General features: G+C 37.4%; 6 protein-coding genes and 3 pseudogenes across 14 annotated transcripts; 3 read left to right on the top strand and 6 right to left on the bottom strand.

Moving 5' to 3' along the window:
• Nucleotides 1-1,259: 1,259 nt before the first annotated feature.
• LOC137733287 (uncharacterized) lies at nt 1,260-3,221 on the top strand. Its single transcript, XM_068472441.1, has 5 exons — nt 1,260-1,386; nt 1,696-1,798; nt 1,932-2,028; nt 2,652-2,717; nt 2,853-3,221. The coding sequence occupies exons 1-5, from the start codon at nt 1,260-1,262 to the stop codon at nt 3,048-3,050; spliced, it is 591 nt and encodes a 196-aa protein (XP_068328542.1). The 3' UTR covers nt 3,051-3,221.
• A 1,024-nt stretch (nt 3,222-4,245) lies between these two features.
• Nucleotides 4,246-9,982, bottom strand: LOC137733675 (disease resistance protein RPV1-like). 8 transcript variants are annotated; one of them, XM_068472834.1, is made up of 10 exons: nt 9,358-9,982; nt 8,072-9,176; nt 7,526-7,825; nt 6,286-7,425; nt 5,919-6,196; nt 5,223-5,420; nt 5,065-5,100; nt 4,854-4,927; nt 4,665-4,775; nt 4,246-4,573 (listed from the first exon to the last, which is right to left on the bottom strand). In XM_068472834.1, exons 1-4 carry the CDS (start codon nt 9,837-9,839, stop codon nt 6,286-6,288), a joined length of 3,027 nt encoding a protein of 1,008 aa, XP_068328935.1. In that variant the 5' UTR covers nt 9,840-9,982; the 3' UTR covers nt 4,246-4,573; nt 4,665-4,775; nt 4,854-4,927; nt 5,065-5,100; nt 5,223-5,420; nt 5,919-6,196. The 8 variants fall into 8 exon arrangements, with proteins under 8 accessions (XP_068328935.1, XP_068328936.1, XP_068328934.1 ...); XM_068472835.1 differs by lacking the exon at nt 5,065-5,100; XM_068472833.1 differs by having other exon boundaries at nt 4,665-4,927.
• Nucleotides 9,983-16,003: 6,021 nt separating this feature from the next.
• On the top strand, nt 16,004-18,138 carry LOC137733693 (uncharacterized; annotated as a pseudogene).
• Nucleotides 18,139-18,171: 33 nt separating this feature from the next.
• On the bottom strand, nt 18,172-21,780 carry LOC137733686 (protein ORANGE-GREEN, chloroplastic-like; annotated as a pseudogene).
• A 522-nt stretch (nt 21,781-22,302) lies between these two features.
• On the bottom strand, nt 22,303-25,601 carry LOC137733681 (disease resistance protein RPV1-like). Its single transcript, XM_068472846.1, has 4 exons — nt 24,992-25,601; nt 23,709-24,813; nt 23,124-23,408; nt 22,303-23,023 (listed from the first exon to the last, which is right to left on the bottom strand). Exons 1-4 carry the CDS (start codon nt 25,462-25,464, stop codon nt 22,451-22,453), a joined length of 2,436 nt encoding a protein of 811 aa, XP_068328947.1. The 5' UTR covers nt 25,465-25,601; the 3' UTR covers nt 22,303-22,450.
• A 2,849-nt stretch (nt 25,602-28,450) lies between these two features.
• On the bottom strand, nt 28,451-35,617 carry LOC137734488 (ATP-dependent DNA helicase SRS2-like protein At4g25120; annotated as a pseudogene).
• Nucleotides 35,618-35,676: 59 nt separating this feature from the next.
• LOC137735596 (uncharacterized) lies at nt 35,677-37,674 on the top strand. The gene is made up of 6 exons (XM_068475026.1): nt 35,677-35,856; nt 35,955-36,047; nt 36,136-36,385; nt 36,512-36,608; nt 37,239-37,304; nt 37,440-37,674. Exons 1-6 carry the CDS (start codon nt 35,694-35,696, stop codon nt 37,635-37,637), a joined length of 867 nt encoding a protein of 288 aa, XP_068331127.1. The 5' UTR covers nt 35,677-35,693; the 3' UTR covers nt 37,638-37,674.
• Nucleotides 37,675-38,706: 1,032 nt separating this feature from the next.
• LOC137734489 (triacylglycerol lipase 1-like) lies at nt 38,707-40,608 on the bottom strand. The gene is made up of 6 exons (XM_068473745.1): nt 40,605-40,608; nt 40,147-40,214; nt 39,952-40,062; nt 39,606-39,860; nt 39,057-39,197; nt 38,707-38,784 (listed from the first exon to the last, which is right to left on the bottom strand). Exons 1-6 carry the CDS (start codon nt 40,606-40,608, stop codon nt 38,707-38,709), a joined length of 657 nt encoding a protein of 218 aa, XP_068329846.1.
• LOC137733670 (disease resistance protein RPV1-like) lies at nt 39,460-45,875 on the bottom strand. 2 transcript variants are annotated; one of them, XM_068472821.1, is made up of 9 exons: nt 45,212-45,875; nt 43,927-45,031; nt 43,325-43,684; nt 41,483-43,224; nt 41,131-41,393; nt 40,478-41,023; nt 40,132-40,214; nt 39,952-40,062; nt 39,460-39,860 (listed from the first exon to the last, which is right to left on the bottom strand). In XM_068472821.1, the coding sequence occupies exons 1-5, from the start codon at nt 45,691-45,693 to the stop codon at nt 41,372-41,374; spliced, it is 3,711 nt and encodes a 1,236-aa protein (XP_068328922.1). In that variant the 5' UTR covers nt 45,694-45,875; the 3' UTR covers nt 39,460-39,860; nt 39,952-40,062; nt 40,132-40,214; nt 40,478-41,023; nt 41,131-41,371. The 2 variants fall into 2 exon arrangements, with proteins under 2 accessions (XP_068328922.1, XP_068328921.1); XM_068472820.1 differs by having other exon boundaries at nt 39,462-39,860; nt 40,141-40,214; nt 40,478-40,676.
• Between the last annotated feature and the right edge of the window lie 9,280 nt (nt 45,876-55,155).

The following is a 55,155-nucleotide window of genomic DNA, read 5'->3' on the forward strand; positions in this document are numbered from 1 at the left end:
TTTCTCAGACAATAGGGTCCTTTTTCAAACATCTTGTGTTTATACCCCTCAACAAAATTGTGTTGTTGAACGAAAACATAGGCACCTCCTTCAAACTGCTCGCGCCCTTCGATTCCAATCTCATCTTCCCCTAAAATTTTGAGGTGAATGTGTTCTTACAGCTGCGTATCTAATAAATCGTCTCCCTACCTGTCTTCTCCATAATAAATCTCCTTTTGAGGTGCTTCATAACAAAACCCCAACCTATGATCACTTCCGCGTCTTTGGTTGTCTAGCCTACGCCACCACTGTCATTCCCACCACTAAATTTTCCCCTCGGGCACATTGTTGCATCTTCCTTGGTTACCCTCATGAACAGAAAGCATACAAATTATACGACCTGGACACTTATCGCACTCTGACTAGTAAGGATGTAATCTTCCATGAAGATTCCTTCCCTTTTGCCATTAAACCCACCTCTACCCCATCCCCCATGCCTACACTGCATCTTTCCTCTCCTCTGGACATGCGAAACCAAGCCCTAAACTAACTGTAATATCATTTAACAGGAATTATGAAATTACCTTTTTGTCCCCTATCCACTACCCAATCCGGTTCCCTTTTTCGATTTCCTCCAAATTCTTCCTCTCCCTTTGCTCACCACGTGGCAGCTCCCTCCACCTCCACCATACTTTTCTTCTTCTTCTTCTTCTCTCTTCTCCCCCGAGCACTCTTTGTCAACTCTCACTCTTTGATCTCTCTCATTATCCCCGAGCTACACACACCTACACACCCAAAAATCGAGACAACGACACGACAATAGCACCATCTCCTGCGTCGACTCTCTCTCCATCATCCTCCGTGAAGCACATAGAGCACATCAAACTTTTCTGGTGAGCCCCGTGGCTTTCAAGCCAAAATCTTGCCAACTCCGGCCACCTCACGACATGATATTGGTACGAATCTCTTCCTCTCATCCTAAGCTTCAATTTGATAACTAGATCGCACCCTAGGGTTGAGAATCGGTGTTGAAAGGAGCTCGGGAAGCTCCAGCCTTCCTTTTTGTCGAAACCAAGTCAAAATGACCCAAACCCAGTAACCCTTAAGCCCAAACCCAACTCAGCCCAAAACACAAGTGGAATCAGGACTTTGGGCCTGGCTGCTGAGCCCAAAACTTTTTCGAAGCCCAAGCCCAAACCCTAGTTAAACCAAACCCTTTGAACCCTAGGTCTTTGGGTCGTACAAGCTTGGGTTTTCGGCCCAAGGAACCCAAGCCCATGATGGCCTTGTTTTTGAACAAGCTAGCTTCTCTGGTGCCTGGTCTCCATGCCGTTGACGTTGACGTCCCGCTTAACATTCTGCGTAAGGACGAGCATAAACTTGAACAAGTTGCTAAGGTACCGTTTGGTACGTGGGACGGGACAGAACAGAGTGGGACAAGGCGTTCCGTCCCACGTTTGGTGTGCCTAAAACGGGTGGAACGAGCTGTTCCACGGGATGAGTTTTGGGTGAATTTTCGTTCCACCTCACCCCCCTAGAACGACTTGTTCCACATCCGTGGAACACAAAATTATAACTTATCCGTCTCCTTCTTCTTGCTCCTTGTTTCCATCCGAGGGCATCTTTGATCCCGCTCCATTCCGTTCCGTCTTGTCCCGTCCCGTCCCGTCCCATTCCGTTTCGTCATGTCCCGTCTGCATACCAAACGATACATAGGTAGAGAGTTCCATATAAGTCTCGGAAGAACTGTTCCGATTCGGGTGCACCAGATTGATTCCTTGGTGACAATGCTGCGGCAGAAGCTTCAGATTCAGAGGCGGTATGGTTACATCTTACATTTACATTCTCTTGTCTGCATTGCGTGAATTTAGTTCTGTTATTCAACATAATTCTGTAAGCCTGCAAATTTATTGTCCATTTTCGGTTTAACTCATTTTGTTATTGTGAAACAGGTATTGGATTGATTTTAGCAAGTGGGAGGTTTTTGTTAACGATGATCAGACCCGGACCTTTGTGTCGATCGAAGTCATTGCTGCTAGGTTAGCTGAGGTATGATTGCTAGCTTTCTCTCTTGGTGCAATTCTAAATGTTTTCAGTTGTTATATGGGCTTAAGATTTAGTAAGTACTTGCCGAAAGTCATGGGATTTTGAAATATCGATATCTTGTTTGCTTATTAGCTTAGATTGTTTGGTCTTCGATGCGCTTGTAGCATGAAAAACACAAACGAAAACTAATGCATGATATGCTCATGGCTTTAACATGTGTTGTCCTGGCGTAAATCATGTTCCTAATCCTGTCATGTGAGTATAAGCCTATGAAACTTAGGGCACGTTTGGCGGGCCGGACAAGATTGGAATTTGTATTTCAGACTAGTTAGGTGTTTTGTCTAATGATTGGTGTAGACTGTCTCAACTAGACTAGGAACGATGGGATTTAAAACGTGAAACAGATCTGCGACATCCCAACGATGACCTGCCCACCCAACAACTCCGCTCGTGACTTGCAACACCACTCGTACCCTCCATGCCCCTTGCGGCCCGTCAGAACACTCTGATATCGTGGAAGAGTGAAACGTGGTTACTAGAAGCATACCTGTTTTCGTATTAATGCATGGTTGAGTTAGCTTTCATTGTCTACAAGTCTGAAAAATTTCATCTTCCAATGATTTCAGATAACAAAGCAGATTCAAGCCGTGAATGATGTGTATAAGCTTCACAATCTTCCTGAATTTTACAAGGTTCGCTTTTCCGTGCTTTTAAAACTTGAAATTACTTACTGAATATATGACAATATATTGGAGCAAATGATTGTGTCTGAATACTACTCATTGCTCAAAAAACTAAATCACTTCATGGGGTGTTGGTGATCACAGGATCCGCGCCCTCACATCTCGGTAGCTTGGGCATTGGGTGACATCAACAATTCCCTGAAGAAAGTGGTTGAAGAAGAAAGACGAATATCTACCATCGGAGGATCGTTACAGAAATGTATTTTTACCAGTAAATTCAATGGTATCGAATGTAGGATTGGTAATAAAACACACAAAATATGTAAATTTTCTGAAGAATAATGTACCCATTTAACTATATTGTGAAATTCCGAGAATATAGCGCTGAGCATTGGATGAGAAGACATTTCTTCGTTGGTGTCGAACTTCATGTCGAAGGTATTGACACCAGTGTAAACACCATCATCCATGTTGATGGTAATTACTTCCCAGCAACTAAGGGTGTCAGAACAACCTTGCACGCAGCCTCCTGTGCATTACTCAGCATTGTCTCAGTTTCTCCAAACTTGAATGCTCCTGTAAACCCTCTCTTGACCTTTCCATCATCTGCGATTACAGGAAAGCCGGCTTGGATGTTGCCGTTGACCTACCAAACTTAAAATACCGACGAAATGCCGACGAAATGTTGGGAGTACTTCAGTGTACTACTCGTTTTTGTATGCGAGAGCTCCACCTCTATCGTTGTAACAGCATCTGATGCGGACTAGTCCTGCATTCCCGTTACTCTTTGCCATCTCCACTTCGAACTTGGCGTAAGCGCTCCCAGCCTTCTCTCCGGTGAAATTGAGAAACCGCGGAGCTATATATATGTGTGTTACCACTTTTGCCAACGTTTTCTCAAAAATTTTGATTTTGGTGGTGTTCTAACTTTTGTGAATGCTAATAACAATTCCCTCGTTAACCGTTGGGACGAGCAACAAAGCAGTTTTGATTCAAAGGCGATCGCTCGGAAGAAGTCGATTCTTCAATTTTTTTAAAAAAATTTGAAGGGAAGGAAATATTTGAATCGCATTCAGATGTCTGGTCAAATTCTTGAACAGTTTATATACACAGAAGGTCCTTGTTCATGTCACGACTTATGAGAGGATGTACGTATTGCATTTGCCTCAAGAGAGAGAGAGAGAGAGAGACACACACACACACACACACCCACCCACACACACACACACACCCACACACACACACACACACACACATACATACATACATCACACACACACACACACACACACACACACACACACATACATACATACATACATACATACATACATACATACATACTAAGGAGACTTTGAAACTATTACATTACAGGAGGGGGAATTTCGAACTCAGAACGCATGAGTAGAACCCAAACGCTTCTCCACTAGGATATTAGACTAGTGCCGGTCTTGAATTTTTTGGTGCCTGGAGCGAATAATGTGCCCTTTTCCAGTACAAGAACATAAATTAAAAAGAAATATTTAAAGAGGGCTGGAACCCAGCCAGTCAAAGCTGGGGGCTAGGCCCTCACGCCCATATTATATTACTCTGAAAACCAAAAAACATACAACAGGAGAACATAGTACCGAAACCTCGACAATCAAAAGCAAAATCAAATACAACCACTCCAAGCAGTCAACATAGCCATCACATATTGAATCCAAAAGGGTGACAACCCATTCGCTGCATATAATGTACAGAAGATAACAAATTCTGAAGTGATATGCTTCCAAGTATGATATTAGGCAGAAAAGAGCGGCGGCTTCAACCACTTCTTCAGCTATATCCGGCTGGGTGAGAGCAGCCAAAGACATGATTGTTCCCTAATAACATGAATACATGGAGTAAACACCAAAAGTAGCAGCAAGGGAAGGAGATTTGAAGTAGATGAAGAGGTGTAAAGAGTCTAAAGACCTGTGAATGTCCAACAACAAAGACTTCGGAGCTTGTTGTCAAATATATGCAGCGTATCATTTCTGACATATCAAATCGAGCCAATTCCTGCCAACTCCAATCCCAAAAATCCTACAGTAAAGCATAAATCTTATTCTTTTCTGACAAAAGATGTGCCCGACTCCAATGTGTTTGACGCACAGTTCCTACCCATACATCGAAACCTTCATCTGCAAAGACGAATTCCAGTGATTCTTCTGGAGAATTTAAGAGCCATGCATCACCTGGTTAAGATCAAGAAAAGCCAGTAACCAAGTTCAATTGAGTTTGAAGCACATTAGAGCCTAATTTAAAATGTATCCCATGGATGTTCATCAATTTACACAATAGTTAGTTTCAAGAAAGGAAATTTCAACAGAACCTGAAAACTTCAGATCAGGGGGCACCAAATAGTGAGCTATACATTCAAAATTTGAAATAATCAACTTAGTGGGACCAATATATTGAAAAAATTGGAAGGAGCTATGAAAGTAAGGCTTTTCACTAATCAGGCGTCCAGAGAAACAGTATTTTACTCACGTATCAGTTACGGGGAACACTCCCACCAGAGCAATCTCATTAGTCCTTCACATCTCAAACCGTACAGAAATTGCACTAACAAACACGACTCTTATTAGTCCTTCACATCTCAAATCCAGGAAGTACCCATCTTTCGTCTGAATCTGGAAATTAAGCAGCACTCAATTTCTCCAGACGATCCAATCTCATACATCTTCCCTGCAAAAGCACGTGTGCCAGACTTCAAGATCAAATTTTTCCAACAAAAGAAACTTAAAGATCAAACTCGTTAGCGGAATAAATGGTGCACAAAGGGAGTTAAAATCTTGACATATGTATATTTTTGGCAGATTTTATGTGAGCATGCAACTAAAACTGGCATCACTATCAATGGTGCACAAAGATTGGTGGAAAACTTTAACAGTTTGAGTTGTAACTTCTCCATTGTATTTGTTAAGGCAAGACGGATATCATCCATGCAATTTTCTGTAGAACTTAAAAGGCTGCATAGCAGCTCTTGTTCGTTGTATTGAATACGATGGTTTTACTGATGAATGCAGAGTTTGCTGATGATTCATACGACAAGCAATTGAAAATCCCATCATTATGCCCCGCATATACCAAAAAAAAAACAAAGTCATTTACACAAATTCAGAGCGTTCATCCACCGTAATTTGCAGATATAGAAACGTTAAGATAAAAGGAAATGCAAAGTACCTTTCACCCAAATTGGAGGAGCACCGGTGGCATTAGCAAGTTAGCAACGGGAATTGACATACCAATATCTTCACAGTTTCTGCACAAGCACAAATCAAAAGAATCCGGCGGTGGAGTTACCTCTCCTTGGAAAATGCCACCTCCTGGGATATCAAAATATGCGGCCGTGGCTAGCCCAATTCCATCAAAGCCGCCGCAACGCGGCGTAGTGTCCGATTGATTGCTTCAAAACAGAGCTTCGTATCCATGTGTTTATCAGCACAGTGTACCCAAAACCCCTGAAAATTATTTCTTTATTCAGACAATAAATTTTCCCAAATTTCAAATTTTAATTCCGAACCAAAAATAGGATTTGAATTTTGATTACCTAGAAATTGGGGGGTTGGGGTGGAGAGGGACTCAGGCCAAGACGGCGATATGCGTCCTCGAGAGGGTCATACAAATACAAATTACAGAGCGTGTTGGGACGATGTACAAGGCTTTTGCAGTCTCTCAGACTTAAATACCGAAGCCCCGTAAGCCGTTCAATCCAGGGGGAAAGCTCTTTGATAGATGTTCCATCCAAGAAAAGCTCTCTTAATCCTTCCATATCTTCTTTAATGCTTGGAAACAACTCAAATTGTGTACAACCGGAAATAAAGAGAGAGACAAGGGACTTGAGCTGACAAATGCTGCTTGGAAGACTCTTAAGTTCCTTACAATTTTCTAGATTCAAATGAATCAATCCCGTGAGATTATTAATTGACGAGGGCATTTCTTTAATTTTTGATCTCGATAAATCAAGACCTTTTAACCCCTCAATCTCTTCTGAAATCTCTGGAAATTTCTCAAGACTCCAGCAACGATAAAGATTAAGGGTTTTGAGAGATTTCATACGAATGCTGCTTGGAAGACTCTTAAGTTCCTTGCAATCTTGTAGATTCAAATGACTCAACCTCGTAAGATTATTAATTGACGGGGACAGTTCTTTAATTTTTGAGTTGGGTAAATCAAGCTTTTCTAACCCCTCAATACCTTCTGAAATCGATGGAAACATCTCAAGACTGGAGCAGCCATAAAGATTAAAGGTTTTCAAACATTTCATATGAATGCAACTTGGAAGACTCTTAAGTTCCTTGCAATCTTTTAGGTTGAAATGACTCAACCCCGTGAGATTATTTATTGACAAGGGTAGTTCTTTAATTTTGGACCCGGATAAATTAAGCTCTTCTAACTCCTCCATACCTTCTGAAATCTCTGGAAACATCTCAAGACTGAAGCAGCCAAAAATACTAAAGGTTTTGAGAGATCTCATACGAATTTTGCTGGGTAGAATCTTAAGTTCATGGCATCCATTCAAATTCAATAAAACAAGCTTTGTAAGAGTCGAAATAGACGGTGGAACCTCAACTAAACTTACACAACTTTGAAGAATTAGCCTCTCAAGATTTGGCACATTTGTGAAGTCAGGGGTTTCCTTAAGGTATCGACAACAACTTAAATTGATGAATTTCAACTTTTCCTGCTTCTGTTAAAACATTCAGGAAAACATGCATTACTTAATAAGACATCTCACTCAAAGCCCAAACATTTAAAAGAAACAAATACATGTAAATTATTGTACATACCTGGGTTCCTTCCCAAAGTCGGTCAATGAAACTATTTCGCATGTCAAGTTCAACAAGATTTTCGAATTGAAAGTTGGATGGCAAAGACTTGAGAGGGAAACCAAGCCAGGAGAGATACCTCAGGTTGAGCAACTTTAAGGACCCAAACAGGTGTTGTTTGAAGTACTCATCTTTAAAAACGAAGCCTCGACTGATCTTGAGAAGTCTTAGTTGAGCCATTCTAACAAAAGCTTCAGCATTTAAGCATGGCCGGTCTGAGTACGAGAAATCCACAATTATGCTTTCAATTGTTTTTGTAGCCTGTGCAAATCAAAGTAAAGGAAAATATAGAGAACCTTAGTTTTGATTATGAAATTAATGCTTGTTTCTTAAGAAGCCGTCTGATAATCATTTCATTTTCTGTTTAATTGTTTTCAATTTTCATTATTAAAACAATGATAACTAAAAATTGAAAACAAAAATGGTTATCAAACGAGCCTAAGAAATTGATTTTGATCAATAGTTGAACCTTTCTACTAACAATTGCATAAGAATAAGATTTCTCACCGTATTTTCAGTTAGCACCTGACGAACATCTTCATAACTCCACAACCTACTTCGTCTCCCAGGATCTTTGAAAGATTCTTGGCGGACAATTTCCCGACCCATTTCCTCTAATGAATCATGCATCTCCAGTTCCTCCTTCCATGAGATAGTAATGAGAGCTCGATCAATTAGAACTCTTATTCCTGTATGAGGATGGAAACCACAGCCGTCCAGAATTTCAATTGCTTGGTCTTTATTCATCCCTTTAAGGAAACATGCAATATCTAGAAAGATGTCCTTCTCTGTGTCATCTAGTCCATCGAAGCTTGTTTTAAGCACATCATGAATTCCCCTTTGCGGGATTTTCCTTATTTTTTCTAACTCATCTTCCCACACGCGTATAGTTTTTTTACGAAGAAAAGCCCCCAAAACTTTGAGTGCTAAAGGCAGACCTTGAGCATATTTTACGACACGATTGGAGAGATCATCATAATCTCTGGTGGGTTGGTTTTTTCCGAAGGCGTGCTGCCTAAAGAGTTTTAGAGCTCCAGAATCACTCAGAATCTTGGGATTATATATCACATCAGCTATGCTTAGTAATTGCGAATCTCTAGTTGTTAAAATAATTCTGCTTCCACCACCAAAGGAATGTGGCTCTTCAAGTAAAGCTTCAATTTGTTCTAATTTATCCACATCATCAACAACAATAAGAACTTTTCTCTGACCAAGGCTTTTTAACATCACCTGAAAACCTTTACTCAATATGTGAGAACTCCCCACCTTGTTGTCTGAGATACTCAATAGAAGTTGTGCCTGCATATGTAGTTTGCCATGCTTCATGAAACCTTCCTTGAAATTTTCAAGAAAGCAAGAAGCTTCAAATCGACCAGCGATTTTATTATAAACAGCTCTAACGATGGTTGTTTTGCCTAAACCACCCATACCCCATATTCCAACAACTCGAACATTATTCGTTTCACCTCCGGGAGGATATAATAATGAAAGCATTTCATGCATGTGAGAATCCATGTCAACCAAGCCATTATCTTCGCTTGATGTTGATGAGATGTCGATCAATTTCCTATAAACATCTTCTACAATTTCCTCAATAAGCACCACATCATTCCTGTCAAATTAAAAAAAACAATATAATAACACCACCAAATAATAATTAATGGGTCTTTTTCATCTGACAGTTTTCAAAAAAAAAGAAATTAAAACTAAAAACTAAATATTTATCAAATTACCACTAAACGTTACAAAAAATCCCAAAAATTAATAGGAAACTAAAACAAATTAGAATTTACTCATATTTTCGCGAATCCCAGCCGGATAAACTGGTGGCAGTTGTAAGAGCGGATCTCCAGCCCTGAACCTCTTCCATTTCAGCGTTAGAATCACGATCGTGCTGAGCAAAAGCTTCCTCGAATTTTCTCTTGAGTTTACGAACGTCAGACGGATCAACTTCATAGAAAATGGGGAGTACAATCTGGTTATTGGTATCCTTGCATTCCAAGATTTGCACGAGTTCTTTCAAGCACCAAGTGGAAGAGGCATAGTCTTGAGAGAAAACTACAATCGAAAGCCTTGACTCTCGAATCGCTGTCAGGAGCTCGGAAAGGTCGTCGCCTTTTCTGAGCTTTTCGGCATCCATGAAGGCGTTGATTGGTTTCTTAACCAGAGCGTTGTAGAGATGGCTGACGAAGCCCTTGCGAGTGTCTTCCCCTCTGAAATTGATGAACACTTCGTATTTCCAACCAAGGCCAGACGAAGAACAAGCAGCAGCCATTAATCGATCGCACCTGGTCAGCGATGATCGAGCAGCTAAGACTAAGAGAATTGTAAGTACAGAGATACTCAAATAGATCTACAAATTGGATCACCGGAAATTGGTCTGATCGATACCAAGTCAATGAGTCAATGCAAGAGGACAAAAGGGAAAAGGGAAATTATGCTTTATGTGTTTTCACATCTTCTTCGGGAAAATTTCGGTGTGAAAGGAATCTCGTGCTTTTGATTTTTTAATCCAAGAAAATGCGAATAAAGGGGTTAAAGTAGTAATTGAGAAAAATAGTTTAGAGGAAGGATGGTATCTCCATTTATTCTCTCTCAATCTTCCAGCATGCGATTTAATCATGATTAAAGCTTAAACTTAATCTTAGGTCATATTATTTAGGTCTAATCGGATTATAAGTTCTCGTTGTGATATTGTAATTGGAAGATTAAAAAAAATTATAATTTAAGCGTCTGTGGTGAAGTCTGTTAGGAATTATACCTAAAATTAAAAATTTCGTTAACTTCATTAATTGTTAGCACATGAGGCTCACAAATGAAACTAAAAATATAAAGTTAGTGTCACATGTAATCTCTACGTGCTAATAATTAACGGAGTGTTGAAGAAATTTTCAATTTTGAGCATAAATCCTAATAGATTTCACTACATAAACTTAAATCTTAATTTAACTATCTTCTAATTATCTTATTACGACATGAATTATTAATCAAATTAAACTTATTATTTATTTACAAATACGTAACTAAATCACACAATGTTGAATGGAAGGCAGCACTCTAAATGATGAAAAGCGGGAGCATCGAAAGTCAGAGGAGGATTCTCTATCCTCCTAATCTCTTTACCATTTTATGGCCTCCTATTTGAACAGTCACAGTTAAGTCATATCAACATCTTATGTTGATTTTTTTATAAAGATAATAAAACAAAAAATAATATGTGAGAAGGGGATGGGAATAAGAGGCAGAGAATCCTCGTTCCCGAAAGCTATCTCCGTTTCTTTGTTGAGTGGACAGCTGTCTCTTTGTCTTCTTTTGGCAGATAGCTCCTACTGGCCGGCCTATTTTCCACAGCTGGTTATAGGACTCAATTGCCATATAAGAAGTGTTACGTTGTAATTCAATATCGATGGAAATCCAACACGGATCTTTTTCGAACTTTTGTGATGATTTTAGGTATTCGTACATCGTATATTATGTGATCAGTTTTTATCAAATATTATTTATGTTCAATTTTAAATTAAAAAATATAAAATAATTTTTTACCGCACAATATACTATGAACGGATACAATTCACAGATCTCCGAAATCCTTACAAAGAGGATCCATAAAGGATCTAGATTCAATGGAAATAGGGAACTTGAACGAAAAACTACCGGTACTGTTCACTTTAAAAAAAAAAACCATATTTTTACACTAAAAAGTTAATCACGGTATTATTCACTTTACCCTTTATTTTGTCATTTATCGTTAAAATTTAAAATTTTCAAATCATTTTCATTAGTTTTCCTATGAAAATAAGCTAATTTTGAATCAAATAACATTACCTTATTTTGTGAGTAAATGAACTTTAAATCAAACAACATTCATTTATTATGTAACTAATTAATTTTGTATGTATCATCCTATATATTAGGCACATTTTATTACACATGATTTTGTAAAAAATCTAAAAAGTTACAATATTAACAATATATCAACACTATTTATGTTAATTATAAATAGGTCAACTATATATTGTGATACTTAAATTCATTTAAAATCAACAAAAATTATAAAATTTGCCACTAAAGCTGGCACCCTCTTCAACTAACACACTCTTTCTCATAAATTTTATATTTGGAATAAGTCATACGAATCAAATATTGCAATGTAATGTCTATTTCCTTATTCTATTTTTTACATTTAGATTCAGACACTGCATTGTAGTGTCCATTTACTGGTTTCGTTTTTTCCATCACTCACATGCCTCCCGTATGTTCCTTTGTACATTTGGACTGAGACACTGCAATGCAGTGTCTGTTTCCTGGTTCTAGTTTTTCCTTTTGGATTTAGACACTACATTGCAGTGTATTCCTAATTCTATTTTTTTCATCACCCACATGTCTCCTACACTTCACACTTCATGCGACTCCTGATTTTTACATTTAAATTCAGACACTGTAATGCAATGTCCATTTCCTAGCTCTGATTTTTACATTTAAATCTATATTAGGTTCTTTTCTATGCCTTGAAGACAAGAACTTTATATTTTTCTTGCATTGAATGCCAAAACAATGATCACAAACTAATCAGAAACGATCCAAGCCAGTTTGCAACCTTTGTTATTAAAAATAAAAATAAAAATAAAAAAGTAAAAACAGAAAGTAAAGAGCTAGAAATAATAGTAAAAGCTGAAAGGTAAACTGCTATACTCGTAAAGTGTTAACCAAAATGACAATAAATTGCAAAAAAAGGTAATAACTTGAAAGTAATTGATAAATACAAGCAATCAAGCATAGTTTCAACCTATTCGGGCAAGTTTGGATGCCAGGCGAGCAAAGTTTTGCAAGTACAAGACATGTTTTGAGAAGTAAACTTTAATGCAGGAAATCAATACTACAAAGAAAGTAGCTGAGCCATAAATACAGAGGAGTGTTTGAACTACAAGGGGAGTATGTGAAGAGTAGGTTGCAAAGCTTTTTAAAAGTCTTTTTTGTATGTTGAGTTGAGTGTCCTTTTTTCAACCTTTTTGTTGCCTTTTATAGAACCGCCCTTTTCTTCTAGAGTAAGCCTTTCCTCCTCAGTTCATTCTCTCTGGTGCAAGTAGCTGATATGATCTGTTGTCAAAGAATGAGTTCCTACTTGAATACTTGAGCTTTGGATACCCTTCAAACGTATCATCATTGGCGCATTCATCATAGAAACTCCAGCTTCGTACTATCATAAACACCATACATTTGCTATGTATTACGAAATTTTCCTTTCATCTTTTGCTTTTTCTCATCAAAAAATCAAGGTTGAACTCAGCAGGCTTTGTGGTTCGAAAATCTAATGGAATCTTTGAGAGAAGGGTGAGATTGTTAACTTTGGGTTAATGGAGAGTTGACAAAAATGTTAATTTTGGGCTTGAATTCTAACGAACTTCACCACAAGGATTTAAATCCGATTTTTTTTCACCACCGGGGTAATCTTTTGTTTATCCTATCATCACGGGGACCATTAATCCAATTTAGCCACTAAATTATATTGCATCAAATGAACGAATATATTTTTTTGTATTGACAAGGATAGATATAACCGTTAATAGATGGAGAATCCGTTATCCGGTGGGTATGATTATGGATAATTACGATGATTAATTTGCGGTTATGGATATGATTAATTTTCATGGTAATTGGGATAGATATAATATTTTTGTCCCGAAACCGAACCGTTGCCATCCCTATCACTACCACATGTTTGTTTGATACTTTTTCAAAGTGAGACTCTCCATAAACACTCTCTGCTATCTCATGTTTTTGGTACAATACTTTATAATGTTTGCATGAAAATTATGCTAAAAACATTTGATGGCAAAGAATTCATTGATAGTTCCACTTATGAAAGAGTTTCCATAACATTTCTCATTTGTATATATGATGGGTAATGCTAGGGAGACTAAATTTGAATACAAAACTAATAAACTAAATGATGTGTCAAAAATAAAATGAGCACGTTTATCAACATTTAAGTAATAAATTAATCATCAATTTCTACATTCCTTAGTTTTTAAAATTTTATCTCTAAATCTAGTCTCCTAACATTAACCTGAATGAAATCTCTCTAATTTTGAGATTAGGAGTGTCAGCAAGATTCTCTCGCCATCGCAATTCCAGCAGGATTGATTGGCAACTGCCATTAACTTTAATTGATTATATCATTACACTTCTCTTTGGGCTTTTGCCCTTTTTATTTATTATTTACTTACAAAAAAAAAAAAAAATTAACCTCGGTATACTATGTTTATTTTATTACACAAATCGAAAGAAATTAACAAGAAGAAGCAACCCACTAGCAAGGAAAAGGTGGTGTGAACATCAGAGCCAAAATCAATGATGGATGAAGCCGATCCGAATTGAGGAACTTGGAGGGAAACAGGGGTAAAGGTGGAAGAAAATAGGGGGAAAAGATGGAAAAGGTGGAAGATGGAAGGAAACACGGGGAAAAAGTGGAAAGTAGGTGGAAGGAAGGAGGAATCGGAGAAAGAGGAAAAAACCAAAACTCCACCTCTGTATACTATATATATGTCTATTCTATTACATAAAGGAAGGAGGGAAATCAATTCTTACAAGAAGCTTAACATAATCTGCCAGGATGGATTCGAGACTGTCTGAGGCTTCTAAAACAGGAGATATCCAGCTCTTGCACCAGTTGATGGCAGAGAATCCACTTCTGCTCCATAACCTTGCCCTAACTTCCATCGAGAACCCGCTACATGTTAAACACGTAGAAATATAGTTAAAGTATAAATGTGATTGTAATCCTAATTATATTGTATTCCTAACTTGTAGGGATAATATCTTGCTGTGCAAGGAATGTAATTGTATATATTCTTATTCACATATCAATGAAATATACTTTTTAGCCCATATATCTTCTTCTACATGGTATACAGAGCAGGTTTCAAAACCCTAGCTTTTCTTTAAATTTTTTTTTCGGCAACTTTCTTTTTGCAAACAATTCTCCCAAAGCAACGCCCCCCCCCTCTTCCAACTCAACCATGAACTCGCCACCATCTCCCAAGGTACTTCCTCCGTCTCCGCCTATTTCATTCGCCTCAAAGGCCTTTGGGACGAACTTGCCTCGTACAACGAACATTGCACCTGTTCTTGTGGCACAAAGAATAACCGGCAACAACTTATGCAATTCCTCATGGGGCCTAACGAGTCTTTTGCTACTGTTCGGGATCAAATCCTTTTGATGAACCCTCTTGCCACTGTTCGCCAAGCTTGTTCCTCGGTTTCTCATGCTAAAAAATAGTGCTTGTTGGGCTCCTTCTGTTCTGTAGACCAACCTACAGCCATGGCGGTTCGTGGATCTTCTCGTGCTTCCTCCAACCGTCCTCATTTCCACTGCATCTATTACAACTATGACTTTCACAACCTGGAAAATTGCCATAAACTTCACGGTTATCTTGTTGGTCATCATCTCCATGGACAATCGTGGAGGCCACCCCGTCGCTCCTCCACGTCCACTGCATCTGCTGGTTCTTCACGCAGCAATGGCGCTGCCAATCCTGCTCGTAACACTAACAATGCTAGTCCTCAGCCCAACAACAGCCCTCAGGCCCGTAATTCTACAATACTTCCTTCAGCTCATCACGTGCAACGCCAACCCACTTTGCATGATGTGCAGGTTGCGATGCCACACCTCTCAGCTGAACAACATTCTTGTGCCCTTGCTACCCTAAGAGACACCGCAGACTTTTCTTCGTCTCTTCAGGCCCATGCCGTTTTCAGTGATGACTTCCAAAGGTTTGTTACCCGTAGGTTCTCGTCATGGTCAATTGATCCTTGACAGCTGAGCTACAGATCATATTACTTATTCCGCTTCATGTTTGGTTAATACTTCTGCTTTGCATTTGCCACCTTTTTCTTTGCCTAGTGGTGCTACCCTTTTTTCGATTTCCTCCAAATTCTTCCTCTCCTTTTGCTCACCACGTGGTAGCTCCCTCCACCTTCACCATTCTTTTCTTCTTCTTCTCTCTTCTCCCCCGAGCACTCTTTGTCAACTCTCACTCTTTGATCTCTCTCATTATCCCCGAGCTACACACACCCACACACCCAAAAATCGAGACAATGACACGACAACAACACCATCTTCTGCGTCGACTCTCTCTCCATCATCCTCCGTGAAGCACATAGAGCACATCAAACTTTTCTGGTGAGCCTCGTGGCTTTCGAGCCAAAATTTGGCCAACTTCGGCCACCTCACGACATGATATTGGTACGAATCTCTTCCTTTCATCCTAAGCTTCAATTTGATAGCTAGATTGCACCCTAGGGTTGAGAATCGGTGTTGAAAGGAGCTCGGGAAGCTCCAGCCTTCCTTTTTGTCGAAACCAAGTCAAAATGACCCAAACCCAGTAACCCTTAAGCCCAAACCCAACTCAACCCAAAACCCAAGTGGAATCAGGACTTTGGGCCGGGCTGCTGAGCCTAAAACTTTTTCGAAGCCCAAGCCCAAACCCTAGTTAAACCAAACCCTTTGAACCCCAGGTCTTTGGGCCGTACAAGCTTGGGTTTTCGGCCCAAGGAACCCAAGCCCATGATGGCCTTGTTTTTGAACAAGCTAGCTTCTCTGGTGCCTGGTCTCCATGCCGTTGACGTTGACGTCCCGCTTGACATTCTGCGTAAGGACAAGCATAAACTTGAACAAGTTGCTTTAGGTAGAGAGTTCCATATAAGTCTCGGAAGAACTGTTCCGATTCAGGTGCACCAGATTAATTCCTTGGTGACAATGCTGCGGCAGAAGTTTCAGATTCAGAAGCGGTATGGTTACATCTTACATTTACATTCTCTTGTCTGCATTGCGTGAATTTAGTTCTGTTATTTAACATAATTTTGTAAGCCTACAAATTTATTGTCCATTTTCGGTTTAACTCATTTTGTTATTGTGAAACAGGTATTGGATTGATTTTAGCAAGTGGGAGGTTTTTGTTAACGATGATTAGACCCGGACCTTTGTGTCAATCGAAGTCATTGCTGCTGGGTTAGCTGAGGTATGATTGCTAGCTTTCTCTCTTGGTGCAATTCTAAATGTTTTCAGTTGTTATATGGGCTTAAGATTTAGTAAGTACTTGCCGAAAGTCATGGGATTTTGAAATATCGATATCTTGTTTGCTTATTAGCTTAGATTGTTTGGTCTTCGAGGCACTTGTAGCATGGAAAACACAAACGAAAACTAATGCATGATATGCTCATGGTTTTAACATGTGTTGTCCTGGCGTAAATCATGTTCCTAATCCTGTCATGTGAGTATAAGCCTATGAAACTTAGGGCACGTTTGGCGGGCCGGACAAGATTGGAATTTGTATTTCAGACTAGTTAGGTTAAGGTTGAACTTGATAGGTTAAGTGTTTTGTCTAATGATTGGTGTAGACTGTCTCAACTAGACTAGGAACGATGGGATTTAAAACGTGAAACAGATCTGCGACATCCCAACGATGACCTGCCCACCCAACAACTCCGCTCGTGACTTGCAACACCACTCGTACCCTCCATGCCCCTTGCGGCCCGTCAGACCACTCTGATATCGTGGAAGAGTGAAACGTGGTTACTAGAAGCATACCTGTTTTCGTATTAATGCATGGTTGAGTTAGCTTTCATTGTCGACAAGTCTGAAATATTTCAACTTCCATTGATTTCAGATAACAAAGCAGATTCAAGCTGTGAATGAGGTGTATAAGCTTCACAATCTTCCTGAATTTTACAAGGTTAGCTTTTTCGTGCTTTTCAAAATCGAAATTCCTTGCTGAATATATGACAATATATTGGAGCAAATGACTGTGCCTGAATACTACTCATTGCTCAAAAAACTAAATCTCTTCATGGGGTGTTGGTGATCACAGGATCCGCGCCCTCACATATCGGTACCTTGGGCATTGGGTGACATCAGCAATTCCCTGAAGAAAGTGGTTGAAGAAGAAATGTATTTTTACATTTCATGGGGTGTTGGTGATCACAAGATCTACCATCGGAGGATCGTTACAGAAATGTATTTTTACCAGTAAATTCAATGGTATCGAATGTACGATTGGTAATAAAACACACAAAATATGTAAATTTTCTGAAGAATAATGTAGCCATTTAACTATATTGTGAAATTCCGATAATATATCGCTTAGCATTGGATGAGAAGACATTTCTTCGTTGGTGTCGAACTTCATGTTGAAGGTATTGACACCAGTGTAAACGCCATCATCCATGTTGATGGTAATTACTTCCCAGCTACTAAGGGTGTCAGAACAACCTTGCACGCAGCCTCCTGTGCATTACTTAGTATTGTCTCAGTTTCTCCAAACTTAAATGCTCCTGTAAACCACTCTCGACCTTTCCGTCATCTACGATTACCGGAAAGCTGGCTTGGATGTTGCCGTTGACCTACCAAACTTAAAATACCGACGAAATGTTGGAGTACTTTCAGTGTACTACTCGTTTTTGTACGCGAGACTAGTCCTTCATTCCCGTTAACTCTTTGCCATCTCCACTTCGAACTTGGCGTAATGGCTCCCGGCCTCTTCTCTGGTGAAATTGACCCCGGAACTGGCGTGCCATCAAGATTTCCGTCGTGTCTGTAGCGAAAGTATTTGCTGTTGTGGTTTGGTTTCACCGCTATAAATCTTGGCAGAGTTGGCATTTTCTTTCTGTTATCTGTATATCTTGATATTACAAGCATTTGTTGTACAATATGCATGCTATGTTCATGTTATCTGTATATACATATACGAGTGTTTTGCCACTTTGACAACGTTTTCACCAAAATTTTGATTTTGGTGGTGTCCTAACTTTTGTGAATGCTAACAACAATTCTCTCGTTAACTGTTGAGATGAGCAACAAAGCAGTTTTGATTCCATGCATAAAGGTGATCCCCCGGAAGAAGTTGATTCTTCAACAGAAAGATGTTTTTAAAACAAATTTGAGGGGAAGGAAATATTGGAATCGCAACCAGATGTCTGGTCAAATTCTTGAACAGTTGATATACACAGAAGTTCCTTGTTTATGTCATGACTTATGAGAGGATGTATGTATTGCATTCGCATCAAAATAGAGAAAGAAGGTTCTAAGTGGAAGAGAACGACTAACGATGGCGTTGCACTTCTAATCAAAGGGATCGATCCAAGGGTCGTGTTCACTTGCCATCGCCATTCCTGTGCAAAGGCATGTCGGGCACATTACCTGCAACATTTACAGACGCAATGTTAGATATGGTTGCCATTTGGAAGTCACCTCTCAAAAATTTGCTACTAAATTATCTTGAACCTCATTCCCAGAGCAATTTTTTTCTTCCGAAATGTTTTTCACGTGTCCGACAAACACAAGTATCATTCACCAAACATGTGATCTATTCCTCAATGTATATGATGAAACAAGTGCATCTAAGCGGCAGGCAAGAAGAGGAATTTAGAATGCAGTAAACATTCAACGGACATAATTATATGTCTAACCTTTCCCGCTCCTGAGCAATTTGAACATCTTTCAGTTTTTGGCAATGATTGGGGCTGGTTTCCGCCATCAACTGTTGAAACTGGTTAGGTAAAACAAGGGTTCCAGTGCTGGAGCAACGAGCACAAGCAAGATATCCTGCATAAGTATCAAATACACCGGTTAGTTGACATATGAAACCAATCCAAACATCTCCATCTTACATATTTAAGGCTACGGTACACATGACTAAAAGTGAGAAACATAGGACATTATCACACCAGTTCCAAGACAATATTTGCATCGCTTATGCTCCTGCTGTTTCACATTGTTTATTTCAATTACCATCAATGCTGAGATCACTCCGACTGCTCCTCCAGAGAACGACGCCACTATGGGATCAACTTGACTGCAGTTTGAAAGTATAGGAGATCAATAAACGAAACTGGTAACAACATAGTATCAACATTATTTAGCTTCGTTTCAAGAAAGATGACATCCTAGGTTTTTCTAATGCGTAAAAATTGAGGATCCTCATAAAATTTGACTATATTGGTTCCCAAAGTATTTGATTCCTACATTGCAGACGGAAAACAATAACAATCGAATTTAAAGATTCATAACACGATAGATGGTACAAAATTTCAAAACGATAATTACTAGAGAACATGAGGGTTAGTAGCCTGAGATATGAACCATACCTCAACTGCAACGGCAGATGCATATTCACCATAAAGTCTTTATATGATGTGCCTCCTATTTCCAGCTTGAACTCCAACTGAAAGATGTAAAGGTAATTGTAGGCAAAGAGTTACAAACAAAACCGAATCCATGTTTTATAAGCAACAACTACACTTATTTGATATGTTTCCTCATTTTTTACTTGCAAATTCCGAACCATATTGTCGGACCAGTAAAAGAAAATAATGCTTATGATAACTGTTAAAACTAATCACAACAAGTTAATGCATAAAGAACTTACGGAGGGTGCTATGAGGCCACCGAAAAGGATAAACCCTGCAACAATTGAATAACAAACAGCATAATACTGCTTAAGGTTGTCTGAACTCTGCAAGCAATGCATTCACCTTGTGATTAATACTTTGCACAAACACTAGTTTTCGCAACTTTTTATGAACCGACAAAAGGCTACAACAAAATATGGCTAAAACAAGTCAGGGATATGAAATATACACGTCTTCACAGGGGCAGCAGCTTACCAGGGGAGGCAAAAATGGAATGAATGATGGAAAACTAGGAAGTTCGTTTTCTTGATCTTCATTTACCGCTCCAAGCTCTGCGCGTTTAATTCGCTGTTGTATCCTCAGCCTGCGAACCTACGCATATCAAAGCTCATTCTTAAAGAACACATTTCTAATGGCAATTGGAGAGTATTTTGTTGCGCCGACTCCGAACATTTCTAACGTGGTAGCAACTAGCAGTTGCTCTCACCTCCTCAATATGCAAGAAAATTTTGTTGCGCCGACTCCAAATATTATCTTAAATTTCCTGCAGCTCCATTGTGGCAAAGTCCTGCACTGTTTCAAGCTCCTCTATGATACAAAATCTGCACCATTAAGCATGTAAGAACTAAAAATTACAGGCTACAAAGCAATTTCCATATCATTGTGGGGTTAATTAACATCAACAGCAGATAAATCACATGGCGTCTTCACATAAAGTTACAAACTTTCAAAGACCAGTAAGCTGTCTGCAGTCTCATAAATTTCACAGTGCAAAGTAACAATCCAAAGCTTTGAACTTTCAATTTCCACTTTCTGTTAATTTCCTAGAGAGAGAGAGAGGGGGAGTACCCGGCGGGGTTTGTATCGGAGGCGGGATTGGGATCAGAATCGACAGATGGAGCGAAAGAGGAGTTGGGCTCCGAAGCCATCGCCATAGATCGCCATCTGGAGCTGCTTGTTGATATGCAGAGTTTGCTGATGATTCATACGACAAGCAATTGAAAATCCCATCATTATACCCCACATCATTTACACAAATTCAGAGGGCTCATCCACTGTAATTTGCAGATATAGAAATGTTAAAATTAAAGGAAATGCAAAGTACCTTGCACCCAAATTGGAGGAGCACCGGCGGCATTAGCTAGTTAGCAACGGGAATTGACATGCCAATATCTTCACAGTTTCTGCACAAGCACAAATCAAAAGAATTTAAAAATGACGAAAATTGAAATGACGAGATTTTATTTTCTAGAATTTGTAAATTTTCTTGTTTGGTTAACCTAAAAGAACAATGGAATTGAATACGGAATTTGTTATTTTTAAACTATCAATCATAGAAATTGAGAAATGACACCTATTTACATGGAATTTGAACTTGGGATTTGGAGGTCCCAAATTCCAAGTTTTTTTTCCACGCGGAAATTCTAAATTTCTATGTTTATGAATCCAAACAAGAGAATTGGTGCCTGTCAATTTATAAATTCTAACTTTTACCAAAATTCTATGTTTATTTCCCTCAACCAAACATAGTGTAAAGGAAATGCAAACCACCCTTCACCCAAATTGGAGGAGCACCGGTGGCATTAGCAAGTTAGCAACGGGAATTGACATACCAATATCTTCACAGTTTCTGCACAAGCACAAATCAAAAGAATCTGGCGGTGCAGTTATGTACCTCTCGTTGGAAAATGCCACCTCTTGGGATTTCAAAATGTGCGGCCGTGGCTAGCCGTCTGACCAAAGCTGCCGCAACGCGGCGTAGTGTCCGATTGATTGCTTCAAAACAGAGCTTCGTATCCATGTGTTTATCAGCACAGAGTACCCAAAACCCCTGAAAATTATTTCTTTATTCAGATAATAAAATTTCCCAAATTTCGAATTTTAAATCCGAACCAAAAATAGGGTTTGAAATTTGATTACCTAGAAATTGGGGGGTTGGGGTGGAGAGGGACTCGGGCAAAAGACGGAGCTTTGTGTCTTTGATAAGGATTGCCAAATTACAGAGTGTGTCGGGAAGATGTACAAGGCTTTTGCAGTTTGTCAGATCCAAACACAGAAGCCCCGTAAGCCGTTCAATCCAGGGGGAAAGCTCTTTGATAGATGTTCCATCTAAGAGAAGATCTCTTAATCCTTCCATATTTTCTTCAATGCTTGGAAACACCTCAAATTTTGTACAACCGGAAAGAGAGAGACGGCCAAGGGATTTGAGTTGACAAAGGCTGCTTGGAAGACTCTTAAGTTCCTTGCAACGGTTTAGCTTCAAATAATTCAATCCTGTGAGATTTTTAATTGACGAGGGCAGTTCTTTAATTTTTGATCTGGATAAATCAAGAACTTTTAACCCCTCAATCACTACTGAAATCTCTGGAAACTTCTCAAGACTCAAGCAACCATCAAGATTAATGGTTTTGAGAGATTTCATACGAATGCTGCTTGGAAGACTCTTAAGTTTCATGCAACCTAGTAGATTCAAATGACTCAACCCCGTAAGATTATTAATTGACATGGGCAGTTCTTTAATTTTTGACCCGGATAAATCAAGCTCTTTAACCCCTCAATACCTTCTGAAATCGAGGGAAACATCTCAAGACTGGAGCAGCGAGAAAGATTAAAGGTTTTCAGACATTTCATATGAATGCAGGAAAGACTCTTAAGTTCCTTGCAATTTTTTAGCTTGAAATGACTCAGCCCCGTGAGATTATTAATTGACAAGGGCAGTTCTTTAATTTTTGACGAGGATAAATTAAGCTCTTCTAACTCATCCATACCTTCTGAAATCTCTGGAAACATCTCAAGACTGGAGCAGCCAGAAAGATCAAGGGTTTTGAGAGATTTCATACGAATTTTGCTGGGTAGAATCTTAAGTTCCTTGCACCCATTCAGATCCAATAAAGCAAGGTTTGTAAGAGTCGAAATAGACGGGTGAACCTCAACTAAGCTTATACAACTTTGAACAGTTAGCCTCTCAAGATTTGGCACATTTGTGAAGTCAGGGGTTTCCTTAAGGTATTGACAATAACTTAAATTGATGAATTTCAACTTTTCCTGTTTCTGTTAAAACATTCAGGAAAACATGCATTAGCCAATAAGACATCTCACTCAAAGCCCAAACATTTAAAAGAAACAAATACATGTAAATGATTGTACATACCTGGGTTCCTTCCCAAAGTCGGTCAATGAGACTATATTGCATGTCAAGTCCAACAAGATTTTCGAATTGAAAGTTGGATGGCAAAGACTTGAGAGGGAATCCAGACCAGGAAAGACACCTCAACTCACTAGAAAGAAACTTTAAGGGCCCAGTCAGGTGTTGTATGCCGTGAGCACTGATCTTGAGAAGTCTTAGTTTAGTCATCCTATCAAAAGCTTCTACAATTAAGCATCCCTCATCTGAGTTCCACAAATCTAGGATTATGCTTTCAACTGTTTCTGTACCCTGTGCAAATCAAAGGGAAGGAAAAAGCAGAGAACCTTACTTTAGATTATGAAGTTAATGCTTGTTTCTTAAGGAGTTGTTTGATAATAATTTTGTTTTCACTTTTCACTTTTGTTTTGATTAGTTTTTTTAGAAATCTAAAAATTGAAAACACATAACTTGTTTGTAATTGTTTTCAATTTTCAATTATTTAAAAAATTAAAATTAAAAATTAAAAATGGAAACAAAAAGTGGTTATCAAACGAGCTTAAGAAATTGATTGCTTTCTACTAAACATTGCATAAGAAAAAAAATTATCACCGTATTTTTAGTTATCACATGATGAACATCTTCATAACTCCACAACCTACTTCGTCTCCCAGGCTCTTTGGTAGATTCTTGGTGGACGATTTTCCGACCCATTTCCTCTAGTAAATCATGCATCTCCAGTACCCCATTCCTTGTGACAGTTAAGAGAGCTCGATCGATTAGAACTCTTATTCCAATATCAGGATAGAAACCACAGCTGTGCAGAATTTCGATTGCATAGTCTTCTCTCATTCCTTTAAAGAAACATGCAATATCAAGAAAGATATCCTTCTCCGTGTCATCTAGTCCATCGAAGCTTGTTTTAAGCACATCATGAATTCCCCTTTGCGGTATTTTCTTTATTTTTTCTAACTCATTTTCCCACTGGCATACATTTTTGTTATCAAGAAAAGCTCCCAAGACTTTGAGTGCTAAAGGCAGACCTTGAGCATATTTTACGGCACGACTCGAGAGATCATCATAATCTCTGTTGGGTTGGTTTTTTCTACAGGCGTACCGCCTAAAGAGTTCCAGAGCTCCATAATCACTTAAAATCTTGGGCTTATATATCTCATCAGCTATGCTTAGTAATTGCGAATCTCTAGTTGTTATGATAATTCTACTTCCACCACCAAAGGAATGTTGCTCTCCAAGTAAAGCTTCAATTTGTTCTAATGTGTCCACATCATCCAGAACAATAAGAACTTTTCTCTGACCTAGGCTATTTAACATCACCTGGAAACCTTTCTTCGAAATGTCGGAACTCCCCACCTTGTTGTTCGAGATACTGGATAGAAGTTCTGTCTGCATATGTAGTTTGCCGTGCTTCATGAAACCTTCCTTGATATTTTCAAGAAAGCAACAAGCTTCAAATCGACAAGAGATATCATCATAAACAGCTCTAGCGATGGTTGTTTTGCCTAAACCACCCATACCCCATATTCCAACAACGCGAACATTATTCGTTTCACCTCCGGGAGGATATAATAATAAATGCATTTCATGCATGCGAGAATCCATTCCAACCAAGCCATTCTCTTTCCTTGATGATGATGAGATGTCGATCAATTTCCTATAAACATCTTCTACAATTTTCTCGATAAGCACTGCATCATTCCTGTCAAATTTTACAAACAATATAATAACAACACCAAATGATAACTAATGGGTCTTTTTCATCTGTTAGTTTTCAAAAAATAGAAATTAAAATTAAAAATTAAAAATTTATCAAATTACCCCTAAACGTTACAAAAATTCCAAAAATTAATAGGAAACTAAAACAAATTAGAATTTACTCATATTTTCGCGAAACCCAGCCGGATAAACTGGTGGCAGTTGTAAGAGCGGATCTCCAGCTCCGAACCCCTTCCATTTCGGCGTTAGAATCACGATCGTGCTCAGCAAAAGCTTCCGCGAAACGTTGACGAACATCAGACGGCTCAACGTCATGGAAAATGGGGAGTACAATCTGGTTATTGGTATCCTTGCATTCCAGGATTTGCACGAGTTCTTTCAAGCACCAAGTGGAAGAAGCATAGTCTTGAGAGAAAACTACAATCGAAAGCCTTGACTCTCGAATCGCTGTCAGGAGCTCAGAAAGGTGGTCGCCTTTTCTGAGCTTCTCGGCATCAATGAAGGCGCTGATTGGTTTCTTAACCAGAGCGTTGTAGAGATGGCTGACGAAGCCCCTGCGAGTGTCTTCCCCTCTGAAATTGATGAACACATCGTATTTCCAACCAAGGCAAGCAGAAGAAGAAGAAGAAGCCATTAATCGATCGCACCTGGTCAGCGATGATCGAGCAGCTAAGACTAAGAGAATTGTAAGTACAGAAATACTCAACAGATCTACAAATTGGATCACCGGAGATTAGTCAGAGTCAATGCAAAAGGAGAAAAGTGAAAAGGACAAAGAGAAATTATGCTTTATGTGTTTTCACATCTTCTTCAGGAAATTACGGTGTGAAAGGAATCCACATACTATTGATTTTTTAACCCAATAAAATGCGAAGAAAGGGGTCAAAGTAGTAAATTTAATGTACAGTTGCCTACCCAACAACCTCTTGATTTAATATATTTAATTGAGAAAAGTAGTTAGGATGGTATCTCCTTTTCTTCTCGCTCCATCAGTCAATCTTCCAGCGTGCAATTTAATCATGATTAAAGCTAAGCTTAATCTTAGGTCGTATTATTTAGGTATAATTAGATTCTTAATTCTTTTGTGATATAGTAATTGGAATATTAAAGAAAATTATGATTTAAACATTTGTGGTGAAGTCTGTTACGATTTAGATCCAAAATTGAAAATTTCATTAACTCTGTTAATTATTAGCACGTGAGACTCACAAATGAAACTGAAAAGATAAAGTTAGCTCACATGTAATCTTCAAGTGCTAATATTTAAATGAGAGTTCCGTTTTAGCTTAATATGTGTGGCTCACGTGCTAATAATTAACAAAATATTAACAAATTTTTTAATTTTGTACATAAATTCTAATAGACTTCACCACATGAGCTTAAATTATAATTTAGATATTTTCTAACTATCTTATCACCACAAAAATTATTAATCAAATTAAACTTATTATTTATTTATCACAAAGTGTTGAATGAAAGGCAGCACTCCAAATGATGAAAAGCAGGAGCACCGAAAGCTATATCCGTTTCTTTTGTTGAGTGGACAGCTGTCTATTTGTCTTCTCTCCTAGTGGCCGGCCTATTTTCCACAGCTGGTTATAGGACACAGTTGCCGTATAAGAAGTGTTTTGTTGTAATTCAATATCGATGGAAATCCAACAGGATCTTTTTCAAATTTTTGTGAGGATTTTGAGATGGTCGTGAATAGTATTTATTCATTATATATTGTGTGATTATTTTTCATCCAATATTATTTATATTTAATTTTAAATAAAATAATTTAAAATAATTTTTTATTGCAAGATATACGATGAACGGATATGATTCATAGATCTTCAAAATCCTCACAAAAAAAATCCAAAATGGATCCTAATTCAATAGAAATAAGCTAATTTTGAATCAAATAACATTACTTTATTTTGTAAGTAAATTAATTTTGAATTGAACAACATTCATTTATTATGTGAGTAATTCATTTTGTATGTATCATCATATATTAGGCACATTTTATTATAGGTGATTTTATGAAAAATCAATAAAAAGTTACAATATTAACAATAGATCAACAATATTTATGTTAATTATAAATAGATCAATCATGATACTTAAATGCATCTAAAATAAATAAAAATTACAAAATTTGTCAGTACAGCTGACATCTATTTCAACTAACATTCACCTCCACATACTTTTTATATTTGGAATAAATCATACGAATCGGAGACATGATTGTTCCCTGATAACATGAATAAATGAGTAATGTTATTCATATCATATTTTTATACCACATTTTTATACCACCTTAGATGACATCTGATGTGAACAGCCATTTGCAAAACTCAAGGAAAAGAAGGAGAAAGACTCTTCGTATACCATAATCATCATTTAATTAACTAGTTTTTTTTAATTATTAGTTTATTGAATAATGAACTAAATTTAAAAATCTGATTAATTCAAATGATATGACTGTCCATATCAAATGACATCTAAAGTGATATAAAAATATGGTATAAAAACATGGTATGTATAGCATTACTATGAATAAATTGAGTAAACACCAAAAGTGGCAGCAAGGGAAGGAGATGTGAAGTAGATGAAGAGGTGTACGACATGTGAATGTCCAACAACAAAGACTTCGGGGCTTGTTGTCGAATATCTGCAGCGCATCATTTCTGATAGATCAAATCGAGCCAATTCCCGCAAACTCCAATCCCACCACCACCTTTCCAGCCGGACTCAGCCCTCCGGGCGGCATTTGGCAGGACAGCACTGGATCAAACAAGAATGGGACTGGCAGTGGGAGCAATGAACGACCACACTCAGCAGGGAAGTCCATCATGGGTTCTAACCACACTTTGTTTCTCTACTTTGTGGCTTCCAACACGATTGGATTTTTTGTTTCACTTTACATGATCAATGTCCTCACCAGCAATTTCCCTTTGCAGTTGGAGCTTCAAATTTGTATTGTCGCGATGTACAGCACGTAAAACACTGCAGTTTTCAGCATTGCACCGGAGAACGTGCGGTACTTAGTCCTTCTGTTCTCTGTAGTTTATAATGGTGTTTGTTCTATAAGTCGGCATCTTTGCCAACCGCAATCGACACTGTCGTTTGATACTGCAAATGAAAACCTGGTGGGTGCGCAAAATTTCGAGCCAATCCTACAATCTTACAGACTGTAGGAAGAAAGGAACAAAGTTGTTGGTAGCACAAAAGTTCATAATCTTATAGTTGGAGTAATCTAATTAAGGCCTTAATATTCATGCAGAAAGGTTTACAAAATGATCGTCTTTCGACATGTATCACAATGGCGATCTTTAATCATAATGACTTGTACTGCTCGATCAAACGAGACGCATGGAGGCGCGACGTAGGAGCCACGGTGCAGCCCAAGCTTTGCAGATAAGAAATCTGGTAATTCACAGCATGACAAACAAATTACTGGGTCTCCTGACCATCCTAGATACCAATGTGTGCACAAGGAAAGGAGCAAGGTAATCAAATGCTTGAGTCTTGTGTACCTGTGTTGGTGTTGGTTCGGATGAACTTTTGGAAATGCTCCTGAAAGCATAAATATATGTAATGGATTTAAACCCATGACAAATTGACATAATTTACGGACAACGATTGAAAAAAATACAGATATAAACGCCTCAGTATTCCATCGACGAAAGTTCTAGATTTGATGTATCAAACGTCCCACGTTGAGACTGCGTTAAGGCAAATGGTTCTCGAACACAAAGCAATAGTTTGCTACCGAAAACAACCAAAGTATGACAAGGGGAACCGTCTTAAACCTATCCTGTTTTTCCCTCATCAAATGAGCACGTTGATCTGCAGGTATTTTCTGCCATCTCAAAACCTGTTACAAGGAAATATAACGTTGATGTCGAGCTGGCTAGCATATTATACCAATTATGTGCACAAACCTATTGAAATAAAGTACCTGTAGTTGCATATTACGACAGATGTTAACGGAAACAAAAGCAGGCTCGCCTATTCAAGATCCTAAATCCCATGATTCTTTTGTTTTTAGTTTCAGAAAATTTCAGAGCACAAACTGGAAAGTACCAAGATACTTACATATTGGGCATAATGAAATGCGTCTTCATCCTTCAAGCAAGATTTGAGTGAGCGCAAACCGTCCTGAGAGTTACATAGAGTCAATCAGTGATATAAAAACGTAGATGCATCACACCCACACAAGTATTCAAACACCGACAACTTCTTCATGTGGTGAGGCATGTTAAAAAATAGGGGTAGAACAATTATTGAATTGGAAGTTAAAGGACTAAATTTATGACCTTATGTTTGAAGTTCTTGGCTCGTATGCGTTCATCTATTACAAAACCGACCTGTAACAGTACAACAGAAAATATAAGTAGTAGTCAGAACATTAAGCATCGCCATTCACATTGCCTCCAATCCAAAGTAAAAAGTCTAAAGGCAAAATAGCATGATTCTTATCTCTCAAACAAAAACAAAACAATACCCCGGCCTCAGACAGGCATAATCCTAAAGATATTGTTAAGCTTTGATATCTCAAGAGTCGAGACTGCGTCACAACTCACAACTACACGTCATAAATGAAATAAGTTCTACTGCCTTAACTGAGTACTGCTTTGACTATATATAAATCCAATTCACCTTGTCAAGTAATCTCTTAGGATCTTGAAATGCTTGCTTCTTAGCCCAGTCATTAAATAAATGTGAGATAATCGATCTCTCATCCACACTGAATCTATTGCACAGTGACAGAAGAATAAAGTTAGTCATGAATATAACCAACCAAAAATGCTAACTATAATAGTATACCCATCACAATTGGAAGCAAAACCTTTTTAAGAAACCATTTACATGGTTTTCCTCCCCAAATTCCATCAATTCTGCAGAGGCATCGTCAAATTTACTATGATGGAGATCATTTTGCACCATAACAACTTCAGAGGGTAGGAGGTTTGGTTTGGGATTGTCTGTCGATGGAGTAGTCTCTTTTGAAGTGTCATGGTGCTTTGATTGCAAGCGTTCTGTACTTACGTCAGCCTACAAAACAAAAATTTCATTCATCCACGCCACACTTAATATGATTCGAAACACTTTAGATTCTTCATTATTTGTAGTTTGACTAAACAGCAGAACAACTGAGGATAATGAACAGTAAAACACACCTGGACATCTCGTAGATGATTTGGAATTTCTTTCAGAAATCGCGAAGGTTGAAGCATCTGAAGGAGTCACCTTCTCAGTCAGAGCAATAATAACAAATAAGGACAGGAATTCAAGCTAAAACGAACCTGCCAACTGGAATCCGTTGTTACATAAAGAATGAAAAGCTTTTTTCAAGCACGAGTCATTGCAACATATAAAAGGCGTCTTTCCTCCTATGATTAGAGTGGGATTATTGAGTTATTGACCAAAAGAAAAAAGAATGGGATTATTGAGTAAAACACTTCAAAGCTCTGCATATAACTGAGAAATGTTGAACAATTTACCACACACCTCAATGGAGGTCCAATTCTCTTTTGCAATGCCATTGAATTCATGCAACAACGGAATCTCAGATTCATTTACCTGTGTTATTGGCATGAGCGTTAAAGCAAGCTAAGATGACTTTGAAGAGGTTAATATCATCATGAATATAGTGGAACAGAATAACAACTAGAAAACTATTACAGCCACTGTTAAGGCAAATACCTTAATTATGAAAACTATATCCCACTCTAAACCTTTTGACTGCAAGAGAGTGAAAAAGAAAGAAAGTAAGAATGTTTTGTAGAACTCTGAAGGAAGACAAATAGGGAAATCATCACTTTGGTTTGGATAAGCAGAATATCAAAAAGATCTAGAACCTGATGAATGGTAGTCAAAGTGACAGAACTTTGGTTGTCATGTCTTCGGGAGCGAAAAGTTTCACTCTCCCGCTCAGATATGTAGTCGATGAAAGCTTTGAGTAAATTAACACAGCCTTTTTCTTCTGCTATGACTTCTCTCTCCCCTTCTCCCGCAACAAAATGAGTTGATAAGAAATCAGATACGTCGTCCAGTAGGTACTGAAGAACCTGCAATGAGAATAATCACATCGCAACAAGATTTAAGTGACAGCAATTGATTAACTAAATAAAATAGAGCAATTATTCATTTAAAACCTTGTTGACTGAAAAAAGGGTTTTTCAAATAGTGGGTCTTTTAAGCTTATTGTATAAATGACAATCATCATAACTTACAGATCTCATGTCATTGTCTTCATTCAGCAGTTTTCCTCCATCTACATCCATGACCGCACGTTGCCCAAGAAGGTACTTCTAAAAATAGAAAGTCAAACGAGAAATTAAATAAGAAACATTGAATATAAGCATGAAACAAAGAAAATGTTATGGAATGGTGATCCTCATCCACAAATATGATTAAAGGCAATTTGATTAAAAAAATGCCATATCAACATTCAACAGTGGAGAAATGGAAGACAAACCTGTGGTACCATATACGCAACTGAGGTTATGACAGCTGAAATCGATTGTTCCTGTGTGCATTGATAAGTGAGACTACCATATAGATTCAAAACTACATAAAGACAGATTCCATGGAACAAACTATATCTCTTTGGAAACAAAGATCTAACAAAGAATATAACATTTTGGATTAACATTGATGAATCAAGAATAATGCATGGGAGCAAAAAATACTCTTCCTTCTAATAACAAGAAGGCATAAAGTATATAACTGTCCAATAAAACTAAAAAAATCACCAAGGAAACAGAATCTCACTTGAAGCTATATGCTTTTTATCTGTTGAGATTCGCAAACTACTACTAGTACATCATGCCAATAAGCAGTAAGAGGTGCTACACTATACCAAATATATTTACCCTGAGAACAAGTTTTGAAATCATCTCTAATGTTAACAGCACCTTGCGTCCTTGGGTAAGCTGAGTCCTATTATCAAGTAAAGAGACCAATCAATACATATCCAACAGATTTTAAACACTTGTAATACCAAATAAGAATGAAACATGAGTATATTTTTAGTTAACCATGCAAAAATGTATGTTAAAACATCTTTGTTATACAGACCTCTTCAAGGTACCAGAAATTTTTGCACTAAAGATCACAAGCAGCTGATATGAAGCTGCATTTTCTATGAGTCAAAATTTTGTCGATATAATCGATCACCTGAAGAGAGAGAGAGTGTGTGATTTCCAGAGATGTGAGCCTAAAGGTTGAGTGTGTAAAAAAGAAGATTAGATGGATAGCAAGAACATACAACTGTAATGCTGAAAAGAACATTAAATATGATGCTCATTCATCATTGTCATCGAACGTATACCTTCTTCTTTTCCTCTTTCTCAAAAGGAAATAAAGCCTTCAAGACTTGCCTATATGATCCATCATCACAACCAGGCAAAGTCGTTTTAATCATAGCAATAATGGCTCTAACTACCTGCCATAAGAAAAGTGCTACATCAACAAACATTATCAGAGTGTACTAAAACCATATGTAGCAAAATCTTAGATAGAATAGCTGGCCAAAAGGCAATGAAAAAGCAAGTACAAAAAACAATGAAAAGGACCAGTGATGCCAAAATTCAGGTGGAAAAGGCGAAAAGCTTAAGTCTATTACAGTTCTTGTGTGCATTCTTTCTAACTTGAGTTCTACATAGCAAAAACCACCTTATGCAAAACAATATTAGCAAAATTAGATGGATAAATCTGAGAAGATAGGTTTTCATAATCTGGACAAATGCTAACTACCTTCTTCCTATAAACGGCCACTCCATGAACATTAAATGGTATTTTCCTTTCACGCAAGGCTGTCTGGAACTGGAAGACTTTTCCTGATAGTATAAAATACAAAAGAAAATATGTCAAAAATGTCTTATATGATTCACCTCATTCACATTAGTACTAGGGAAAGTAAGCTTGACCTGCCTCTGGTAAAGGATTGCTATGCTTCCATAGGAGCCCCTGCTTCTGACCGTTTAGATGCAGTCTCCAGGATCTTGTCTACAAGGGCGCATTGTGCATCCTCATTGTGACTTTCCTTGATAATTACCTACATTTTGCCAGTAAAACCATTTTGAAGTGTCACTAACTAAAAGGACTGAAAAATGACATCAAATGTACTTGTTGGAGCAAGGAAAGATTCAGTACCTTAGACCCAGAAGAATTGTCGGTGTCAACATTCTTTAATTGGCATCGCTTCTTATTGTTTTTTATAACAGAAGATGCAGCTTCCACAATATAGCGTGTGGACCGATAGTTTTTATTAAGCCTAATCTGAACCATAAAGTAATGTCAAATCTCAGAGACTCCATAAGATAAACTGTAGTTATACAATATATTTGCTCTATATATAATAAAAAAGACACTGTGAATGACATAAGATAACATAGCAGTCAAGTGCGAATCATACCTCTTTGTAATTTGAAAAATCTTTACGAAAAGACTCAAAACCAGAAATGTCTGCCCCATTCAAACTGAAAATGGACTGCAGCAGGATATACGTTATTTAATGCAGAACAGCTAAGGGCTTGATTAGAATGAGCTGAGACAGAGAGAGAGAGAGAGAGAGAGAGAGAGCAATACAATTGAACTTCCATTAATAAATCAACAACATACCTGATCATCATCACCAACAATGGTTATATGGTTATGAGATGAGAGAATCCGCAAAAGACTATATTGCATAGCACTTGTGTCTTGAAACTCATCTATTACAATAGCTTTCCATAACTCCTGGCACTCCTTCAACACTAGTTAACAGACACCATGTATCAACATTTAGCTTTCCTTGTTAAATGAGATGAATCAACTAAATATACTTAGATGATACAGACCTTCAGGAAAATCACTTAGCAGCTTCACAGAGTAGCTAATTAAGTCGTGGTAGTCTAAAGCATTGCACGATTTTAAGATATCATTGTAATTCCTAAGAATTTCGCCCTGATTCAGATTGAGAGCTAAAACTCGTAAGCAATAGTATCTGAGAACTGAAAAGATATCTGAAATATCTAGTTATGAGCTTACTTCTGTCACATCACCCATTCTTCGGCATTCAGCAGGAGTCTTTCCAGAAGCTTTTGCCTGAAACATAAATAAATTTATTGCCTAATGCCACATATTCTAAGACAGAAGAACCCTTATATTGGTCATTATAGCTTGACTGTAGCTAATATTTTTTTTAATCCACTATAATCTGAACATTAAATTTGGTATTCAAGACTAACCTGTGTCACAAACTTCAGCCATTTCTTTGATGCATCCTTAAAATGATGTGGAGACGTTACACCGTTAGATTCTTCCCCATCTATAGCAACATTAAGGTTCGTTTTACTCTTTTCGTCTTCTGATAACCGCACAGCTTCAATGATTGCTCTTCTCTGTTGCCCATGTCCATATATCAAAAATTCTGGTGTGCGTTCGAGTCTAAAACATAAGCCAACATATCAGACTCAGCTATACCACCATATGTATGCTGTTCAAAATCAAGGGAGGTGAATCTATAGCTTTCTTCTCAGCATGTGATCGGCAAAGTTGCAACGAAAATGAATGAAATGTGCTGATTGTAAGTAGTTTTGCCGTTGGTTTCCCAGTCACGGGTCCAATTCGATCTCTCATCTCGGAAGCTGCTGCTGTAGTGAAAGTCATTGCTAGAATGTTCGACGCGCTAATGCCCTAAGAACACAAAAGAAAACAAATAAGACTTCGATCATAAACAGGAAATGTAGATAAACAGACATCAAAGAAAAAGTTGGAGGGAAAGTGGCAAGACCTCATTGAGCAGCATTAGAACGCGCCCAACCATCGTTGAAGTCTTTCCACTTCCAGGGCCGGCAACAATCATCAAAGGTACTGAAATATCGCTGCAAGCTGCCTCGCGCTGCCTTTCATTGAGAGATAGCAAATACTTCGAATACTCATCCGGCATGTTAGGCAATCCATGGTTAACAGAATCTGTTTGGTTTTCACTACTCAAAGGCGGCGCTGATGCGGCACTAACATCACTACCACAACTCCCAATATCATCACGCTGAATGTCCACACTCGGTTTCTGCTCGATTAAAGCGTCAATTTCCTGCAAAATACTCTCATCGAAATCATCATCGCCAAGAATTCCACGTGCAGAGAAAGAACTGAATGAAGTCGGAATATGCGGTTGTCCGATTGGAGTTGTGAAAGAATCCGATTTTGACACGCTTGATTCAATCCGGCTAATGCTTAAGCTCCCGGAACACGAAGCACTGCCATATTCACCACGCGCTGAATTGTACCGGCTTGCGGAAATCGGAGGCGGTGTGTTCATCGGTAGCTCGGCAAGAGGAGTTCTTTGAACTCTATTGAGCTGACCTGGCGTTTGGATTCCATTTCCGCCACAAATTCTGGAATTTTAAAAACACAATTGAATTGACTTAAATTGAAGCAAGAAAACAGCCGAGTACCAAAAAATAATAAGAAGATGAAATCTTTGATTCCTGAACGACTTACATGGTATGAGGGAGGTGATGATCAGGTGCAACGGCGTCGTTGCGGAGGCGTTTGCGATCAATGAGGGCCTTGGCGGCTCTGAAATTCCGAGAGATGCGGTTTCTTTGTTCCGCCGTACGTCTGAACGTTTTCTTTGGACATTGCTTTGAAGATTCCGACGGAGGATTTGGCCTGACGGCCTGACCAGGCAACCCTAGAAAGAAGAAGACCAAATGTGTCCGTTTTTTCTTCGGTTTTTTTCCCTCCTAATCGCGGTGTTCGAAATCCTTGGGCCTGGGCCTAGTGGGCCCAATTATGAGGCCCATTATCTCCGGTCTTCTAGTTCTACTTCTAGGTACCCAAGTTAACAACGTACCGGTTCGCTTTTAGCGCGAGAGAGAAATGGAGGCCCTGATTGCCTCGTACGGAGACTCGTCGTCGGACTCAGGCTCCGAGTCGCCGGCTCCACCTCCGCCACCACCTTCAGAGCTCAAAAACTCTCAAGAACCGACCACTGCGCTGCCTCCACCTCCTCTGTCACTTCTCGACAGCCCCAATTCCTTCGGTAACCTCTGATTCCCATCAATTTTCTATCTTTTAGCTTTCTGTTGTGATGGCTTTTTCCGAGTTGCCCACCAAGTGTTTGGTGTTTTGCATCTGAAGGATTTCTGGACTTCTCCCCAAGCGCCCAGCCGAGCAGAGTTCGGAACTTTGCTCACGTCGAAGGGAACTACGCAGTACATGTATACATCCCAGGTAATCAAAATTCTCGAATTTTTCAGCTCTATTAGCAAATGCCATCGCTTTGCACTTAGTTTTTGCTTGTTTAATTGTGTGGTTCCAGTTCATATACCACCAGCACCGAGGAAAGAGATGGCCTTGTTTTTGAACAAGCTAGCTTCTCTGGTGCCTGGTCTCCATGCCGTTGACGTTGACGTCCCGCTTGACGTTCTGCGTAAGGACGAGCGTAAGCTTGAACAGGTTGCTTTAGGCAGAGAGTTCCATATAAGTCTCGGAAGAACTGTTCCGATTCGGGTGCACCAGATTGATTCCTTGGTGACAATGCTGCGGCAGAAGCTTCAGATTCAGAGGCGGTATGGTTACATTTACATTCTCTTGTCTGCATTGCGTGAATTTAGTTCTGTTATTTAACATAATTCTGTAAGCCTGCAAATTTTTCGTCCATTTTCGGTTCAACACATTTTGTTATTGTGAAACAGGTATTGGATTGATTTTAGCAAGTGGGAGGCTTTTGTTAACGATGATCAGACCCGGACCTTTGTGTCGATCGAAGTCATTGCTGCTGGGTTAGCTGAGGTATGATTGCTAGCTTTCTCTCTTGGTGCAATTCTAAATGTTTTCAATTGTTATATGGGCTTAAGATTTGGTAAGTACTTGCCGAGAGTCATGGGATTTTGAGATATAGATATCTTGCTTGCTTATTAGCTTAGATTGTTTGGTCTTCTGTGCACTTGTCACATGAAAAGCACAAACGAAAACTAATGCATGATATGCTCATGGTTTTAACATGTGTTGTCCTGGCATAAATCATGTTCCTAAGCCTATGAAACTTAGGGCACGTTTGCCTGGCTGGACAAGATTGGAATTGGTATTTCAGACTAGTTAGGTTAGGATTGAACTGGATAGGTTAGGTTTTTTGTCTAATGATTGGTGTAGACTGTCTCAACTAGACTAGGAACGATGGGATTTAAAACATGAAACAGATCCGCGACATCCAAACGATGACACCCCCCACCCAACAACTCTGCTCGTGACTTGCAACACCACTCGTACCCTCCTTGCCCCTTGCGGCCCGTCAGACCACTCTGATATCCTAGAGGAGTGAAACGTGGTTACTAGAAGCATTCCTGTTTTCGTATTAATGCACGGTTGAATCAGCTTTCATTGTCTACAAGTCTGAAATATTTCAACTTCCATTGATTTCAGATAACAAAGCAGATTCAAGCCGTGAATGAGGTGTATAAGCTTCACAATCTTCCTGAATTTTACAAGGTTAGCTTTTTCGTGCTTTTCAAACTCGAAATTGCTTACTGAATATATGACAATATATTGGAGCAAATGATTGTGCCTGAATACTACTCATTGCTCAAAAAACTAAATCACTTCATGGGGTGTTGGTGATCACAGGATCCGCGCCCTCACATATCGGTAGCTTGGGCATTGGGTGACATCAGCAATTCCCTGAAGAAAGTGGTTGAAGAAGAAAGACGAAGATCTACCTTCGGAGGATCGTTACAGAAATGTATTTTTACCAGTAAATTCAATGGTATCGAATGTAGGATTGGTAGTAAAACACACAAAATATGTAAATTTTCTGAAGAATAATGTAGCCATTTAACTATAATGTGAAATTCCGAGAATATATCGCTGAGCATTGGATGAGAAGACATTTCTTCGTTGGTGTCGAACTTCATGTCGAAGGTATTGACACCAGTGTAAACGCCATCATCCATGTAGATGGTAATTACTTCCCAGCAACTAAGGGTGTCGGAACAACCTTGCACGCAGCCTCCTGTGCATTACTTAGTATTGTCTCAGTTTCTCCAAACTTGAATGCTCCTGTAAACCCACTCGAGTCTTGACCTTTCCGTCATCTGTGATTACCGGAATGCCGGCTTGATGTTGTCGTTGACCAACCCAGGTTAAAATACCGATGAAATGTTGTAGTATTTCAATGTACTTGTTTTTATATGCGAGAGTTCCACCTCTATCGTTGTAACAGCATCTGATGCGGACTAGTCCTTCATTCCCGTTACTCTTTGCCATCTCCACTTCGAACTTGGCGTAAGGGCTCCCAGCCTTCTCTCCGGTGAAATTGAGAAACCCCGGAGCTGGCGTACCATCAAGATTTCCGTCGTTGTGGTTTGGTTTCACCACTATAAATCTTGGCAGAGTTGGCATTTTCATTCTATTGTCTGTATATACCTTGATATTACAAGTATTTGTGTGTGCAATATGCATGCTATGTTCATGTTATGCTTATGTTTATATATATATATATATACAAGTGGCAACACACATATATGTGTGTTACCACTTTTGCCAACGTTTTCTCCAAAATTTTGATTTTGGTGGTGTTCTAACTTTTGTGAATGCTAATAACAATTCCCTCGTTAACCGTTGGGACGAGCAACAAAGCAGTTTTGATTCAAAGGCGATCCCTCGGAAGAAGTCGATTCTTCAGTTTTTTAAAACAAATTTGAAGGGAAGGAAATATTTGAATCGCATTCAGATGTCTGGTCAAATTCTTGAACAGTTAATATACACAGAAGTTCCTTGTTCATGTCACGACTTATGAGAGGATGTACGTATTGCATTTGCATCAAGAGAGAGAGAGAGAGAGAGAGAGAAGATTGTAAGTGGTAAGGGAACGACTAACGATGGCGTTGCGCTTCTAATCAAGGGGATCGATCCGAGGGTCGTGTTCACTTGCCATCGCCATTCCCGTGCAAAGGCATGTCGGGCACATTACCTGCCACATTTGCAGATGCAATGTTAGATATTTGCCATTTGGAAGTCACCTCTCAAAAATTTGCTACTAAATTATCTTAAACTCCATTTCCAGTCAATTATTTTTCTTCCGAAATGTCTTTCACATGCTCGACAAACACAACAGTCACCAAACATGTGAATCAGCTATTCCTCAATGTATATGATGAAACAAGTGCTTCTAAGCGGCAGGCAAGAAGAGGAATTTAGTAAGCAGTAAACATTCAATTCAACGGCCATAATTATATGTCTAACCTTTCCCGCTCCTGAGCAATTTGAACATCTTTCAGTTTTTGGCAGTGAAAGGGGCTGGTTTCCGCCATCAACTGTTGAAACTGGTTCGGTAAGAACAAGGGTTCCAGTGCTGGAGCAACGAGCACAAACAAGATATCCTGCCTAAGTATCAAATACACTGGGTAGTTGACATACGAAACCAATCCAAACATCTTTGAAACACACACACACACACACACACACATATATATTAAGGAGACTTTGAAACACACACACACACACACACACACACACACACATATATATATTAAGGAGACTTTGAAACTATTACATTACAGGAGGGGGAATTTCGAACTCGAACGCAGGAGTAGAACCCAAACGCTTCTCCACTAGGATATTAGACTAGTGCCGGTCTTGAATTTTTTGGTGCCTGGAGCGAATAATGTGCCCTTTTTCAATACAACAACATAAATTAAAAAGAAATAATTAAAGAGGGCTGGAACCCAGTCGAAGCTGGGGGGCTAGGCCCTCACGCCCATGTTATATTACTTTGAAAACAAAAAAACATACAATAGGAGAACATAGTACTGAAACCTCGACAATCAAAAGCAAAATCAAATACAACCACTCCAAGCAATCAACATAGCCATCACATATTGAATCCAAAAGGGTGACAACCCATTCGCTGCATATAATGTACAGAAGATAACAAATTCTGAAGTGACATGCTTCCAAGTATGATATTAGGCAGAAAAGAGCGGCGGCTTCAACCACTTCTTCAGCTATATCCGTCTGGGTGAGAGCAGCCAAAGACATGATTGTTCCCTAATAACATGAATACATGGAGTAAACACCAAAAGTAGCAGCAAGGGAAGGAGATTTGAAGTAGATGAAGAGGTGTAAAGAGTCTAAAGACCTGTGAAAGTCCAACAATAAAGACTTCGGAGCTTGTTGTCGAATATATGCAGCGTATCATTTCTGACATATCAAATCGAGCCAATTCCTGCCAACTCCAATCCCAAAAATCCTACAGTAAAGCATAAATCTTATTATTTTCTGACAAAAGATGTGCCCGACTCCAATGTGTTTGACGCACATTTCCTACCCATACATCGAAACCTTCATCTGCAAAGACGAATTCCAGCGATTCTTCTGGAGAATTTAAGAGCCATGCATCACCTGGTTAAGATAAAGAAAAGCCAGTAACCAAGTTCAATTGAGTTTGAAGCACATTAGAGCCTAATTTAAAATGTATCCGATTGATGTTCATCAATTTACACAATAGTTAGTTTCAAGAAAGGAAATTCACCAAATAGTGAGCTATACATTCAAAATTTTAAATAATCAACTTAGTGGGACCAATATATTGAAAAAAATGGAAGGAGCTATGAAAGTAAGGCTTTTCTCTAATCAGGCGTCCAGAGAAACAGTATTTTACTCACGTATCAGTTACGGGGAACACTCCCCACCTGAGCAATCTCATTAGTCCTTCACATCTCAAACCGTACAGAAATTGCACTAACAAACACGACTCCTATTAGTCCTTCACATCTCAAATCCAGGAAGTACCCATCTTTCGTCTGAATCTGGAAAATAAGCAGCACTCAATTTCTCCAGACGATCCAATCTCATACATCTTCCCTGCAAATGCATGTGTGCCAGACTTCAAGATCAAATTTTTCCAACAAAAGAAACTTAAAGATCAAACTCGTTAGCGGAATAAATGGTGCACAAAGGGAGTTAAAATCTTGACATATGTATATTTTTGGCAGATTTTATGTGAGCATGCAACTAAAACTGGCATCACCATCAATGGTGCACAAAGATTGGTGTAAAACTTTAACGGTTTGAGTTGTAACTTCTCCATTGTACTTGTTAAGGCAAGACGGATATCACCTATGCAATTTTCTGTAGAACTTAAAAGGCTGCATAGCAGCTCTTGTTCGTTGTATTGAATACCATGGTTTTATTGATGACTGCAGAGTTTGCTGATGATTCATACCAAAAAAAAAAAGTCATTTAAACAAATTCAGAGCGTTCATCCACTGTAATTTGCAGATATACAAACGTTAAGATAAAAGGAAATGCACAGTACCTTTCACCCAAATTGGAGGAGCACCGGTGGCATTAGCAAGTTAGCAACGGGAATTGACATACGAATATCTTCACAGTTTCTGCACAAGCACAAATCAAAAGAATCCGGCGGTGGAGTTATGTACCTCTCCTTGGAAAATGCCACCTCTTGGGATTTCAAAATATGCGGCCGTGGCCAGCCGTCTGACCACGCCAATTCCACCAAAGCCGCCGCAACGCGGCGTATTGTCCGATTGATTGCTTCAAACAGAGTACCCAAAACCCCTGAAAATTATTTCTTTATTCAGATAATAAAATTTCCCAAATTTCGAATTTTAATTCCGAATCAAAAATACGGTCTGAATTTTGATTACCTAGAAATTGGGGGGTTGGGTTGGGGGGTTGGGGTGACTGTGATAAGGCGTGCCAAATTACAGAGTGTGTCGGTAAGATGTACAAAGCTTTTGCAGTTTCTCAGACTTAAATACCGAAGCCCCGTAAGCCGTTCAATCCAGGGGGAAAGCTCTTTGATAGATGTTCCATCCAAGGAAAGCTCTCTTAATCCTTCCATATCTTCTTTAATGCTTGGAAACACCTCAAATTGTGTACAACCGTAAAGAGAGAGAGAGACAAGGGACTTGAGCTGACAAATGCTACTTGGAAGACTCTTTAGTTCCTTGCAATTTGCTAGCTTCAAATGATTCATTCCCGTGAGATTATTAATTGACGAGGGCAGTTCTTTAATTTTTGATCCGGATAAATCAAGAACTTTTAACCCCTCAATCAATGTTGAAATCTCTGGAAACATCTCAAGACTCGAGCAGCCAGAAAGTTTAAGGGTTTTGAGAGATTTCTTAAAAATGATGCTTGGAAGACTCTTAAGTTTTTGGCAATCTGATAGGTTCAAATGATTCAACCCTGTGAGATTATTAATTGACCAGGGCAGTTCTTTAATTTTTGACCCGGATAAATCAAGCTCTTCTAACCTCTCAATACCTTCTGAAATCGATGGAAACATCTCAAGACTGGAGCAGCCAGAAAGAATAAAGGTTTTCAAACATTTCATATGAATGCAGCTTGGAAGACTCTTAAGTTCCTTGCAATCATTTAGGTTGAAACGACTCAACCCCGTGAGATTATTAATTGACGGGGACAGTTCTTTAATTTTTAACCTGGATAAATTAAGCTCTTGTAACTCGTCCATACCTTCTGAAATCTCTGGAAACATCTCAAGACTGGAGCAGCCATAAAGAATAAAGGTTTTGAGAGATGTCATACGAATTTTGTTGGGTAGAATCTTAAGTTCCTTGCAATTTGAAAGGTTCAAATGACTCAACCCCGTGAGATTATTAATTGACGGGGACAGTTCTTTAATTTTTGACCCGGATAAATCAAGCCATTTTAACTCCTCCATACCTTCTGAAATCTCTGGAAACATCTCAAGACTGGAGCAGCTAGAAAGATTAAAGGTTTTGAGAGATGTCATACGAATTTTGTTGGGTAGAATCTTAAGTTCCTTGCAATTTGAAAGGTTCAAATGACTCAACCCCATGAGATTATTAATTGACGGGGGCAGTTCTTTAATTTTTGACCCGGATAAATCAAGCCATTTTAACTCCTCCATACCTTCTAAAATCTCTGGAAACATCTCAAGACTGGAGCAGTGAGAAAGATTAAAGGTTTTGAGAGATGTCATACGAATTTTGTTGGGTAGAATCTTAAATTCCATGCAAGCTGATAGGTTCAAATGACTCAACCCCGTGAGATTATGAATTGACGAGGGCAATTCTTTAATTTTTGACGAGGATAAATTAAGCTCTTCTAACTCCATACCTTCTGAAATCTCTGGAAACATCTCAAGACTGGAGCAGTAAAAAAGATTAAAAGTTTTGAGAGATCTCATACGAATTTTGTTGGGTAGAATCTTAAGTTGATGGCACTCATTCAAATTCAATAAAACAAGCTTTGTAAGAGTCCAAATAGACGGGTGAACCTCAACTAAACTTCCACAACTTTGAAGAATTAGCCTCTCAAGATTTGGCACATTTGTGAAGTCAGGGGTTTCCTTAAGGTATAGACAATAACTTAAATTGATGAATTTCAACTTTTCTTGCTTCTGTTAAAACAATCAGGAAAACATGCATTACTTAATAAGACATCTCACTCAAAGCCCAAACATTTAAAAGAAACAAACGCATGTAAATGATTGTACATACCTGGGTTCCTTCCCAAAGTCGGTCAATGAGACTATATTGCATGTCAAGTTCAACAAGATTTTCGAATTGAAACTTGGATGGCAAAGACTTGAGAGGGAAATGAAGCAAGGAGAGATACCTCAGGTTAAGCAACTTTAAGGACCCAAACAGGTGTTGTTTGAAGTACTCATACCTCAGGTTAAGCAACTTTAAGGACCCAAACAGGTGTTCTTGTTTGCAGTACTCATCTTTAAAAACGAAGCCTTGACTATTGATCTTGAGAAGTCGTAGTTGAGTCATTCTAACAAAAGCTTCAGCATTTAAGCATCGCCAGTCTGAGTACGATAAATCCACAATTATGCTTTCAATTGATTTTGTAGCCTGTGCAAATCAAAGTAAAGGAAAATATAGAGAACCTTAGTTTTGATTATGAAATTAATGATTGTTTCTTAGCCGTCCGATAATCATTTCATTTTCTGTTTAATTGTTTTCAATTTTCATTATTAAAACAATAAAAATTAAAAATTGAAAACAAAAATGGTTATCAAACGAGCCTAAGAAATTGATTTTGATCAAAAGTTGAACCTTTCTACTAACAATTGCATAAGAAAAAGATTTCTCACCGTATTTTCAGTTAGCACCTGACGAACATCTTCACAACTCCACAACCTACTTCGTCTCCCAGGATCTTTGAAAGATTCTTCGCGGACAATTTCCCGACTCATTTCCTCTAATGAATCATGCATCTCCAGTTCCCCCCGCCCTGAGATAGTTATGAGAGCTCGATCAATTAGAACTCTTATTCCTGTATGAGGATGGAAACCATAGCCGTCCAGAATTTCGATTGCTTGGTCTTTCTTTATCCCTTTAAGGAAACATGCAATATCTAGAAAGATTTTCTTCTCTGTGTCATCTAGTCCATCGAAGCTTGTTTTAAGCACATCATGAATTCCCCTTAGCGAGATTTTCCTTATTTTTTCTAACTCATCTTCCCACTCGCGTATAGTTTTTTTACGAAGAAAAGCTCCCAAAACTTTGAGTGCTAAAGGCAGACCTTGAGCATATTTTACGACACGATTAGAGAGATCATCATAATCTCTGGTGGGTTGGTTATTTCCGAAGGCGTGCTGCCTAAAGAGTTTTAGAGCTCCAGAATCACTCAGAATCTTGGGATTATATATCACATCAGCTATGCTTAGTAATTGTGAATCTCTAGTTGTTATAATAATTCTGCTTCCACCACCAAAGGAATGTGGCTCTTCAAGTAAAGCTTCAATTTGTTCTAATTTATCCACATCATCAACAACAATAAGAACTTTTCTCTGACCAAGGCTTTTTAACATCACCTGAAAACCTTTACTCGATATGTGAGAACTCCCCACCTTGTTGTCTGAGATACTCAATAGAAGTTGTGCCTGCATATGTAGTTTGCCATGCTTCATGAAACCTTCCTTGAAATTTTCAAGAAAGCAAGAAGCTTCAAATCGACCAGCGATTTTATTATAAACAGCTTTAACGATGGTTGTTTTGCCTAAACCACCCATACCCCATATTCCAACAACTCGAACATTATTCGTTTCACCTCCGGGAGGATATAATAATGAAAGCATTTCATGCATGTGAGAATCCATGTCAACCAAGCCATTATCTTCGCTTGATGTTGATGAGATGTCGATCAATTTCCTATAAACATCTTCTACAATTTCCTCAATAAGCACCACATCATTCCTGTCAAATTAAAAAAAACAATATAATAACACCACCAAATAATAATTAATGGGTCTTTTTCATCTGACAGTTTTCAAAAAAATAGAAATTAAAACTAAAAACTAAATATTTATCAAATTACCACTAAACGTTACAAAAATCCCAAAAATTAATAGGAAACTAAAACAAATTAGAATTTACTCATATTTTCGCGAATCCCAGCCGGATAAACTGGTGGCAGTTGTAAGAGCGGATCTCCAGCCCTGAACCTCTTCCATTTCAGCGTTAGAATCACGATCGTGCTGAGCAAAAGCTTCCTCGAATTTTCTCTTGAGTTTACGAACGTCAGACGGATCAACTTCATAGAAAATGGGGAGCACAATCTGGTTATTGGTATCCTTGCATTCCAAGATTTGCACGAGTTCTTTCAAGCACCAAGTGGAAGAAGCATAGTCTTGAGAGAAAACTACAATCGAAATCCTTGACTCTCGAATCGCTGTCAGGAGCTCGGAAAGGTCGTCGCCTTTTCTGAGCTTTTCGGCATCCATGAAGGCGTTGATTGGTTTCTTAACCAGAGCGTTGTAGAGATGGCTGACGAAGCCCTTGCGAGTGTCATCCCCTCTGAAATTGATGAACACTTCGTATTTCCAACGAAGGCCAGACGAAGAAGAAGCAGCAGCCATTAATCGATCGCACCTGGTCAGCGATGATCGAGCAGCTATGACTAAGAGAATTGTAAGTACAGAGATACTCAAATAGATCTACAAATTGGATCACCGGAAATTGGTCTGATCGATACCAAGTCAATGAGTCAATGCAAGAGGACAAAAGGGAAAAGGGAAATTATGCTTTATGTGTTTTCACATCTTCTTCGGGGAAATTTTGGTGTGAAAGGAGTCTCGTGCTTTTGATTTTTTAATCCAAGAAAATGCGAAGAAAAGGGTTAAAGTAGTCAATTGAATCTACGCACTACACACTACACACTACACTTGCCTACCCAACAACCTCTTAATTTAAGATATGTAATTGAGAAAAATAGTTTAGAGGAAGGATCAAAGATGGTATCTCCATTTATTCTCTCTCAATCTTCCAGCATGCGATTTAATCATGATTAAAGCTTAAACTTAATCTTAGGTCGTAGTATTTAGGTCTAATCGGATTATAAGTTCTCGCTGTGATATTGTAATTGGAAGATTAAAAAAAATTATAATTTAAGCGTCTGTGGTGAAGTCTGTTAGGAATTAAACCTAAAATTAAAAATTTCGTTAACTTCATTAATTGTTAGCACATGAAGTTTACAAATGAAACTAAAAATATAAAGTTAGTCTCACATGTAATCTCTACGTGCTAACAATTACTTGAGAGTTTCATTTTAGCCTAATATGTGTGGCTCACGTGCTAATATTTAACAGAGTGTTGACGAAATTTTCAATTTTGAACATAAATCCTAATAGACTTCACTACATAAACTTAAATCTTAATTTAACTATCTTCTAATTATCTTATTACGACATGAATTATTAATCAAATTAAACTTATTATTTATTTTACAAATACGTAACTAAATCACACAGTGTTGAATGGAAGGCAGCACCCCAAATGATGAAAAGCGGGAGCACCGAAAGTCAGAGAAGGATTCTTTACCCTCCTAATCTCTCTACCCTTCCATAACTTTCTATTTGAACAGTCACACTTAAATCACGTCAGTATCTTATGTTGATTTTTTTTATAGAGATAATAAAACAAAAAACAATATGTGAAAGAAAGGAATAGAAATAAAAGGTAGAGAATCCACTTTCCCGAAAGCTATCTCCGTTTCTTTGTTGAATGGACAGCTGTCTCTTTGTCTTCTTTTGGCAGATAGCTCCTACTGGCCGGCCTATTTTCCACAGCTGGTTATAGGACTCGATTGCCATATAAGAAGTGTTATGTTGTAATTCAATATCGATGGAAATCCAACAGGATCTTTTTCGAACTTTTGTGATGATTTTAGGTATTCGTTTATCATATATTATGTAATCAGTTTTTATCAAATATTATTTATGTTCAATTTTAAATTAAAAAATGTAAAATAATTTTTTACCGCATAATATACGATGAACGGATACAATTCATAGATCTCCGAAATCCTCACAAAGAGGATCCATAAAGGATATGGATTCAATGGAAATAGGAAACTTGAACGAAAAACTCACGGTACTGTTCATTTTAACAAAAAATCATATTTTTACACTAAAAAGTCAATTATGGTATTATTCATGTTATACTTTATTTTATCTTTATAGTTAAAACTTAAAATTTTCAAGTCATTTTTATTAGTTTTCCTATGGAAATAAGCTAATTTTGAATCAAATAACATTACTTTATTTTGTGAGTAAATGAATTTAAATCAAACAACATTCATTTATTATGTAACTAATTAGTTTTGTATGTATTATCATATATATTAGGCACATTTTATTACACGTGATTTTGTAAAAAAATTTAAAAAGTTACAATATTAACAATATATCAACACTATTTATGTTAATTATAAATAGGTCAACCATATATTGTGATACTTAAATTCATTTAAAATCAACAAAAATTACAAAATTTGCCACTAGAGCTGGCATCCTCGTCAACTAACACACTCTTGCTCATAAATTTTATAATTGGAATAAGTCATACGAATCAAATATTGCAATGTAGTGTCTATTTTCTTATTCTGTTTTTTACATTTGGATTCAGACACTGCATTGTAGTGTCCATTTGCTGGTTTCGTTTTTTCCATCACTCACATGCCTCCCGCATGTTCCTTTGTACATTTGGACTCAGACAATGCAATGCAATGTCTGTTTCCTGGTTCTAGTTTTTCCTTTTGGATTTAGACACTGCATTGCAGTGTATGTTTCCTAGTTCTATTTTTTTCATCACCCACATGTCTCCTACACTTCACACTTCATGCAACTCCTGATTTTTACATTTAAATTCAAACACTGTAATGCAGTGTCCATTTCCTGGCTCTGATTTTTACATTTAAATCTATATTAGGTTCTTTTCTATGCCTTGAAGACAAGAACTTTATATTTTTCTTGCATTGAATGCCAAAACAATGATCACAAACTGATCAGAAACGATCCAAGTCAGTTTGCAATCTTTGTTATTAAAAATAAAAATAAAAAAAGTAAAAACAGAAAGTAAAGAACTAGAAATAATAGTAAAAACTGAAGGTAAACTGCTTGTAAATACTCGTAAAGTGTTAACCAAAATGACAATAAATTGCAAGAAAAGGTAATAACTTGAAAGTAATTGATAAATACAAGCAATCAGGCATAGTTTCAACCTATTCAGGCAAGTTTGGATGCCAGGCGAGCAAAGTTTTGCAAGTACAAGACATGTTTTGAGAAGTAAACTTTAATGCAGGAAATCAATAATACAAAGAAAGTAGCTGAGCCATAAATACAGAGGAATGTTTGAACTACAAAGGGAGTATGTGAAGAGTAGGTTGCAAAGCTTTTTAGAAGTCTTTTTTGTATGTTGAGTTGGGTGTCCTTTTTTCAACCTTTTTGCTGCCTTTTATAGAACCGCCGTTTTCTTCTAGAGTAAGCCTTTCCTCCTCAGTTCATTCTCTATGGTGCAAGTAGCTGATATGATCTGTTGTCAAAGAATGAGTTCCTACTTGAATACTTGAGCTTTGGATACCCTTCAAACGTATCATCGTTGGCTAGGCCTGGCAATTCCTGACACGACCCGATAACCCGACACGACACGACACGACACGAAGTTAACAGGTGTTCGGGTCAACACGATAACGAATCGGGTCGTTATCGGGTAACCCGATAAGCACCTGTTAAGATAACGGGTTGATTCGGGTATACACGTGGGTAACACGATACACGACAAGCAGAATATTATTTTTGTAATTTTATAACCCTAAAAAAAATGCTGTAATAATTATATACATTAATTTAACAATTTTATACCCCTAAAAACTATAATAAATATATATATATATATATATATTAAATTAACTATAAAGTCTATAATAATTATAATAATTATATATACTATAATAATTATACCCCCAAAATATTAACTATCTATAATAATTATATAATTATATATATATATATATATATTTAATTTTGAATTAAATTTTATAAAAACTATAATAATTATTAATTAAGATGCATGATGCATCCATTGATTTGATTCCATTCCATTCATGCCGCCCTTTTTGAAGAAAAATAGAGGGAAAATGAAAATGATAAGAAAAGTTGAAAATGAAACAAAAAAGTGAGGGAATTAGGGAAAGATATTGGAGGGAAAAGTGAAAATTATAAGAAAAGTTGAAAAGGAAACAAAAAAGAGAGGGAAAAATGAAAATTAATAGAAGTGATAAGAAATTTATTATTATTTTTTTTAAGTTATTAACTTTTTATCACACATATGACATATCTCACTATTTTTATAATGATACATGTTGACACACCCCGACCGAGATCAGGGCGTGCTGGCCGTCACACGAAGGTGACGTAGCCATGTGCACGTGCGGAAGCTAATGAGATAGTAATGTAAAAGTACGAATAATTTAAAAACTAGCATACAAAGTACTAAGACAAGTGCTAGCGTAAGTGAAACTCTAATTTCAGAGCAAGACTACAGCAGTCCAAAGAAAATGATACGACAATAGTACACCCGAAGGTGACCCTACAATGGTGAGTATCTGTCAGAAATGCCGGGACGCCCTCTGGGAAAACCACCGAAACTGATAAGCAACTAGAACCTGGAGGGGCGCAAAAACAAAGGCATGAGTGGGCAAAAACAAAGCTCTTTGAAAACCATTTAACAAAATACATTCTAACCCCTCGCCGTAAAACTTGTATACTTCCCAGAAAATAAACATATATACGTATGTATAAATATGCCAAACATGCTCAAGGGTATAACAATCATGCTCAAGAATGTGCCATGTCAAAGCCTCATAACGATATGCAAGTGCTCAGGTATAAATCGCATCAATAGCATAACATCTGGCAGCCGGAGTCACCTAACGTGACCTGTACAGCTGCATATAGAGCTCCAATCTCAAACTCAATAACTGAACAACTGAACAACTGAACCTGCCCACGAGTCGGAACCACCTTAAGTGGTCTGTACGACAGGACTGGGTGTAACGTATATATACGCTTTAGTGCTACGATCACGTGAAGGCTGTGCGAATAATCGCGGGTCACCTACGAGTCGGAACCACCTAATGTGGTCTGTACGACAGGCCTGTGCACCTAGCTTGGATCCAAGCTGAGCATATGGTGCGGGAGGTGAACATCACGTGAAAGATTGTGCCCTGCTCAGGGCGGGAGCACTAACACCGGGGGTGCAGGTTATGAGCTCTCTAAGCATCTCAAAATACTGCTGACTGTAAATATGAATAACATTTACCTGGAACTTACCTGTGCATCAACAGCACCCAATACGCATATATATATGTATGTCACTACTAATACATGCGATGATGCGTAAACGACATTCATATGATGCATGGCATAAAACAAATAACCCTTTTTATTTAATTTCTGGGAATATAAATGTATATAGGTATATACGGAAAACCAAAAGCCCACTCACTGATAAGTGGAAGGGTCGTAGCCCCCCTGTCTCGAGTGTGCACGCTCGTCCTCGGGATACGTATCACCTATACGCGAAACAACTACAAAAACGTTAATTTAAAAGCACATAACCAACTTCTCGTAATAACTTCTCATACATTGCTCAAAATGGACAATTGAATATACCAACGTGCTCTACACAACCTCAGTATCACAACCATATTTTTAGAATAATTTTCCTCCGCCGCACGCGCCCCCACGCGCCGGCCACGCGCAGGCACGTGTGGCGCACACTGACGGCGTCAACTGACGCCGTTAGGAATATTCCGTCAATTTTGACAGATTCCGTTAACGGCGTCAGGAATATTCCGTCAAATTTGACGGAATATTCCGTCACCTTCTCCGGCGAGACTCCGGCGCCGTCGCTGGCGCCAGAAAACTGGGAAATTTTCAAACTTCGTTTTCTCACTCGTTTCTCAACTAATTTTCATGATTTTTGAACCAAAATGAAGCTTAGGACTAGTAGAATCACGATATACCACTTTTAAAAGCTAAAAACCACGCGATCATACCTGTCTTCAAACTAAAAAACCTGCCAACTTTGAACCAAGCTTTCCCGACGTCCAAACTCGTCCAACGAAGCACTTCGAGGCTCCTTGGGACCTCACTAAGACATCTACAAGCTTCAAAGGTCCAAAAACATGCTAAATTAAGTTTGCATGAATAGTGTTCAAAACGGATTACCTCGAATCGACGTGAAAACTAATGATTTCTCACCAGAAAATGGTATGATCGTGCTCCTCTCAACCTCACGAGTTCAATGGTGTAGTTGGTTCCCTCGATCTATGATGGTTTGGGTGAGTTTGGTGTTCGTCCGTACGTTTATGGTGATGGGAAGGGAGAGGGAACTCGAGGGAGAGAGAGACAGAGAAGAGACAAAGGGAGAGGGAATCACGGGAGAGAGGGACAGTGTGTGTGAGTGTGTGTGTGTGGTCCAACACATGCCACACCACACAAAACAACCACTAACGTGACAAAAACGAAGTAGGGGCAAAATCGTAATTTCACATGTACGTTTCGATATTTCCAGGACGGGATGTCACACATGTGATATACTACTCCGTGTACCAGTCAATTATACGTACAAAATAAATAGATTTAAATCTACTTAACAAATAAATACATATATATGTATATATATATATACACACACCATTGGAACTTGATGGGATACGAATTCTCCAAAACTAATGAAAGTATAAATAAACTCTTAAGTGTTAGTCAATCTATCGTTTTGTTGGGATACGAATTCTCCAAAACTAATTTCAACGATCCAAACCGTCAAACTTGTTTGTATATGCTTGGAGATCACATTAACAAAAAATCACAAAAAACAAACATTCAGAGATCAAGTAACGGGACAAAGCTTTTCGACGGTTATAAACAAAAAATTACGATTTAACGGTTATTTTAACTCCGATTTTGATGATTTTTTACAGGTACATTCATTGACCCTATATGAATACAATGAATGAATTTGATCTTCAATTTAAAATATTTACACAAGTGGATACCACAAAATCTATTGTTCTACTTAATGAAAGTATAAATAAAATCTAAGTGTTAGTCAATCTATTGTTTTGTTGGGATACGAATTCTCCAAAACTAATTTCAACGATCCAAACCGTCAAACTTGTTTGTATATGCTTAGAGATCACATCAACAAAAAATCACAAAAAAAAAACATTCAGAGATCAAGTAACGGGACAAAGCTTTTCGACGGTTATAAACAAAAAATCACGATTTAACGGTTATTTTAACTCCGATTTTGATGATTCTTTACAGGTACATTCCTTTATAATTCATTTTTAAAAATTTGTAATCAATGATTTAAGACTTAAATTGAAAAAGAAAAAAAAAGAAAAAAAAAAAGAAAGTGATACGATCGGTACTTTGATAACTATTCTCCTTAAAGATAATCGCTAAAACCATAGCGACTGATATCGCAAAAAGTCCCTATCTTCATACCGATCCCTCCCCTTTCAATTTTTATTTTATTTTATTTTATTTTGTTAATGTTTCTTTAATTTCTCTTACCATAACAACAAACTATCATATTCGTGTTTTTCAAAATATATTATAATTCATTTTTAAAAATTTGTAATCAATGATTTAAGACCTAAATTGAAAAAGAAAAAAAAAGAAAAAAAAAAGAAAATGATACGATCGGTACTTTGATAACTATTCTCCTTAAGGATAATCGTTAAAAAAATAGCGACTTATTTCGCAAAAGGTCGCTATCCTCATACCGATCCCTCCCTTTTCAATTTTTATTTTATTTTATTTTGTTAATGTTTCTTTTATTTCTCTTACCATAACAACAAACTATCATATTCGTGTTTTTCAAAATATATTTTTTTTGTGCAAAATATATTATAATTCATTTTTAAACATTTGTAATCAATGACTTAAGACCTAAATTGAAAAAGAAAAAAAAAAGAAAATGATACGATCGGTACTTTGATAACTATTCTGCATAAGGATAATCGCTAAAAAGATAGCGACTCATATCGCAAAAGGTCGCAATCTTCGTACCGATCCCTCCCTTTTCAATTTTTTTTATATTTTATTTTGTTAATGTTTCTTTTATTTCTCTTACCATAACAACAAACTATCATATTCGTGTTTTTCAAAATATATTTTTTTTGTGCAAAATATATTATAATTCATTTTTAAACATTTGTAATCAATGATTTAAGACTTAAATTAAAAAAGAAAAAAAAGAAAAAAAAAAAGAAAATGATACGATCGGTACTTTGATAACTATTCTTCTTAAGGATAATCGCTAATAAAATAGCGACTGATATCGCAAAAAAGTCGCTATATTCATACCGATCCCTCCCTTTTCAAATTTTTATTTTATTTTATTTTGTTAATGTTTCTTTTATTTCTCTTACCATAACAACAAACTTTCATATTCGTGTTTTTCAAAATATATTTTTTTTTGTGCAAAATATATTATAATTCATTTTTTTAAATTTGTAATCAATGATTTAAGACATAAATTGAAAAAAAAAAAAAGAAAAAAAAAGACAAAAAAAAGAAAATGATACGATCGGTACTTTGATAACTATGCTACTTAAGGATAATCGCTTACCTATTAGCAACTAATATCGCAAAAAGTCGCTATCTTCATACCGATCCCTCCCTTTTAAATTTTTTTTTTAATTTTATTTTGTTAATGTTTCTTTTATTTCTCTTACCATAACATCAAACTATCATATTCGTGTTTTTCAAAATATATTTTTTTTGTGCAAAATATATTATAATTCATTTTTAAACATTTGTAATCAATGATTTAAGACTTAAATTGAAAAAGAAAAAAAAAGAAAATGATACGATCGGTACTTTGATAACTATTCTTCTTAAGGATAATCGCTAATAAAATAGCGACTGATATCGCAAAAAAGTCTCTATATTCATACTGATCCCTCCCTTTTCAAATTTTTATTTTATTTTATTTTGTTAATGTTTCTTTTATTTCTCTTACCATAACAACAAACTTTCATATTCGTGTTTTTCAAAATATATATTTTTTTTTGTGCAAAATATATTATAATTCATTTTTAAAAATTTGTAATCAATGATTTAAGACCTAAATTGAAAAAGAAAAAAAAAAGAAAATGATACGATCGGTACTTTGATAACTATGCTACTTTCGGATAATCGCTAACAACATAGCGACTTATTTTGCATAAAGTCGCTATCTTCATACCGATCCCTCCCTTTTCAATTTTTTTTTTAATTTTATTTTGTTAATGTTTCTTTTATTTCTCTTACCATAACAACAAACTATCATATTTGTGTTTTTCAAAATATTTTTTTTTTTGTGCAAAATATATTATAATTCATTTTTAAAAATTTGTAATCAATGATTTAAGACTTAAATTGAAAAAGAAAAAAAAAGAAAAAAAAAAAGAATATGATACGATCGGTACTTTGATAACTATTCTTCTTAAGGATAATCGCTAAAAAATAGCGACTGATATTTCAAAAAGTCCCTATCTTCATACCGATCCCTCCCTTTTCAATTTTTTTTTAATTTTATTTTGTTAATGTTTCTTTTATTTCTCTTACCATAACAACAAACTATGATATTCGTGTTTTTCAAAATATATTTTTTTTTTGTGCAAAATATATTATAATTCATTTTAAAAAATTTGTAATCAATGATTTAAGACCTAAATTGAAAAAGAAAAAAAAAAGAAAATGATACGATCGGTACTTTGATAACTATTCTACTTATGATAATCGCTAAAAATATAGCGACTTATTTCACAAAGGGTCGCTATCTTCATACCGATCCCTCCCTTTTCAATTTTTATTTTATTTTATTTTGTTAATGTTTCTTTTATTTCTCTTACCATAACAACAAACTATCATATTTGTGTTTTTCAAAATATATTTTTTTTGTGCAAAATATATTATAATTCATTTTTAAACATTTGTAATCAATGATTTAAGACTTAAATTGAAAAAGAAAAAAAAAGAAAA

Source organism: Pyrus communis, chromosome 5 (genome assembly GCF_963583255.1).
Source record: "Pyrus communis chromosome 5, drPyrComm1.1, whole genome shotgun sequence".
NCBI lineage: Eukaryota > Viridiplantae > Streptophyta > Magnoliopsida > Rosales > Rosaceae > Pyrus > Pyrus communis.

Bases quoted from the DNA above. Each gene is read 5' to 3' on its own strand.
- LOC137734489 (XM_068473745.1), bottom strand. The intron at 40,063-40,146 runs GTATGGGTAGGA...GCTTTACTGTAG, and splicing joins TTGCAGATGAAGGTTTCGAT to GATTTTTGGGATTGGAGTTG. The intron at 39,861-39,951 runs GTCTTTAGACTC...TCATGTTATTAG, and splicing joins TTATTGTTGGACTTTCACAG to GGAACAATCATGTCTTTGGC.
- LOC137735596 (XM_068475026.1), top strand. From the start codon at position 35,694: ATGGAGGCCCTGATTGCCTCGTACGGAGACTCGTCGTCGGACTCAGGC. The intron at 36,386-36,511 runs GTATGGTTACAT...ATTGTGAAACAG, and splicing joins AAGCTTCAGATTCAGAGGCG to GTATTGGATTGATTTTAGCA. The intron at 37,305-37,439 runs GTTAGCTTTTTC...TGGTGATCACAG, and splicing joins ATCTTCCTGAATTTTACAAG to GATCCGCGCCCTCACATATC.
- LOC137733670 (XM_068472821.1), bottom strand. From the start codon at position 45,693: ATGGCTGCTGCTTCTTCTTCGTCTGGCCTTCGTTGGAAATACGAAGTG. The intron at 45,032-45,211 runs GTAAATTCTAAT...TTAATTTGACAG, and splicing joins TGGGATTCGCGAAAATATGA to GAATGATGTGGTGCTTATTG. The intron at 43,225-43,324 runs GTATGTACAATC...TTGTTTTAACAG, and splicing joins GACTTTGGGAAGGAACCCAG to AAGCAAGAAAAGTTGAAATT.
- LOC137733675 (XM_068472835.1), bottom strand. From the start codon at position 9,839: ATGGCTGCTGCTTGTTCTTCGTCTGGCCTTGGTTGGAAATACGAAGTG. The intron at 9,177-9,357 runs GTAAATTCTAAT...TTAATTTGACAG, and splicing joins TGGGATTCGCGAAAATATGA to GAATGATGTGGTGCTTATTG. The intron at 7,426-7,525 runs GTATGTACAATA...ATGTTTTAACAG, and splicing joins GACTTTGGGAAGGAACCCAG to AAGCAGGAAAAGTTGAAATT.
- LOC137733287 (XM_068472441.1), top strand. From the start codon at position 1,260: ATGGCCTTGTTTTTGAACAAGCTAGCTTCTCTGGTGCCTGGTCTCCAT. The intron at 1,387-1,695 runs GTACGTGGGACG...AACGATACATAG, and splicing joins AGTTGCTAAGGTACCGTTTG to GTAGAGAGTTCCATATAAGT. The intron at 2,718-2,852 runs GTTCGCTTTTCC...TGGTGATCACAG, and splicing joins ATCTTCCTGAATTTTACAAG to GATCCGCGCCCTCACATCTC.
- LOC137733681 (XM_068472846.1), bottom strand. From the start codon at position 25,464: ATGGCTTCTTCTTCTTCTTCTGCTTGCCTTGGTTGGAAATACGATGTG. The intron at 23,409-23,708 runs GTGATAATTTTT...TGATTTGCACAG, and splicing joins ATGTGATAACTAAAAATACG to GGTACAGAAACAGTTGAAAG. The intron at 23,024-23,123 runs GTATGTACAATC...ATGTTTTAACAG, and splicing joins GACTTTGGGAAGGAACCCAG to AAACAGGAAAAGTTGAAATT.